The 70,695-nt window shown below is 46.2% G+C and overlaps 2 protein-coding genes across 6 annotated transcripts; both read left to right on the top strand.

Moving 5' to 3' along the window:
* The first annotated feature begins 21,529 nt into the window (after positions 1-21,529).
* ATP6V1G1 (ATPase H+ transporting V1 subunit G1) lies at positions 21,530-28,452 on the top strand. The gene is made up of 3 exons (XM_061200041.1): positions 21,530-21,704; positions 25,264-25,364; positions 28,160-28,452. Exons 1-3 carry the CDS (start codon positions 21,623-21,625, stop codon positions 28,331-28,333), a joined length of 357 nt encoding a protein of 118 aa, XP_061056024.1. The 5' UTR covers positions 21,530-21,622; the 3' UTR covers positions 28,334-28,452.
* A 7,069-nt stretch (positions 28,453-35,521) lies between these two features.
* Positions 35,522-60,999, top strand: TMEM268 (transmembrane protein 268). 5 transcript variants are annotated; one of them, XR_009702130.1, is made up of 10 exons: positions 35,522-35,633; positions 39,049-39,235; positions 44,337-44,446; positions 47,253-47,360; positions 48,417-48,566; positions 52,886-52,996; positions 53,812-53,892; positions 55,136-55,321; positions 58,088-58,645; positions 60,927-60,999. XR_009702130.1 is itself a non-coding variant. In XM_061201004.1 (10 exons), exons 2-9 carry the CDS (start codon positions 39,127-39,129, stop codon positions 58,265-58,267), a joined length of 1,035 nt encoding a protein of 344 aa, XP_061056987.1. In that variant the 5' UTR covers positions 35,522-35,633; positions 39,049-39,126; the 3' UTR covers positions 58,268-58,280; positions 58,435-60,693. The 5 variants fall into 5 exon arrangements, 4 of the variants coding, with proteins under 4 accessions (XP_061056987.1, XP_061056986.1, XP_061056989.1 ...); XM_061201004.1 differs by lacking the exon at positions 60,927-60,999 and having other exon boundaries at positions 58,088-58,280; positions 58,435-60,693; XM_061201003.1 differs by lacking the exon at positions 60,927-60,999 and having other exon boundaries at positions 58,088-60,693.
* The last annotated feature ends 9,696 nt before the right edge of the window (positions 61,000-70,695 follow it).

Raw genomic sequence — 70,695 nt, 5'->3', positions numbered from 1 at the left:
TTCTGTTGGCTTCCATTCACCAGGCTCTTTCCAAGCACCCTCTGTATACAAAGCCACAGAGAGGAATAAGTTATGGTCCCTGCATATAGCACAGGGATAAGAAAAGCACAGAGGATAAGATCAAAGTTGGCCTAAGCTCCCCACCATATAATAAAGACCACACAATTAAAGTCTAAGAATTAGGAAAAGCACCAAGGGACTTTTAGAGGCTGGCCCTAAATGGCTGGGTCACATTTCATTGTAAGAGGGATGGAAGAGAGAATCAAACATTTCAGGCAAAGGATATGACTTTTCAGCTTGAAAGAAGTATTCAGAAGTAAGCCTGGAAAAGAAAGTGGAGCCAATCTGGCAGTGGGAAGTCACCGACGATTTTGATTAAGGAGCATTAGAGAGATGGTTTAGGGGGATGACTTTGGAAGCATACATGGATAGACTGGGAACCAAGAGACTAGTTAAGAGGCCATTGCAACCTTCAGGTGGCTCTGAGGGGTGGTGGTGGGGATGGAAAGGAGGGAGAGATTGCAGGGCACTGTAGATGTTGAGGGGCCTGAGGGATTCAGGTATGGGCTATGGTGATGCTCTCTTACAGAGTCAGCTTAAGGAATTAGACAGTTGCTCCTGGAATCCAAGGTCAGCTTGTTGACTCTTCATACCACGGTGCATCTGAACTAGCAGAACCCTTAGAGGTCATTGTGATCAATTGCATATGGCTGCAAATTCTTTCACATTCCTTTTATTGAGAGGTGGGAACTCTGTGAACTCTGTGACTGCTTGACCAATCACAGCAGGTGACAGAAGCTGCACTGTGCCAGTTTCCGGACTCAGACCTTGAGACATTGACCGCTTCCACTTCTCATCTGTTGGAGTACTTACTGTTAGAACACAGCTACCGTACTGTGGGGAAGCGTAAGCAGCCCTATGCAAAAGCCCGCATGAAGAAGTACCATTTTCTTGTCTTTAAAACAAAAGTCTATATGAGATGATGGATGTTAACTAAATTTGTTGTTGCAATCATTTCACGATATCTAGAAGTCAGGCATTATGCTTTACGCCTTAAACTTATACAGGGCTGTTTGTCAATTATATTTCAATAAAACTGGGAAAAAAATGTATCAAGCCTCTGGCCGGCAGCCCCAGATGAATTCCCAGCTGACAGTCAGCACCAACTTGTCCGCCACGTGAGCGAACTGTCTTGAAAGCGGCTCCTCCAACCTCAGCTGAATTTCCCCAGCTGAAGCTGCCTGGAGCAGAGATAAGCCGTACCTGATGAGTCTCGCAAATTGCAGATTCACGGGCAAAATAACTGATTCCTGTTCTTTCAAGTTGCTATATTTCCGAGTGGCCTGTCACGTAGCAATAGTTAAAGGGAACAATCATCTACTAGAGGAGTGGTAAACTCTGGCTAGACAGCCAAATTTGGGCCATTACCTGTTTTTGTAAATAAAACGTCATTGAAACACAGCAATGTCCATTTGTTCACATATTATCTGTCTGCTTTCATGCTGCAGAGGTGGAGTTGAATGATTGTGACAGAGACCCTATGGCTCAAGAAGCCTAAAATATTTACTATCTGGCCCTCTACAGAGAAAGTTTGCCGACCCCTCATCTAGTATATTAGAAAGAGGCCCAAGGGGAAGAAGCCATATTCAAAGCTGACATACAAGTTAGGGACAGAATCAAGACAAAAACTCAGGATTTTCTAATCTGACTTCTGTGCTAGTTACATCATTCCACTCAGATTTATTAAGCACCTACTATATAGTAAGCTTCGAGCTGCCAGTGTCAAGGTGATAGGGGTCACAGCTGCTCCTCCAAAGCACATAACCAGCAGGTAAAGAAATATCCATCTAGGAAAATCGTTGGTAGAAGTGAGCACAGCATAGGCAAAGCAAGCACTTTTCATACCTGCTGTGGTGATTGGAAAGAGCTCCTGAGTGCCTTCTCAGCATCTGGCCCCCCTTCTTTCAATAGCAGCACCCTAATTTTCCCTTAAGACGCCATTGCCATCCTGTCAGTTCATGTGGTTTGAGTGGTGCTGACCTCGCCTTTTGGCTCCAGGCCTGGCCACTGTGCTTTGCTTTGCTCTGGGAATTCAGATGACACACCTGGAAATGAGATTCCACCCTCAGACTTTGGCTGGATCTTCTAGACAAAGAGGAATCCTTTCTCTGGAGTGAGTAAGCTGGTGGCCTGAAGCCATTGGGGATCATCTCTGCCACCACAATGGGAGGGCCTAGCCAACACTAAAGCTCCCACAGAGGAAAGCAGGACCAGAAGCTGGAGAAAGGTTCCTTATGACACTGAATCAGATACAGCTCAGGGCTCTTTCGTGTGTGGTCATAAATTTCCTTTTTTCTGAAACCACATAGAGCCTGTCATTGTGACGAAACAATTCCAGCCCGTATCGTTTTTTCCCTAGGCAACCACCACCCGGCACTCATCTGAACCCTTCCCTTCCCCACCCCATCTCAGCCGGCCGGCTCTCTGCATCCCCATCTTCCATCTAGGAATGCAAATTTCAGAAACCAATGGTGCCAAGGGCACGTCTGAGAGGAGTGGGGCCACATTTTATCATGAATTCCTGCATGCTGAGCCATTCCGAGGTTATTCAGAAACCCATTCAATGTTTTTCTCCAGTGATAATAAGTACACTGTTCTTGGTATTGTGTCTGTCGCCACCTCAATGATAGTGATATTTCCGCTCAGGATCTTCGTAGACTGGTGGCTCTGGAAATGATGCTTCTCGGGGGAGACTGGCAGCACAGCGCAACAGATGTGTGTGAGCAGGATGTGCTCCAAGCGGCTGGCCGCCGGAGATTCACTGCCCGTGGAGGACCCGCTGAGACGTGGACCCCGTTGTTGTCAGAGATTCTTGGATTCAGAAGGCTTTTTCTTTCCCTTTGAAGCGAAGACTGCCTTCTGGAATTGGCATCTCCCATGTGGGCAGCAGGGCAGCTGGGAAGGAGGTGGTTAGCAGCGCTATGGGTTGGCTCAGATCTTTTATCTCCAACACCTGCTGCTTCAGGATTTCCTGGAGAGCTTTCTGAAAGTCCCCGTTCCAGTCCCCATTCCCGGCAAGATTCTGAGTCAGTAGGTATGGGAGCAATCCTGATAGTTACCAAGCTCTCCGATTCTAAAGGGCAGCCATGCTGGAGAATCATAGGTATGAGATGTCCAGAGGCCAGGGTCCCTCTGTTTCCTCTTTGGGGGCCTCTTCTCTCAGCCTTTAAGACCCCTCACTGGAACCCTCCCAGAGTAACCTTTGTGCAGTCAGATGATGTAGTGCAACCCTGTAACTTCCAACCGAGAACCAGAGAGGCCAAATGAGTTTCCCAAGATCACACAGCAAGTCCAGGCATTAACCAGGGTGCATACCAGGGAGGTTGAACAGAGAAAGCTCTCCTGGGCCTGGTCTCACACTCTGAATTATGGCTGGGGTGCTATCCCCCGATTAGCATACTCAACCTCCCAAAGCAGACTCAGCAGCCTTCTCTCCATCCTGATAAGTGAGAAGAAGCTGCTCACTGAGGGAGAGGAGGAGAAGGACTTCTCTCAATTCCCCACTCCCAAGCGCAAGCTCTGGGCTCTGCAGAGGCTGCTTAGACTTTAACAGGTATCTCCCTAGCATCTATAAGTAAACTTCCCTTCCCTCTTCCAGGCTGGGGTGACTCTGTATGGTGGATACCCCCTCTACCTCCACCCCTTCGCCTTTCCTCAGCCCCTCCCCCGAAGTGTTCCCTATACCCACACAGCCACTCACTTAGAATCGGCTCTTTCCAGGCCAGTGTGTCAGCAAGAGTGAGTGATGGAGCCTGCAGACAGTTGTTCGGGGGAGGATGCTAGTGAGTCAGCGTGAGAGACGCTTTCCAGGCTGTGCTGGGAGGCAGGGTAAGGGCAGCTCTGCACTGGTTTCCTAAAAAGAGAACGGATGGAGAAGGCTGCCGTCCAGGGATAAGTCCCAGAAACTGGGTGCCCTGGCTGCTCTGATCAGTTAGGTTATAATTCACCGTAGGATGCTGGCTCCTGGTTTGCCCTCTGGTAATTGAAGAGTGTCATTTCAGGCCATTCGAGGTGGGACTTTTAGGTCTCTTGGGGGTTGCAGAAACTTTCAGGATGCGACATAAACCAAGGACACTCCATACCCAAGATTCATATACATGTTTATGCTCTCCGTACAGTTTCAGGGTTCATGGAACCCCCTGACACTCAGTCATGGGCTCCCGGCAAAGAATTCCTAATCTATGTTTTCTATTGTTCATTAAGTCTATGAAACGCATGTCTTCCAAATTCTCCCCTTTCCTGCTTCACTTCATAAAACCAAACCTTTTCTTCTTTTTTGTTGTCATTTATTCATAAAACATTTATTGAGTGCTCCCCAGCTCCTTGGGGGACTTTCAGCATTCCTGAGAGGGGGAAGAGAGGAGGCCTGCCTCCTGTGAGGTCTGCAAGAAGGGCCCGGGTATTGGAGGTGCAGATGCGCTGAGAAACTGACTGCCAAGGGAAATGGATGGTCAAGGTTGGCCGAAAAGCCCAAAAGCCCAAAAGCCATTCTCCACCCTCCCCCCCCCCCCCAGGATGCGGTAAGGGCAGAGATTCCCTCTCCCAGCCCCAGGAAGAATTACCGTTTGTCTAAGGCAGCCCTGGCAATCCCATCCCTCTTTGTGAGCGTTCCTGGCCCCAGTGCTGGCCAAAGTGACTTAAGGGGACATCTGCTTGGGGGCCTCAATATCCACAGAAAAGACAGAGCTTCAGAAGGAGAAGACATTATTGCTCATGCCTTTTCTTTCTTCTTTGGGAGGTTGGTATGAGGATTTATGCCTAATTGCTATGACCATCTTGTGACCCTGAGATGACAAGAGTGAAAATGAAAAAAACTAACAACTTAGGAAGGAGGAACCAAAATGTGAGAAGAGACTGGTTCTCTTGAAAGATCTCATTGGACCTCTGACTGGATTTCACTGGATCCTCGGACTCCTAGTCTTCTTATGAAGTGAGATAGTAAGTGTCTGCTTTATTTAAGCCACTGCTGGATGAGTTTGTTGCTTGTAGCCAAAAGCATTCGTAAGTGACGCAAGTGAGCATTCCTGGCTCTCCAGCAGGGGTATGAACCTGGTCAAACACCAGGGCTCAGAGAAGGAAGTGATCTACTCTAGTTGGAGGTGAAGGAGGGGATTAAGGAAGACTTGAAGTAAGTGGTAGCCTTGGGTGGGTCAAAAAAGATTGCTGCTTCTTTCTCTTTTATTGGATTAGATTGAAATGACCAGTGCCAGATGAAGAGGTATATAAGTGAGGTCCTGAAGTGTCCAGAGTGCAGTAGCCTCTGTCCCCATGGAGACGGGATGAGCCACCCTCTCAGCACATAGATATGTTCATCAACTGGGAAGCTCCCCAAACCCCACTGTTTAGGGTTTTAATGGAAGTTTTATTATGTAGGCTTGATTGATAAATCATTTTCCATTGGTGATTGAACTCAATTGGCAGCCCCTCTCACCTCCCCAGAGATGAAGTGAGGCTGAAAATTCTGATCCTATAATCACAGGGTTGGTTCCTCTGGGGACAAGTCTCCATTCTAAGCTATCTAAGGGCTCACCAAGGGTCACCTTATTAGCATAAACTCAGGTATGGTTGAAAGGGCTCATTACAAATAACAAAAGACACTCCTATCACTTAGAAAATTCCAAGCGTTTTAGAATCCTTGTAGAATCTAGGATCACCATGCCAGAAACCAGGGACAAAAACCAAATATGTATTTCTTATTACACCACAGGCTTTTTCACCAAATATTTATTAAGGCGTCTCAACTTTTGGAGAATAAATAGAGTGAGCAGAACCCTTCTGAGAATAAAGGGGGGACATTCACCAAGACTGTACTGGGTACATTGGGATGTGTGGTCACACTAATACAGAAATAGCTTTAATTTTCCAGCAGATGGTTCAACTGGCACATATCTTTTCTCCCTCCCCCCACCCCTCCCCTCTTTTCTATTGAGTAATGGTCCCATTATATCATTTTGGTGAGAACCTTTAATTTTACCTTCACTTTGGTCAAAGCTCTGCATGGCACCCTGGAGTCTGAAGGTGTAGGGATGTTGTATCCCTTGAGCCCTCAGAGCAGCCTGGGTGGGGCCCTGGGCAGTCAGAGCTCCTGGCCAGTTGCCTTGGGCCTTGAGTGTTCAATACACAGCATCCTTTTCTAGGAGATTTGGAAGCACTTCTTTAGGTTATTAGTAGAGTCTCATTTTGGGGTTTCAGACACAATCTTGTTCATTTAATTAACTCACTCCAATTCCAAATGCAACTAAAAACTCTTTTCCTCCTCTTTCCTGTGCAAGTTAAGAACAGGAGCTCCCTCCAAGCAGACAGAGCCAAGAGCTTGGCAAGCAGAGCAAGCTGTGGATCCAGTCCCACTCCCCACCCCCGCTGGGTACCCCTGTGCTAGACACAAACCTTCATGGCGCCATGGAGCACAGCCCTGCAGAACACACACCGCAGAGACCAGTGATCCTGCACTAGTGTGGGGACATCGTTCCAGGTACTTTCTCTCCAAAGAGGCTCCTCAGGTCCTATAGCCAGTACAGTCAGCTCTGCTATCACATGACTATGTTACGTGCTCCTGAGAAGCACTGTGCTGTGTCAAACCGTGCAATTACAAACCACAGGGCTTATGGGGAAAATGGGCTAAGGGCACAACCCTGGAAAATGTTTTCAGTGACGCATTTTAAAAAAAAAGGTAGGAACCTAATAAAAATAGTGCCGTAGTCTTACACATATTAAATGGTTAAGAAATACATAACTACCGCGATAAATATGGCACCTTTCCTTGAGAAAGAACTGAAGTTTGCTTGTGGAAGTTGGGGAGGGGTTACAGCTTGTGAGTTATGGTGAAATGGTGGGAGAAAATTATCTGAAATCTGAGAGCCAGCTGTGACACCAGATGGGGGTAGCTGTGCCTCGTAACACAGGTGGAGAAACGAGGCAGCTGTGGGTGTTTGAAGTGCCCGCGTGTGTGCATATTCCCAGTGACAATGCTGAATTTAACTGGAGTCCTGTAATCCTGGAAAACAGCGATGGCTAAAGAAACCCCCTCACATTGTTGTGTTCCAGAAACAGGCAAAAAAAAAACCCAAAAACCCCAAGGGGCTTCCCTGGTGGCGCAGTGGTTAAGAATCTGCCTGCCAATGCAGGGGACACGGGTTCGAGCCCTGGTCTGGGAAGATCCCACATGCCGCGGAGCAACTGGGCCCGTGAGCCACAGTTACTGAGCCTGTGCGTCTGGAGCCTGTGCTCCGCAACAAGAGAGGCCGCGACAGTGAGAGGCCCACGCACCGCGATGAAGAGTGGCCCCCGCTTGCCACAACTAGAGAAATCCCTCGCACAGAAGCGAAGACCCAACACAGCCATAAATAAATAAATAAATAAATAAATAAATAAATAAATAAATAAATAAATAAACCCCAAACCCAAAAAACCCACATTTCCCATGTGACTTAGATAAGACTCTGGATGACCCCCTTATTAACCTAAGACAAGGCCAGACTCACAGCTTGCAAATTCCCATTCTTCACCTTGTAAATGAGTAGCTGAATTGTTTTGTCCCACTGATCAATCAGAACAAAATTCCTGTCAGCCAAACTTTGGTTTAAGACTCTCTCCTTCCCCCAGGCCCCTGAGCTTTGGCCCACCATGAACCTGAGCCAACATCCAGCACGCCCCGCCCCCTCCTGGGGCCTCCTGAGAGTGGGCTGACATTCTCTGAGTTACTCTGTCCAATCCATCATACCAGACTCTCATCCTTCTCTCCACAGCTGGTTCTTTCTGGCTTTGATTACTTCTCTCGAGAAAAGAACCTCCTGGCCTAAACCTTGAGAGGGTGCAGATCTTATGGTGGACGTTTCTCTCCATTGCAACTGTACCTTGTCCCCTTCCCCTCCTTGCAATAAACCCTTCAAATAAAGTCTCTCCTTGCTTCGGTCCAGATTTGTTTTTTATTTGCCACTGCAAAGTTGGGTCAGAAGGGTGCTGTTTTCTTCTTTCACCTAGTGTTTCTTGTGGATGAAATTAAAATTTGCATTACACCCAAGTTATTCTCTGATGTATCAATTGCATTGGGACAAATTCACATCTACAAAACAAGCATTAAAACAGAACTGACTGTAGAGGTCTGGCCCAGACATTCTGAATCTCAGAGGTGGACACAGCTTATCCATGTGACAGGGTCCCAGTTACGTGACAGTCCTTTTAGACTCATGGAAAGAGAGATGCTGGGTTCGTATTTTGGTAACACTTTGGAGCCTTTGCAAAAATCTACGACATTTCAATCATCTCCCATCCTTATCTTTATCTCCAAGCAAAGCCTTTCTTCACAGGGCTTCCTCTTAGAATTGACCTCATGTTCTTAAAAATCATACAATTTCAACGTAAGAATGGATTTAAAAATCACTTCGTCCAATGCCTTCATTTCACAAAGGAGGAAAATGATGCTGCTGATGGTGAGCTTCTCAGGGCAGGTCTTGGGCCAAATTCTTATCTGAGACCCTCAGGCTTAGCTCAGGACCTGGTGTGATCAGGTACTCAGGAGGAATCGAAATGAATTACAAACCTGAAGGGAAGGTAGGATAAAAGTCAGGGGAGCAGGGCATCTTTCTTGGTGGTCTCTCAAATTACACCAGCTGGCTGAAGGCTGCTCTTCCTTCCAAAGCCAACCAACAATTGTTCTCAGTCTTACCCTCTAGATGTTCCCTAAGCCACCAAAAACATAGAAGCAACTTTGGGCTCAGGGAAGACTGAATTGAACCTTTTTTGATTTTTTCCTGTTTGATTATTTTTGCCCGTATCACAGTAGATGATGTGGATTGTAAATGGTCAGACCACATACTCTAAAATGACTCCTCTGGGAGTTTTTTGTTTTTTGTTTTTTTAAAATTAATTTTTATTTATTTATGGCTGTGTTGGGTCTTCGTTTCTGTGCGAGGGCTTTCTCCAGTTGTGGCAAGCGGGGGCCACTCCTCATCGCGGTGCGCGGGCCTCTCACCATCGCGGCCTCTCTTGTTGCGGAGCACAGGCTCCAGACGCGCAGGCTCAGTAGTTGCGGCTCACGGGCCCAGTTGCTCCGCGGCATGTGGGATCTTCCCAGACCAGGGCTCGAACCCGTGTCCCCTGCATTGGCAGGCAGATTCTCAACCACTGCGCCACCAGGGAAGCCCCCTCTGGGAGTTTTTAATCTATGCAAGACACAGACAAGCACAGCAGGGAAAAATGAAAATATCTCAGCTTCATTAGAGGAAATTTATGAGGTTGCCTAGGCTCGCCATGGTGGCCAAAAGACAGGAACTTTTTGTACATGCTAGTACCTGTAGATGATCTCAGGTAAGGGACCGAGCTACATTTACTGATCACAAACTATGTCCCAGGTTGTCTAGCACATATTCCTTTATTTAATCCTTACAAATTCCTATGAGATGTTTAGTCTTTTCCCGCTTAGAACTGGGGAAACTGAGGCTCAGAAGCGCTAAGCTGTATTTGCTGAAGACCACACAGAACTGATCTGAACTCGTCTGATCCTGAAGCCTCTGTGAGAGGCTTCTTCTTTAAGACTGTGCTTAGGTTGACTCAGTGGTGGAAGTTGTTAATAAAACTGCACCGAAGGAGTTCCTTGGTTGCCTTGTGGTTAGGATTTTGGGCTTTCACTGCCATGGCCCAGGTTCAATCCCTTGTCAGGGAACTGAGATCCTGCAAGCCATGCAGTGAGGCCAAAACAAAACAAAACTGCGCAGAGATATACACATGCCCGGGGAAGCACATCAATGGGGTTGCCAGAATCCAACTCATCTGTTGCTTTTTTCTTTTTCTCACCTTAGTTTCTTTCTTCTCTGCTCCCTGAGAAAAAGAATCAGGTTGCTTTGTTTAATCATAATCATGCACAGAGTGGAGCTCTGGCCCACCATGGGGGGCTGTCTTGGATTAAGGCTCAGACTTTGTCTAATCAGTTGAGCCTGGTGGTATGTGTGGCTTCTCTGGGAAACAGACCCTGAATCATGGACTTGAGCACAAGTGTTTATGTGGAAGGTGCAGGAAGTGCAGAAGTGACCCAAGAAAGGGGCAGTGCGTTATTAAGCCAGTAGAGAGTAGAGTTAATTCCCTGGGGAAAACCTAGCACAAAACATATGACTCAGAATTTTCCCACCCAAAAGTTGAGGGAACAGAGATATTTAACACCAACTCCCTAGTGTCACTGGTTGAGGACTGCTCCTTGGAGAGTGCCCCTGGTCACTTTCAGCTGGATCTGTACCTGGGAAGAACAACCTTCCTCGATTCTGGGGAGAAGAAAAAAAAGAGCCTTCAGGCTGAGAGAAGCAGATATTGGCAGCTGGCAATGTGCTGGAGCCCATTAAAAGGCCACAGGGAATTGGGTGTGGCAGTGACAGCTTCTGCTACACCAGGGTGGCAGGGGTCACAGGAGCAAAAGCAAGGTGACCTTTTTGCAAGGATCTGCCTCTGGCCACTTGGTTCATGAGTGAGCTAAGAGAGTGGCAGACACTGAGTGTGATCTAGATTCTTCTCGTAGACAATGGCCTCTCACTGCATTAAGAAGACCAAACTGTTTTTCCAACATAGTCTGTAATAATAACAGGCTAATATTTCATGCATTAACTCACTAATTCCTCTCAAATCCCTGCAGCGTAGTAGGCACTATTATTTTCATTTTACAGAAGAGAAAACTGAGGCTAAGATAACAGAGACAGTAATATCTACATGGGGAGATCTTTTTCAAAAGGTTGTTGTACGGGCTCGATGAAAGTTGTGATGATGATAATTTACCTAGAAGGTAATAGTATTTTGCTCCTGGCAGGTTTATTCATCCCACAGTCCGGTGTCTCACAAAGTGCTTTGCACATAGAAGATGCTCAATGAATGATGTGTTCAATTGGATTGAATCCATCCTGTTACATGGCACATAAGTGCCAAGATCATAGTTTCCACACCAAGGATTTCTGGCTTATGAATGTATTTGTCTGAAAGAGATTGCCAAAGACAAAACGCACAGGGGAATTAAGGGGGTGATTTTATTCAGGCTATTGCAACAGGGAGAGCCATCCAAATGTGAAGATCAAAGGGTCTTGTCAGAGTGGCTTTATCTTAGACTTTTATAGGAAGGAGTAGATAAGTTACAAGGTGGGGGGATGTAGAGTTGGAATTGTTCTGCAATCAGAAGACATCTCAATCAGCCGATTAGGAAGTGTTTATCTTTGTGTCTGGCTAGTTTCAGAGGGATAAACCATTCTAATCTTAATCACTCAGGAGACAAAGAAGGGTCATCTGTGTTTGGTCTTGCCACAGATAAACAAGGGAGTCATATGTGAATTTGTAAGAGTCGTGACAACTGGTGACAGGGAGTCTTTTCTAAATTATTTGGGGAAGAGTGGTTCTTTCAGGTAAGTTATTTCCAGAAACACAAAAGCGTGGGGGATTTTGGAAAACAAAGGTTAAGGGCGTTTGTTGCTGTTTTCCAGGAGCACAGGACTCAGAAAAAATTGAACATTGTCAACCTCACTGATGAGATAAAATTCATATTTTATGGCAAGACAAGAAAAATTTAAACATAAAATATTTCTCTGCCTGTTTGGCCGCCTCCCTCCCCTTTAGCGTATACTGTGCATGTGCATTAACCAGACCTTCTTCGAAGATACCTTCCTTCTTGATCTTATAAAGGGTCATGATGACCCACTACTCCATAACTTCTTAGGAGATAATCTTACTTCTTAATCTTGTAAAGGGTCACAATGACCCACTACTCGCTTTGTACATGCAGATGTGGATTGTGTAAACGTCATTTAATATATAACCCCTTTTCTCAAAAACGTATATAACTGTATTTTGTTTTTAATTTATTATTATTTTTTAATTTTTTGGCTGCGTCACTCGGCACGTGGGATCTTAGTTCCCTGATCAGGGATCGAACCCATGCCCCCTGCAGTGGAAGCACAGAGTCTTAACCACTGGACCACCAGGGAAGTCCTATAACTGTGCTTTGACCTCTAACTGGTGGAACAGTCCTCAGGGCTTTCTGAAAGACTGTCTCCTAGGTTATAATTCTCAGGTTGGCTTGAATAAAATTTTCAATTGCTTTCCAAGATCGGCTATTGATTATTTCTTGTCGACATCGTGAAAAAAGGCTAAAAATTAATTATATTTGATTACATATTAAGCCTCATTTAATTCAAAAATAAAAACAAAAACTACTCATATACATACATACAGACGCAGCAAGAGCAATCTTTTCAGAAGACAAATGCATCCCTGTCTCTACTCTGCTGGCATCCCATTGCTTTTAAGATAAAGGTCCAGGGCTTCCCTGGTGGCGCAGTGGGCTTCCCTGGTGGCGCAGTGGTTGAGAATCTGCCTGCCAATGCAGGTGACACGGGTTCGAGCCCTGGTCTGGGAAGATCCCACATGCCGCGGAGCAACTGGGCCCGTGAGCCACAGTTACTGAGCCTGCGCGTCTGGAGCCTGTGCTCCGCAACAAGAGAGGCCGCGACAGTGAGAGGCCCGCGCACCGCGATGAAGAGTGGCCCCCGCTTGCCGCAACTAGAAGAAAGCCCTCGCACAGAAACGAAGACCCAACACAGCCATAAATAAATAAATAAATAAAAATTAAAAAAAAAATAAAATAAAATAAAAGATAAAGGTCCAAGTCCTTAGCAAGGCCTCCAGGGCCCACCTGATCTGGCCTCGTCTCAGACCCTCTACCCCTCCCTCTGTGCACTCCAGCCTCACTGCTCTTTCTGGAATATTCCATGTTCTCTCTTGCCTCAGAGCTCTTCTTGCTCAAGTTGTGTTCTCTGCCTCAAAAGCTCTCCACGCCCCCTGCCCTCAGCCCCAAGCAGTATAAACGCCTCAAGCTTGGCTGGTTACCCGCTCCTTGACAGTCAGATCAGGTCCTTTGTTAAAAATCCCTGAAGACCACTCAACCAACAGAAGGTTAGCAACCATTCGAAACTACTTATCTTCATTTGAATGTCTTCTAGAATATGTAAAAAGTAAAAATTAACTCTATCTTCCATGCTTCCATGTACAATCAGAACAGATAGCTATGTTCTTATGAGTAGTGAATACATTCGAAACTAATTACATGTATTAACTAATTTAATCCTTATTATAACCCTATTATACTATTATTAACTTCATATGAAAACCTGAGGCTCACAGAGGTTTAAGAATTTTGCTGAAGGTCACCCAGCAAGTAAATGACAGGGCTGGGATTTGAACCTTGTTCAGTTTCCTTAGCCCAAGCAATGAGAGACCCGGCTTCCCTTAGTCATTGTCGACCTGGGGCCTGGAAAGATGGTTGATGCTCCCTCACCATGTTTCAGGCTTGTGTCTGAACAGCCCCACCTCAGAATGGGCACATTCTTTTCCTAGACTTGCTAATACATTCCCTCATCAGGGAAACAAGGCCTGGAATCAACTCTGTACCCTTCAGATGACTTTGCTAATCTTTGTTCTGACCTGTTGGCTCAAGACTTGAAGGCTTCCCTTGGAGGCAATTGCTTCACCCTCATTTCCTAGTTATTGAGGGACATCTCCCCCAGGGTACCCAAGTTCTGACAACAAACACCCACTCAGATAATCAGAAAACCCAAACCAGCCTGAATATTTCAGAGGACAGATTGTCTAGTGTTTCTCTCTTTATACAATAAACTTTTGAAATGCTGCGAGGAAAAAAATTCTGGAATTTGTAGATATTTATATGCTTCAAGGAAGCTGGCTGTTAGAGAAACCCTGATGTGAAGGCTTTTGTTAAGTGGAGAACTGGATTTGTAAATCAAACAATTACCCCTTAGCCAGCAAAAAACAACGGCTTCCATTTCCTGGCACTTACTGTGGACTAGAAACTGTGCAAATCTTCACATCCACCATCTCTCTTTTCGTTAACAGCTTTATTGCGACATAATTCACATACTGTACCATTCGCCTTTTTAAAATGTACAATTTGGTGTTTTAAGTATATTCACAAGAGTGTGCAACCATCACCCCATCTAATTCCAGAACATTTCCATCATCCCCCAAACCCCCGTACCAGTCCGCAGTCACTCTTCATTCCCTCCTCCCCCAGCCCCATTAGCAACAGTAGGGCAGCAAAACCTGCCACCCCAAAATGTCTCTTTAGCATGCAGATTATTTTGAACTGAAAATAATCAAGGCCCAAAAGACTCAGGAAAAACTTTGACCTTCCACCTAACTGCCTGAAGAATTTAGATAGAGGGCCTGCAAGCACTGTGGGCTAGGTATGGTGGGGGAAACTCTTCAGAGACCAGAGTCCACTCTGTGTCCCACTGACTCAGCGTGGTCCAGCAAACATTTATTCACCAAGCATTTGCTTTTCCATCTCCGTGTCAGTTGCCTTCCTCCCCCTTTGAAGTCCCAAACCCCTACCCCCACTATCCTCTTTTGCTTCAGCTGAAGATGGTATTTAAGGTGAAGGTTTCAGCCATTTTGGTGAGTTACTCAGTTTTCCTGGGTCTCTCCATGTATACATGTTCTTAAGTTTTGCTTGATCTTCTCCTGTTAATTTGTTTCGTGTCAATTTAATTCTTAGACGAGCCAGAAGAACCTAGAAGGGTAGAGGAAATTTCCTTCCTCCGTAACAGCTCGCGATGAGGATAGGATGTAGCTTTAGTGACTGTGTAACCGAGCAGGACCCTATGGGGCCTTCCTGGGACAGGCAGTCCCCCATGTCCTCTGCTTTAGCTCCTCTCTGAAGTACCTAGATAACAGTATTTGATGCACATTTCCTGAGTTGTTTTGCAGTGGTGAACCCCTCCCCGCCACCACCAAATGGAAGCCCCAGGCCTCCTGGAGCCTAAGGATTGACAATATTAACCCCTGTGACACCACCCTGCTGCCTCACCATCAGCCAATCAGAGAACTGTGCACAAGCTGATCACGTACCCTGTGAATCCCCCCACCCTGCCTCCTGGCCTTTAAAGATGCTTTGCTGAAACCCTTCAGGGAGCTGGAGGCTTTTCAGGGCATGAGCCACCATGTCTCCCTTCGTGGGCTTTCAATAAACCTTTCTCTGCTCCAAACTCCAACGTTTCAGTTTGTTTGGCCTCGCTGTGCATCGGGCACATGAACTTGCATTAACAACTGGACACAATTCACCCCAAAGCTGCTGCAGTTAAGAGACCCTGGGACAGCTGACAAAACCTGACGGAAGGTGAGAATCCTTTCCATGTCAGTCAGTCTCCTGGATCTCTGCCTGCAGGATTTGTTGGAAATGAGAATGGTAAGAGTTTTCCCTCTTTTCTAAAATTGGATTAGCAGGAAGAAATATTTGTAGGGCTAGCTCCTTGGACTCAGCAACTCTTGGTTTGAAATTCGATTGAGTACTCTTGGTTTGTTGATCCTTTTCTTCCCAGAGATGATCCCTGTTTCTCTTTGTTTCTGTCTTTTGTGTCCTTTGTTATAAGGAGGAAAACCATTGGTCTGATTAGGTTTTCCTTTTGTCTTGCTCTATGTCTTGAGAACTTGGCTTATAAACCCATTGGAATAGTCTCTCTGGTCTCTGCCATCCGGAAGGTGCACACACCGGTGTGCATTTGGCAGCCAGTCAAATAGACTGGGATTCCTAGCAGTCCCTTTGTCCAGCTGTGCCACCTCTCAGGGGAGTTTGTCATAAGGGGTCCCAGTCCATAAGAAGCCTTCGTCACGTCAACCTTGTTGCTTTATTATTGATGCAATAAAGTTCTTCACTTAAAAAAACATTTTTATTTATTTATTTGGTTGCACCAGGTCTTAGTTGCAGCACGCGGCCTCCTCAGTTGTGGCAGGCGAACTCTTAGTTGCAGTATGCACGTGGGATCTACTTCCCTGACCAGGGATGGAACCCGGGCCCCCTGCATTGGGAGCGTGGAGTCTTATCCACTGAGCCACCAGGGAAGTCCGCAAGGTCTTCACTTTTTAAGACTATTTTTGGACCTTTCTGGACCTTGCAAGGGCCACATCCTTTGCACTCTCTTGTGCAGACGCCTCTTGCGTCTTATTGGTTTGAGTCGCTATTAAGACCCTACTCGTCAATGGCCAGAAGATGGATCCTTTAAATTGAAAAAACTTCTAAATTGGTAAATTTTTTAGAGAGCTCTCATCATAAACAGCTGTTGTATTGGTACCTGTGAAAAGAGCAAATTAAAAGGTGGACACAATATAACAGCTAACCTTAAGCATTCTAACAACAACAACAGTTTGGGAAGCCTTATGGAGTCTGATTGGTGTCTCAGCTTCCTCTCATGAGTCTTACAGATGCTAGTAAAAACATTCGATTTATTAACAAGAGAATGAAAAGAAGCTGAGAGAAAAGTCAAGAGACTCTTGCCAATAAGCTATCTGGTCATATCTGAGTCTGTGCATGTCTCTCTCAAATATGACATTCCAGTCAAAGCCCTGGTAATATAACCAATGTTTCCAATTGTGCCCTGTTATAAGGAGAACAGATTCTTAGTGAACTTATGCAAATAATGATATTGCCTGAAAATAAGAATATTCCCTAAGAGTTTCCAGATTCTAGAGGGATTAGGTAGGGAGAAAAAGATAAATGTTTCAATTCTGCTTACAAAGGTATAATTTACCAAATTGCTGTAAGGCATAGTTGGCATAAGAGGAAAAGTTTCCTTATGTCTGGAAAAAAACCAGTAATATTTCAGACAAAAAGTCGTAAAATTATAATCATATCCATCAGTTCATGTTTAGACAATCTTCGTGCCTGTTGCTGTGTGGGCCACTCAGAAAGTTTACCTGAATACCTGATGATATCATCAGAGACATTTTAAACTGCAAAAGATGCTTAGATGCTGACATTTAGAGATCTTCTTGACTGGCAGCTCTCAGGACTTAAGACACTGGGTTTATAATTTGCTCCAATCATTAACCTTTGTTTTTCTTTTGTCTCCATAGAAATGCTTATTAAATACCCGATTGCTTACACTTTACAGACCTAACTTTGAGAGCCCACTTGTATCACTGCTTCATGAAATGAATTTAACTGGACTGACCTAGTGTCAGGACTAAAGGAACTGGTTTTATGAGATGGAACAATCTACCAACTCAGCTTCTGGACCGTGAAACTTCTTAAAAGAAGGGTCAAGAATGGGAATGTAGGAGAGCAAAATTTGCCGCCCCCAAATGGCTCTTTAGCATGCAGATTATTTTGAACTGAAAATAATCAAGGCCCAAAAAAGACTCAGGAAGAAACTTTGACCTTCCCCTTAACTGCCTAAAGAATTTAGATAGAGGACCTGTTACAGGAGTAGAGCTATCACCAGAGTTGTCTGCAAAGAATATGGGCTAAGTGTGTTGGGGGAAACTCTTAGAGACCAGAGTCCACTGTGAGTCCCATTGACCCTACATGGCCCAGCAAACATTTATTCACCAAGCATTTGCTTTTCCAGCTTACGTCAATTGCCTTCCTCCCCTTGGAAATCCCAAACCCTTACCCCAAATATCCTCTTTTGTCTTCAGCTGAAGATAGTATTTAAGGTGAAGATTTCAGCCATTTTGGTGAGTTACTGTTTTCGTGGGTCCCTCCATGCATACATGTATCAAGCTTTGTTTGACTTTCTCCTGTAAATCTGTCTCATGTCAATTTAATTCTTAGACCAGCCAGAAGAACCTAGAAGGGTCGGGGAAGTTTTCTTCCTTCCCGACACCACAACCTACTTTCTGTCTCTATAGATTTGTCTATTGTGAATATTTCACATAAATGGAACTATACAGTAAGTGGTCTTTTGTGCCTGGATTCTTTCGCATAGTGTTATCAAGGTCCAATCATCCTGCAGCATGTACCAGTACTTCATTCCTTTTTATGACCATCTAGTATTCATTGTAAAGATATGACACATTCTGTTTATCCACTCATCAGATGATACGTATATGAGTTGTTTCCACTTTGGGGTTACTATTATCTCTTATTTATTTATATTTAATTTAATTAATTTGTTTTTTGGCCCCGCTATGTGGCATGTGGGATCTTAGTTCCCCCATCAGGGATCGAACCCCTGCCCCCTGCATTGGGAGCATGGAGTCTTAACCACTAGACCACCAGGGAAGTCCCATATTTATATTTAATTTTAACTTTTTAATGGAGGTAGAGTTGATGTACAATATTATATGTTTCAGGTATACAACACAGTGAGTCACAATTTTTAAAGGTTATACTCGATTTACAGTTATTATAAAATATTAGCTATGTTCCCTATGTTGTACAATATATCTTTGTAACTTATTTTATACATAGTAGTTTGTGGCTCTTAATCCCCTACCCCTACCTTGCCCCTCCCCCCCAATGGTAACCACTAGTTTGTTCTCTATATCTGTGAGTCTGTTTCTTTTTTGTTATATTCACTAGTTCGTTCTATTTTTTAGATTCCACATATAAGTAATACCATAGAGTATCTGTCTTTTTCTGTCTGACGTATTTCATTAAGCACAGTACTCTCCAAATCCATCCATGTTGTTGCCAGTGGCAAAATTTCATTCTTTCTTATGGTTGAGTAGTATTCCATTGTATATATACCACATCTTCTTTAACCATTCATCTGTTGATGGGCATTTAGGCTACTTCCATATCTTGGCAATAGTAAATAATGTTGCTATAAACATTGGGGTGCGTTTATCTTTCTGCATTAGTGTTTTTGGGTTTTTTGGATATATACCCAGCTTTTTTTTTTAACATCTTTATTGGAGTATAATTGCTTTACAATGGTGTGTTAGTTTCTGCTGTATAACAAAGTGAATCAGCTATACATATACATATATCCCCATATCTCCTCCCTCTTGCATCTCCCTCCCACCCTCCCTATCCCACCCCTCTAGGTGGACACAAAGCACCGAGCTGATCTCCCTGTGCTATGCGGCTGCTTCCCACTAGCTATCTATTCTACATTTGGTAGTGTATATATGTCCATGCCACTCTCTCACTTCGTCCCAGCTTACCCTTCCCCCTCCCTGTGTCCTCAAGTCCATTCTCTACATGTGTCTTTATTCCTGTCCTGCCCCTAGGTTCTTCATAACCCTTTTTTTTTTTTTTTTTTTAGATTCCATATATATGCGTTAGCATACGGTAATTGTTTTTCTCTTTCTGACTTACTTCACTCTGTATGACAGACTCTAGGTCCATCCACCTCACTACAAATAACTCAGTTTCGTTTCTTTTTATGGCTGAGTAATGTTCCATTGTATATATGTGCCACATCTTCTTTATACATTCATCTGTTGATGGACACTTAGGTTGCTTCCATGTCCTGGCTATTGTAAATAGAGCTGCAGTGAACATTGTGGTACATGACTCTTTCTGAATTATGGTTTTCTCAGGGTATATGCCCAGGAGTGGGATTGCTAGGTCATATGGTAGTTCTATTTTTAGTTTTTTAAGGCACCTCCATACTGTTCTCCATAGTGGCTGTATCAATTTACATTCCCACCAACAGTGCAAGAGGGTTCCCTTTTCTCCACACCCTCTCCAGCATTTACTGTTTGTAGATTTTTTGATGGTGGCCATTCTGACTGGTGTGAGGTGATACCTCATTGTAGTTATGATTTGCATTTCTCTAATGATTAGTGATGTTGAGCATCCTTTCATATGTTTATTGGCAATCTGTATATCTTCTTTGGAGACATGTTTATTTAGGTTTTCTGCCCATTTTTGGATTGGGTTGTTTGTTTTTTTGATATTGAGCTTCATGAGCTGCTTGTATATTTTGGAGATTAATCCTTTGTCAGTTGCTTCATTTGCAAATATTTTCTCCCATTCTGAGGGTTGTCTTTTCATCTTGTTTATGTTTTCCTTTGCTGTGCAAAAGCTTTTAAGTTTCATTAGGTCCCATTTGTTTATTTTTGTTTTTATTTCCATTTCTCTAGGAGGTGATACCCAGCTCTTTTGATCCTCATCATACCCTTAGAAGTGTGTACTGTCCTCCGTTGACTGACTGAATGAATTATGTTTTCTTGAAATACCAAAAATGACAAATTTTCCCAGGAAATCATCGACTGGAATTACAAGTTCCAGAGATCAGTCAAGTAACAGTTCCTAAATCGGGAAAGGAGTTTCTGATTTTGGCATCCTTTTCAACCCCACTCCTAACCTCATCAAATGAAAATGTCCTGAGGCAGGAATCCAGCTCCTTCTGAAGTACAGAGATACTTCTATCTAAAAGTTCTGGCATCATTCTATGCTCGTCGTGCTTGGTGAATTCTAGATCACCTGGTCCTTTCCACAGCCCACAAGATTCTCAGAGAAGAGCACAATGGGTCAGATATTCCACTCTGCAGCCCTGGCTAGATTCATACACCTTATCTCACAGTTAACAAGGATTTGACTTCGGGTAGGTTACTTAACCTCTGTGAGCTGCAGTTTGGTCAGCTACAAAATGGGGTTAATAACACTAATTCTGAGTTACCATAAGGAGTTGTCAAGCGTTTAGGACACTGCTTGTCATATTGTAAACTCAACCACTGGCTTCCTACCTCCCTATTTGTGGTGGGAGACTTCTCTGTGCCATGTTGCTCCCCCCAAATCCACATATGCATGTCTTTTCCCCTAATCACACTCCACCCCCACTGTCTCCCACTATCCTTTCCTGGCTAACTTCTCATTCTTCTGATATCATTTTAAATACCACTTCTTTGGGAGAGTCTTCACAGTCACCTCCACACCCCCTCTTCCTTATTCCTTCTTAGAGCAACCTGCGTTTTTCCTTCATTACTTTACCAGTTTGTAATTTTCCCTTTAGTTTAATCTGTTTTTGCCCATAAACTGCGTGCTCCACCAGGGACCTTGTTGGTCTTGCTCTCTGCTGTATCCTCAGTACCAACAGCGGTCTAGGGTCGCAGCAGGCATTCATCAAATATTTATGGAAAACACTAATCCTTTCCTGAACTTCGGTTAAGAGAAAAACACCCTTCCTCAAATCACACAGATTAGTGGGAGACTTCACCCCAAGTCTCCCTATTCCCAATTCAGATTCCAACCCAAGAGCCTGGCAAGAATTTTAGCCTGTCCCCAAATATATTCCGAGTGCCAAAGAAAACTCCAGAAAGGGGCGGGAGTACAGCAGTGGGCAAAATAGGGGAAAGTGATTTGACTTGGCCCCTCCTCTCTGGATCTCGAAGTGAGCTTACTGTAAGGGGAGGGATTACTGCAATAACGACGTGGCAGAGCGGCCACCAAGATGGAACCAAAGAAAAGACAGACCTTAAAAGGGCCTTGAGCTGCCTGTGAAAAAAGAAGGCAGCAACAGCAGATCCTGCGCAGGCGCAGTCGAGACGCTCTGGTCTCCCGCCTCCGTCCCGCCCCGCCTCGCCCCGCCCCGCCCCGCCTCGCCCCGCCTCGCCCCGCCCCGCCCCGCCTCGCCTCGCCCCGCCCCGCCTCGCCTCGCCTCACCTCGCCTCTTCCCCTCCGAGTCACAAGACGCCAAGTGAAGTCAGCTGACGCGGCGTTGCGGAGGTCACGTGATGGTGGGCGGGGCGGCGGGCGCAGGCGCAGATCTTGGGCGGCTGGGTCAGCTGACCCGAGGGGGAGCTCGAGCCGATTTAGGCCTGTTCGTGGTGTCTCGGAGACACCGCCGCAGCCATGGCCAGTCAGTCGCAGGGCATCCAGCAGCTGCTCCAGGCCGAGAAGCGGGCCGCCGAGAAGGTGTCCGAGGCCCGCAAGCGTGAGTTTGGGGTTGGGGAAGCCAGGCGTGGCGCGAGTCCAAGAGTTGCGGGCAGGCCGTGGGAGGTGGTAGGTGGGTGAGGCCCGAAAAACTGCTGACGGGGCCGGGGGCGGGGTGGGGGGTTGGTTACAGTCGCGGAAGCTTGTGTGACTCGCAGCTCTCTGGATCCGAGGCTCTGGAAGTCTTGTAGGTCGCCTTAGAGCTGCGATGTAGGCTAGTAGATAGGGCGTGGAGACAAAGTGGACGTCCTTCTTAGGGTCTGGGGGGCGTGTAGAGTGGATTATCCAAACGGAACGCGTTGTTCTCCCCCTTCGCACTTACTGCTTTGGGGTCCTCCGTCTCAGTGTAGGGAGCCACCATCTACACTTTTGCACAGTCTGGAAACAGTCCTTTTTGTCACGTCTCAGACCCTCCCTCGTTCGCCATGTTTAGTCAGTTGCCAAGGTTTATTTGCTCACTTTTTCTCCATCCCTACAGCCAGCATCTTAGTCCAGGGCATCAAGTTCTCTGAGGCTCCCGTAGTAGCCTAATTCGTTAATTCCTTACATTTGTTTTTTCAGTGCGGTTAATACGTGCCAAACACAGTACCCGGGACATCTGTGGTCTTTATTGCGGTATTCAAAGCCCCAGTGAAGGAAGCAGATTTGGGGTAGATTAATTGCAGGTGAGAGGAGGGCTAGAGTTGAGAAATGTGAGGTTGCTCAGCAACTTAACAGGTGGATCGAATCTAGGTTGGTGAGTGGGAGGCTTCCTCCTCTCTTCCATTTGTTTCTCCTCACTGCAGTCAGTCATACCTCTCAATTGCACATATGACTTCCCCACCGCCCCTATAGTCAACAAACGTTTAGTGCTTGCAGAATAAAGCCTAAATTCCTTAAGAGGGTGTAGGAGGTGCTTTTGCATCAGGCTGTGGCTTTCTTCTCTAATCTCCCTTTTAGGTACTGGCTCCAGACATAGTGATTCCTCAAAGGCACCTTGATTGATTTCACCTGCAAGCCTTTGCACAGCTGGTTCCTGAGTGGAAGAGCCTTTTCCTAGGTTACTCTTCATCCTCGAACACTTAGGCTTCTTCAGATATCAAAATTTAGGCAGTAGTTCTTCCAGGAAGCCTTCCCTGACTTCATCTTTTCCCCTCAGACTAAGCTAGGAGTCCTCCCCAAGTACGTATTCCCGTCATCACTGTGCAGTAAATTGTTTCTTTATATGGCTCAGTCACTAGACTAAGCTCCTGGAGAATAGGGACTATGTCTAATTTAACTTTTATATCTTCAGTTTCCCATCTGGTGAGATAGATGTTTCTATTCCTATTTGACAGATGGGAAAAATGAGGCTCAGAGAAAAATGATATGACCATACCCTGGGAAACAACATAGCCGGGGTAAAACACCAAAAACTATTAATCTTAGTAATTTCTTGGTGTTTTTTCCCCCAGAATAGGATTTATACTCTTATCCCATACCCAAGTAGATTTCAAGCATGGCTCTTTTACTTTCTCAATTAGGGGTTGTGTGGTACTCTGTATTTCATTGGAAAAGCTTTCTTTGAGGGAGCTGGAGATGGGAACAAGTCTTCTATTCTTGCTCTGGTGACTGGGAAGTTCTGTGTTCCTCACGGAGTATTTCTGATCATGACCTTGATGCAGTATTTCCAGAATGACTTCTCAGAGTTTGTCCTGTGATGGCTCATCAGCAGCGGAAGTTTTATCTGTTGGGAAGCATGTGAGAATATTTGGGGGAAGTGCAAGAACAGGTACTTGGCATATGGTAAGAATGATTCTGAGTGCCTTGGAGGTTGGGGTCATATTAAACATCTTCCTTTATCCCATCAGGCCTGGTGCAGGGACTTGTATATCTCAGGTAGCTATTACATAGGGACTGAAAGAACTTGTTTTAAAGGAGTGAGTTTATGGCTAATACACATCTCAGAATTTTCCGTGGTTAGGAACAGAAGTATTGAGAAGACCTATAATTTGAAGAAGTTACTCTCTTTCTTGATGTGTAATTATGGTTGACACACCCAGTTAGGAATTGGGAAGAGGCAGTGTATGATGTGGTAAAATGGTCCAAGCCCAGTTTTTCATGAAATCATTGCTTGGACCATAAACTTTTAAAAAATTTTGTATGTGGTTTGTCATTGGAGTGAAACAAAATGCCTCCACATGTAAGGCCCATAAAAAAAAACAAGATTTAAAAGAAATGATTTTCTCCTCAGATATTTTTTGGTTTTCAGAGAAGCCAGTCAAAATTGAACTTTGAAGATGTTTGCTGACAGGCGGAGAATGGTTTACCTTAAGTCATTAATTCAGGGAGCCATAGTTGTTGGGAGTGATCAGGACAGTGGTATTGTGAAATTACGTGGAGCTGCTGCATAATGTTCAGGCTATGTTAAAATTTGTTGGTTTGGAAAAGAACCTTGGCTTTGGAATATGGCTTTGAATATATAGCAGATGAGGAGGACAGCATGTGGGGCATTGGGATAGAAGTTGGCTCCAGCAGACCCTAAATAGTAGGCACTAAATAGTACTGGAGTAAATATATACTTGGAGAAATAGTCCTTGTGGGGCTTAGGCACCTATTGATTGTTTTAGACTAGCCTCATGAAGGATTGATGTCATGGGGTCATCACCAGTTCAAAATCCTGTTGTTAATCAGGAGGTGGAAGGTTAAATTCAGTTTCATTCATCTACATGGGCTGACTGGGATTTCGGCAGTTGCTATACAATGAATTATAACAGCTTGCTTTTAGATGCAGGATGTCTTTTATTCTGAATTAAATAAATCCTCAGTTGATTGTCTAGGACCTGCCCCCCTCCACCACCATCCCATTTGGGTGTCTTAGAAGTTTGGTGAACAGGGAAACTTGTTGGTTGATCTTGTGGTCTGTTTTCATAAAGCCTCTGATAGAACCTAGAGAATTTTTCCAGCTTTATGTTAAACTATGCTCTTCTAAAAACCGGAGCCCCTGTGTCTCCTCACTTCTTAGATGCTTGTGCAGTCTTATGTCCAGTGCTTCCCATTCAGAATTCCTTCCCAGAACCACTTTTACGTATTTCCTTGTGCACAGGCATGGGTTTTAGTTTCCAGTAATACATCATCTATTTCATTAGTTACAGTTTAGGTTGATTTCCCTTGGGAGTGTATTAGCCTCCCTGCTAAGCTTCTAAGCCGAGCTCCAATTGTAGTCAGCAGCATACTTAGGTGTTTACTTCTCAGGAAGAGAAAGAATTCCACAGATGGCTAATGTCGCCCATTTTATGTTGGTTCTTAGTAGTTGAGATTGAGAGAGTATTCTGACACATTCCAAAATTTTTTGCATCATTTTTACGGTCTGTAGGTATAGAAGGCGGTCCTTTTTATCTAGTCACTTCTTAAGTACAGTCTAGTTTAAAGTACAGGAGGCAGGAGCCTGTACTGTTAGCTCTGAATTCCCTCTCTCCCTCTTCCCCATGCATGTCTCTTGAGACTGTATCTTTAAACTTTTGTCTTTGTTTATTAGAATTTACCATCTCAGTCTCTGCTTCCTCTTCTGCTTGTCTCCTAACCACTTCCTTTGAAAACAGGAAAGAACCGGAGGCTGAAGCAGGCCAAAGAAGAAGCCCAGGCTGAAATTGAACAGTACCGCCTGCAGAGGGAGAAGGAGTTCAAGGCCAAGGAAGCTGCGGTGGGCTCAGTTTATTTTCATTACTGCCTTAGTTTCCTGAGGCTTCCTTCTTCCCCTTAGGCTCTCAAAATATCCAGCATAGCTCAGCGATTCTGATTCTGGTAGAAGGTTGAAAATTTGGTTATTGGATGCTTAGGCTGAATCTCTTAAGGTGATTAATTTTTAACTAACATTTGAATCCTAGTCTTCATTTATTCAGTTAAATTATTGAATCATTAATAGATATAATTAGATATTAAATATAGATAATTTTATAGAGATGTTATTTAATATATATATCGAATATAGATATTATTAAATATTTTTTGAACAGTTAATGTGTGCCAGATGCTAGAGGATCAGCTGTGAACAGAAATAGACATGGCCCTCATGGAGTTTAGCGTACCGTCTGGTGGTCAGGGACACTTAGTAATAAAATGTCTGGGGGTCAGGGACACTTAGTAATAAAATGTAAGTCATGCAAACCGACAACTGAAGAGGGCTGTAATGGTCATAAACATAAATCACACGGAGCCCCACTTTAGTAGAGTCACTTATCAGTAGTATAGGCTAGACCACAATGTGTAAGATGCATATAATAATAGTACAAAAACAGATACAGAAAGTACAGAGAAAGTAGGGAAAATTCTGGAAAAGGGAAAGGATGGAGGAGGCTTCGTAGAGAAAAGAACCTCTATCAGGACTCTTGGATACAGGCAGCAGAAAACAGTTCAAACTGGTTTAAGCAAAATGGAATTTATTGACCTATATGATTGGAAACCCAGGTAAAGGCTAAGGTTATTGTGATCGAGGAGCTTAAATAATGCTCTCAGGACTATTTCCATCTCTCATCTCTGCCTTTGGCTTTGTGGTTTTCATTCTCTAGTTCTATTGATACATTGTGGCCTCCACTAGTTCCAGGTACACACCCTCCCAGGTCCAAGTCCAGTGATTAAAGGCTCATGCTTCCCTGTTAGCATTAAGTAGGAAAAGTTTCGTCCATCTTTGCACTGGGCAGTGACAGTACTATTCAGACTTAAAATGGGTCTCTGGGGGCTTCCCTGGTGGCGCAGTGGTTGAGAATCTGCCTGCCAATGCAGGGGACATGGGTTCGAGCCCTGGTCTGGGAGGATCCCACATGCCGCGGAGCAGCTAGGCCCGTGAGCCACAGCTACTGAGCCTGCGCATCTGGAGCCTGTGCTCCGCAACAAGAGAGGCCGCGATAGTGATAGGCCCGCGCACCGTGATGGAGAGTGGCCCCTGCTTGCCACAACTAGAGAAAGCCCTCGCACAGAAACGAAGACCCAACACTGCCAAAAATAAATAAATAAATAAATAAATAAAATAAAATAAGGTACCGCTTACTTTAAAAAAAAAAAAAAAAAGGGTCTCTGATTCGTGAGCCAGGGCAGATTGGTGCTGTAAGTTGTCCGACTGCCCACAAGACAGTGTAGAAATACTCTGGACAGGGCAGCCATCTTGTCATCTTATTTTTGTATCATGCTGCAGTTGCTTATAGAGACAGTCTCGGTGTTGCACTATGAGCATGAGCTCTGAATTTTTCTAGCAGTGTTTCATTGTAATCTCTTCACTTTTGAAACAAATTCTGGGGCTTGGGGCTTGGCATATAGTTCACATAATCATAGAATGGAGGTAGCAGCTGAGCCAACCATTATGAAATGCTCCAGGGTATTCCTGTAATATGAACAGTGATAGTATGAAGAGCCCTAGGTTTGAATCTTTGCCAGTTCACTTGGACCTCTTTGAGCCCTGGTTTCCTCAACTGTAGACAAGGGAGTGATAGCCTCCTCATAGGTTATGGAGGAATAGGTAATAGGTCACATGAGAGAATGCTCTGTAAACTGATGTGTTACACAAATGTGAAGGGATATAGTTGTAAAACTTCATAATGAGGCGACAGCAGTTTAGGTGATGAAAAGAGTCGGGCACAAAAAAGTGATGCCTTAAGAACCTGATAGGTCACATTCTAATAAAGCAGGCGTAACAGTTAACAGTGAGAAGACAGTGGACAGTAAAAGAAAATTTGTCCATCAGTGTGTGTTAAGTTGTAAACGGAAACTGAAGAGGTGAGGCAGCCATGCACTAAAAATTTCAAGCAATAAAATGGGGCAACAATGAGGGGATAGTTTCCCTCTCACCCAGACCCACAGTCCTCTTTAGAGATAACCACTGTTAACAGTGTCTTGTGTATTCTTGCAGAATATTTCTATTTGAAAGAACAGATGTCATGTATTCTTAATACTGGTGAAACCACTGTTGAACTTACGAGCTAAAACATTAACCAGTAATGGTGAAACTGTATGTTCCTCCTAAATTGTATTGCCCTTGTGTTTGTTATTTTTTAAGAGCTTTTTTTTTTTTTTTTTTTTTTAAAAACAACCCACCATGTATCTACCCCCTTTAAAACCGCACAAGGAGACATATTACTAACCACCAGGCCTCAGTTGTTAGGTCTTTAGGTTCATTCCAGTCTCTGGTTAAGGCTGCACGTTAGACTGTAGAGGGATGTGACTGTGTCATGCTCCGGGATAATTTCCTGGCAGTGGATATGCTCTGCAGTTTGTTTACCTTTTGATAGATGTTGAAAGGTCGGCCACCCAAGTGATTGTATCAACTTCTCCCAATAACCACGGGAACCCTGACTTCTCTCACGCTCTTCAGTCACGCTGCTGATTATTTATATTCATTATGAGACTGGGTTTCTTCAGAAGTCAGAAAGTTGCTTATTAAATGTTGTTCCTGCCCAGCCGGAGCATCGTCCTGACGTTCCCTCTGTCATTGCTCCCCGACTCCAGGCTCTGGGATCCCACGGCAGTTGCAGCACTGAAGTGGAGAAGGACACCCAGGAGAAGATGACCATCCTTCAGACCTACTTCCGGCAGAACAGGGATGAAGTCCTGGATAACCTCTTGGCCTTTGTCTGTGACATCCGGCCAGAAATCCATGAGAATTACCGCATAAACGGATAAGGGAAGAGCGCTGTGCCGTGGATTGGCATTTTAGATGCCTTCATAGAATATGAGGCTTTAGCAAGGCTTGGGTTATATTCTTGTGAAAAGGCATTAAATTATTTCTGTATATTATATAATAGGTCCCTTCACTTTTTGCAGAATAGCAGTCTTAGCTTCTTTGTACAAACTTATAGCCTATCCAAAGATTTTATCTTTTTACCTCATATTTCTTAGAAACTTAATGGGTATATGTTGTCTGTTTTCCTATGCCTTTTCGCTCAAGTGGCATATTATGAACACTGACTTTTTCTTTCTTAGATATAGTTTTGTTTTGTTTTTTTAAATTTTAAGTCATAGCTTTATGTTGCAACTCTACTTGTTCAAAAGTTAGATCATGAAGGTTCCTTCCTATGACCTTAGATATAGTTTAAAAAAAAACAAATTTCTTAAGAAAGAAAGGGATTAAATATTTTTTTTTCCCTAAATCTTTCTTGAAGGTCAGGGGCTTTATCTATGAAAAAGTAGTAAATAGTTACTTGTAACCTACGTGAACAGCCAGCCTTAAAATAGTCCTTTCCGGCTAAGAGTTAGAACAATGGGTACTAGTATTGGGCTGCTTTTGGTTTCTCTTATTTAAAATTACTAGATGATAGAATTCAAGAACTTGTTACATGTCACTACTTGGTGTACTGATAGTGTACTAATAATCATTTAAAAGTCAAGACTCTGTCATGCATATTTTTCCCCTCTGCTTCATCCTCTTTGATAATGCAAAATGCACTTTGACCCAGATGTTCTGCAGAATTTCACTAAGGAAATTAAATTAGCACATGTATCACACACATTAACATACATACTTAGAAAATATTCATGGTATGTATCTTAGCAGGAAGGAAATCACTTGTGATTTCACCCAACAACTGTTTGGAAAAACATCAAGGAGGGGACTTCCCTGGTGGTCCAGTGGTTGAGAATCCACCTTCCAATGCAGGGGACAAGGGTTCCATCCCTGGTCAGGGAACTAAGATCCCACATGCTGCGGAGCAACTCAGCCCTCGCTCCGCAGCTACTGAGCCTGTGCACTCTGGAGCCTGCTCGCTGCAACGAAGACTCATTGCAGACAAAAAATTTTAAAAAAAACACAAAAAAAACAGCAAGCAACTAGTAGATCTGAAGTTTGCTTTTTCTCTAGAGCACCCTGTCCTGGGGCAGTCTTGGACGGGTTATCAAGCATATTTCCTTCCTGGTGGGCTAAATGCTCAGTGCAGTACCTATAGTAACTTCACTCTAGCACTTAAGAATTAAATGCCCTCTGAGCTTCCCTGGTGGCGCAGTAGTTAAGAATCCGCTTGCCAATGCAGGGGACACGGGTTCGAGCCCTGGTCTGGGAAGATCCCATGTGCCGTGGAGCTACTGAGCCTGCGCTCTAGAGCCTGCCTGCTACAACTACTGAAGCCCACGCGCCTGGAGCCCATGCTCTGCAGCAAGCGAAGCTACCACAACGAGAAGCCCACGCACCGCAACGAAGAGTAGCCCCCGCTCGCCACAACTAGAGAAAGCCCACGCAGCAATGAGGACCCAATGCAGCCAAAAATAAATAAATTATATATTTTTTTAAAAATGCCCTCTGACCCACTAGAAGCTGAAAGTCTTCGGCTGCAAGATAATTTCTGGTACATAGGAACAATTGAAAGAACATTGTGCTGAAACTACGGGGGAATTAGATGGCCTTTTAAAAAATTGTATCTTTTATGTGACTGAGGATGGGTGGATCTCAGGCCACTTCTGTCTCTAGTTGCTGTTCCCTCTTAGAGAATTCCTCATAAGAATTTTCTATACGAGCTTTTCCATTTTTTACTGTTCAAGCACTCCAGTCAGGCTTGCCATGCCACTGAAACTGCTCGTCAGGGTCAGCAATGATGACCAAGTTGGCATCCAATCTTCTGCCTGCTTGACCTTCAGTATCATTGGACAGGATCGGCTATTCCTTCTTGAGCCACTTTCTTAGCCTCCCTTCTGCAGCCATGAGCTGCCTTGCCTCTCCAGTCTCTTGCTGGTTCCTCCCCATCTTGTGGTTTTGTTCTTGGATGTCTCTACATCCCCTTTTGAGACCATCTACATTTCATGGCTTTGATACCATCTATATTGAAGACCCAAATTTATATCTCCAACTCTCCTGAACTCTAGAATTCTCAGATTGCTTATTTGATATTTTCATTTAGTTATCTAATAAGCATCTCGATCCTAATATGTCCCAAACTATACCTGGTTTTGTTAGGACTTTACTCCTGGTATTGCTAAGTGTATCCAGACCACGGTCAGCAGTGTCCTTGATCTCTACCCACTGGATGCCAATAGTACCCCATCAGTTGTGACAACCAAAAATGTCCCCAGACGTGGTCAAATGCTCCCTGGGGACCAAAACCACCCAGTTGACAACCACTGTTAAAGCAACAACAGAATTACTGAAAGTACCACACGATCCCTGGAACATTCTAGGTACTCAAAAAATGTTTCCTAATTTTCTAAAATTTGGTTGTTTTCTCATCCTAACCATCCTTGATTATATGTCTAATAATAGCTCTTATTTGTTGGTATAGGATATACTCTGAAGTCTCAGTGGCTTAATACAACAAAGATTTCTTAACAATGTTTGATACATGTTGGGTGACCAAGGCAGCTGTTCTCCATGTGGTGATGCAGTGATTCAGATCACTTCCACTTTGTGGCTCTACCATTTTAGCACATGGTTCCCGTGATTCCAGAGGCAAGGAAAGAAAAAGTTGGCAAACGTGCACCAGCTCGTCTATGCTTACGTCCTGAAATAAATGACACTTGTTCTAAGCTCATTGACCCTCGTGCGTCACATGAGCCAACCTGACTGCAAGGGAGGCTAAGAAATAAGGCAGATCCTGTGGTTATTTGGTGAGTAAAAAATCTCTCTGCTATAATTGCCAACAGTAGCTTTCTCCATGCCAGCTAGTGACCACGTGCATTGTTCACGAGCAATAATATTTTGAAAGGCATCTTTTTTCCTTAGTGGGTCTCAACAGTGGGTTTCAAATGTTCAGTAAACCATGTTGTAAACAAATGTGCTGTCATCCAGGCTTTGTTCTATTTATAGAGCACAGGCAGAGTAGATGTAGCACAGTCCTTAAGGGCCCTAGGATTTTCAGAGTGGTCAATGAACAATTGGCTTCAACTTCAAGTCACCAGCTGCATTAGCCCCTAATAAGAGAGACTGTCCTTTGAAGCTTTGAAGCCAGGCACTGACTTCTCTCTAGCTATGAAAGTCCTAGATGGCATCTTCTTCCAACATAAGACTGTTCTTGTCTACATTGAAAACCTGTTGTTTAGTGTAGCCACCTTCATTCATTGTCTTAGCTGGATCTTCTGAGTAACTTGCTGCAGCTTCTACATCAACAATTACTGAATTATGGAGATGGCTTCCTTCCTTAAACCTCATGAACCAATCTCCACTAGCTTCAAACTTTTCTTCTGCAGCTTCCTCACCTCTCTCAGCCTTCACAGAATTGTACAGAGTTAAGGCCTTGCCCTGGATTAGGCTTTGGTTTTAGGGAATATTGTGGCTGGTTTGATCTTCTATCCAGACCACTAAAAACTTTCACCAGGGAATTCCCTGGCGGTCTAGTGGTTAGGACTCCGAGCTTCCACTGTAGGGGCCCCGGGATCGATCCCAGGTTGGGGCTCTAAGATTCCGCAAGCTGCACAGCGCGGCCAAAAATAAATAAAAATAAATTAAAAAAAACCAAAGTATTTCTTCTGGTTTTGACCCTGTTTCCTGACAAATAGCATGTGACTTGTCTAACTCCCTGCACATTTCCTGCCAAGGACTGGTGTGTCTGGGCCCCAGGTCTCACGTGCATATCTTATAGGGGAGTGCTCACTGTGTGATGTGACTCCCAGGATTTCGAATCAGTGTAATGGAGCCAGGAGCAATGGAATGTACTGTGGGACGTGCTTTTGGAAATACTTTTTAAGATGGCTCTAATTAGTGGCCAAGCCTAGATTTGAACCCAGGTCTGCCTGACTTTCCAGCCTGGGTTGCTGTATGATTTAGTTCAATTTGTTCAGGCCATGGCAATGTTTCAAGCAGTGTGTTTCTAAAAGAGAAAGTCAGTGACTCTACAACTGGCAGACGAGTTCCAAAAAACAAGATCTAATTTTTGATCTTTGCCTTTTCACTTACTCATCCCATGGTTCTGAGGCTCTCTCCTGTCCTGTCTGCTGCCACACTTGAAGATTCTTCCAGGCCAGGAAGCAGTTCTTTCCCTCTTGCTTCACCAAGGTTGCCAGCTAGTTGGCAGCTAGCCCTCAGACATGGGCCTGTAACCCTTGCAAACGACGAAGGGGCAAATGCTGAGTAAGGGTGGCTTTGGCTGGGGTTTGTGGTTATTTGGATTTATCTGTGGTTGAGGCCCTGATAATTTCATTCATAGCTATTCAGTCACTGATTCAGATGTGTGTAACAATAGCTGGGGGCCAGCTCTGAGCATGGGGAGAAACAGCCCTGTGCCCCAAAGGTTTATTCTCCTTTTGGGAAAGGGGACACTGAACAATGACCATAGCGAGGGCTAGGTGTGGCCATAGGTTAAGGAAGCGTAACTGTGAGAATGGGGGACTGGCCTGGGCTCAGGACAGGAGAGGGCTCCTAGAAGAAGGGCCCTTTCAGCTGAGACCTGAGAATGTGTCAGTTACCTGGGCAATGAGGTGAGGACGAGGTTTGAGGGTTACCTTCCAGATGGAGAAGGATGGCAACCACTGAGAACTGGAAGTGAGAGAGCACAGGTGTAGGAGGAACTGAGAGATGGTCTGTGCTCTTGGAGCTTAGGGTTTTCAGAGGTTGGGGGACAGTGGGTAAAGATGAGTACAGGGTAGGCTGGGGGGTGGGGAGGGGCTTGGGCCTACCACAGAGAGCCTTGTGAATCCATCAAGATAGTGCCACTGAAGACTGCTTTCCAGTGGACTTTACTAGGTATTACTCACCTTTTATCAGATTTCATTCATCTTTCTCCATTCTCCATGGAGCCCCCATTCCCTCACGCCATAGTGCTAGGCCTTGCCATTTGCTGTATTTTCGGAGATGCAAAAGAATTGCCCAGAAATGCAGTTCACTTTTTTCTTTTTTTAAATTTATTTATCGCTGCGTTGGGTCTTCGTTGCTGCGCAAGGGCTTTCTCTAGTTGCGGCGAGCGGGGGCTACCCTTCGCTGCAGTGCGCGGGCTTCTTGCGAGCCACAACTACTGAGCCTTTGTGCCACAACTACTGAAGCCCGTGCGCCTAGAGCCCATGCTCCTCAACAAGAGAACCCACCACAATGAGAAGCCTGCGGTTCACTTTTACTCAGCACTTTCTGCTAAGCACTTTATCATCTCATTTAATTCTTAAAATCTCTCAGTTTAGCAGATACTCTTATCCTTTTATAAATGAGGGAATTGAAGCTCAGAGAGGGGAACCGGCCTGCGCAAGTTCACATGCCAGTGAGTGGTGGAGCTTGGTCAGCCAGTTCCAAAGGTCCACGTCTTCTGTGCCTCCTTAGCAAAGGAGGCTGATGTGTCAACGTTCAAGCTAGAGCGACAGGCAGTGAGAATGCAGAGTGAAGGTAGCTCGGCAGAAAGGGCAGGAGTATGACATCTGGCTTCGTGTAGGAGGTAGGCCTTGCTGGGGAGGCAGGATTTAGATGGTGACCAGTTCACACACCTGTCCCAGCATTCCTTTCAACATCCAGTCAGCAGGTAGGAAAACTCCAACAGCCCATGAATCTTGCTCCCATGCCCCCAGATTGTGTTTTGGGAAATTAGGCAAACTAAATAGAGATCTTGTGTGTCTTGCTCAGTGGTACCCAGAACAATGCCTGGCACTCGGCAGGCACGCGGTGTCGATCTTTTGATCAATAAATGAATAAACTAATTTTTAGTAGCCTGCTTGCTGGATGCTCACTTGTCTGGTGAATGAGGATGCTGCCTGGGCAGCATCAGCTGCTTATTCCTCAATCACTGCTCTGCTCGTGTCCCCAAGCACTCCACCTCTGCCTCTGGCAGAGCATGAAGACAACTAAGTCCTGGGATCCGAGAGGCCCCCAGCAATTTGGCAATGTCTGCTGAAATTAAAATTGCACCCATATTCTGACTCGGCAAGTCCACTTGTAGATAGGCAGGCTGTGGCAGGTACCCGGCACTGTGGCTGTGACCGTCCCAGCAAGGCCTGTGAGCAAGAGTGGGAATTCCCCTTACGTGTCCACGAGCGGAGGGAGGCAAAGGAAAAAAAGAGCCTTCCTATTACAATACTTGGAGGTGTACGCACCCCTTAAAAAGAAACCAGACGGGAGTGTTCTGGCATGAGGTGAATGCCAAGGAACTTTGCTGAATGAAAAAGCAGGGTGTCCAACGGAATAGAACAGGTTCCCTTTTGTGTAAATGCACAGTGTACACATCTGTCCATACCTTTCTATGGAAACATACACAAGGTTAGTGCTTCCCTAGACCCCCCTGAAATCTCGAGTGATGGTGCTGGGGGTGGCAGCCAACGTCTAGTGAGCGGCCATCATGTGTCCGGCAGTTGTGTACACTTCACACCGATTTTCTGATTAGAGCTTTACACAATCCCATGAAACAGTATCATCTGTTTTTTTACAGAAACCTAAGGCACAGAGAGGTTAAACACCATAGCGAAGATGACCTAAAAAATCGGAGACACCTGGCTTAGAGCTCAGGGAGCCTGATCCCCAAACCGATGCTCTTAACACAGTGCACGTATCATTTTTCATTAAAAAAACAAGTCCCTCAGAAATGTCTGGTCCAAATATTTCTTCATCCACCGGGTCCCGTGACTGTCAGACATGGGCTGGACCTCAGAGGCAAGCCGCTGCTCTCACGACGGGGAGACCGAGGCTCCGAGGGGGGCGGGAACTCATTCCGGCCGGGGCGCGGCACCCCCACCCCCCACCCCGAGCCCCAGAAGCGACGCACGTGGTGGGCAAGCGCGGAGGCGCGTCCCGGGAGGGAGCCCGGCTGATGAAAGGCAGCTCCCACCTCGGCTCCGAAGCGGGCCCGGGAGCCGGCTTCCCTCTGGGCCCCGAGGCGAGCCCGGCGGGCGGCTCCTCCCGGTGGGGTGACCGCGCGGGGCCGGCCCGGCCCGGGGGCGGGACCCGGGAGGGCGGCGCACGGCGCGGGCGGCGGGCGGAGCGCGGGCAGCGGTGCCCCGAGGCTGCGGCGCTGTGGGGCGGCGGCGCCCCCCGACCTTCCGCGTCCCCGGGCTCCCCGGGCGGCGGTGAGGGCGGCGACGGCGGCGCGGACGGGTGAGTGTGCGCGGGCCCGGGGCGCGCGCCCCTGTGTTTGCTCGCGGGCCCGGGCGCGGGCGGCCGCGAGCCCCGATTTGAGCCGCGCGGGTCCCGCGCTGCCGCCTGGGCGCCGGTGTCTTGGTCTGGGGTGGGCGCCGCGGGCAGCGTCCGCGTTCTTCCTGCGCCTTTGGGCCCCATTTCCCCCTGTCGTGCGTGGGAGCAGCTCTCGGGCGGCTCCTGGGAGCCGGTGGGCTTGGGACAGTGGGAGTGATTTCGGGGTGAGGGAGGCCCAGAGGCAGCAGACCCGGGAGGAGACTTGAGGGCAGAACCTGAAGCTAGACTCAGCTGCCCAAGGCCAAGGCCAGATGCGGCGGAACATCCCTTGCCCGAATGAGCTCGGTTCCGTTGTGGCTCCATCCCCCACCTGGCTCCTTGACCTTGGATAGTTCACTTTGGTTTATGGGTTTTAATTTTCTCATGTGGAAAGTGGAGAGCTTGGAGCCATTGTCTCTCAAGGCTTTTCCACCCCAAAACTTCTGTGACAGACCCTCTGTGGTCCCTTGTTGGGACTTTCCAGTTTAACAAAACAAAACCTGACTTGTAAAAACTGTAGGAGTCCCCCTCTTCCCCAACACACACGAAGGCACACACGCACACCCCTCAGTGAGGCACAGGGCCTCCTGGGGAAGCTGGGCACTCAGTGTCTGCAGAAATGGAGACCTTTGCTCAGCGGGACTTTTAGGATATCTTCCTTTGCAGAGGCTTGCCACTCAGCTCAAAACGATGGATAACTGGAAGGTCTGGTTAAGTGGAATCAGCAGTGGGAGTTAAGGAAGCTGGGGAGTGGATGACCAGTTAGTTACAGGAACCTCAGGGCTGTGCTCGCTCCCTGGCTCTGACTCCACCCTGGTGCCTCTCCCTCCCTCCCTTGCCCCCTAGGGCTAGTGCAGGGCTGAGTGGGGTGGCAGGTCAGGACACACTGATGGGTGATGGGTCAGCACCTGCCCTTGGCCATTCTTGCCAACACCCCTCCTGCCCTCTGCAGCCTCCAGGTTGGATGAGGGGCTGCAGGGTGAGTGCAGAGGCTGGCCTGATTGGGCCCATCCTGGCCTCTGGTTTGTACCTCTCCCTACTTGGTAGCCCCTTCTCTTGCTCTACCTTTGCCAAGCCAGGAGCCTCTTTCCCTGCTCCAAGAAGCCTCCTGAAGAACTCTTCTCTCATTCCAAGGTGCTGCCTGCTCCCTCTGACTGCCTTCTTTGGTCATTGTCTGTTTGTTATTTCTCTTTCTCTGAGTTTGTCTTTCCCACCAGATGGTGGTACCCAGCAGGGAGGGCTGAACAGGGACTTAAGATTTTATTTCTGGTTTTATAGTTTAGCAAGCACAGGGCCTGGCACTAGAAGGTTCTTAGGGAGTGTCTGTGGAGTAAAAATAATGATTGCTATATTCCTTTTTGCCCCGTGCTGCTCTCGAGTGATTTAAGTATGAATTCTTTAAGCCTCACAACAGCCTCGTTACGTTATTCCCATTTACATGTGTAGAAACTGAGGCAGATACAAGTCACTTGCTCCAGGTCGTACACGTGGGAAGTGGCAGGACTGTGCAGGTTGCTTTTATCCATTACGCTAAATGGCCTTCAGGTGAATGAATTCTCCTGGTTGGGACTTTGTGGAGGCTAATTGGGCCAACTGGGGTGCTGGGATTTCTTCTTCCCAAAGACAATGTCTAGTTGTGGGATTTTGCAGCTAATGAACCTTCCATGCAGTCTGGAAGGAGGTCTGTGCAGCTCCAGCTTGTGGGTGGTCCCTCCTGCCTGGAGGAGGGAGGGTGGGCTCAAGGACCTTTCTGAGATTCCAGTACAGCTTCTCTGGGCAGGTTCCTAGCTATGATGTCCCTGGGTTCCTGGTCTGGAAAATAGATCCAAGGATTCTGTTTGTCTCCTGGGCCTAGAATATAATCAGGTGAGGCAGGAAAGGGCCTCAGTTATTGCCAAGTGCAGGGCAGACGTCCTTGGGCTGTTGTTGTTGCTTTCATGCCTCTTGGGGGTACAAGATAAGAGGGAGGAAATAAGGGATGATATGACTGACTGGTACTCAGTGATATTTGGGAGTGCCTACTGTGTGCCAGGCTTGGGCTAGGTGAGGGGAGATGGTCCCTGCCCTCCCACAGCTTGGCAGCTCAGATGCCAACTGGAGCTTGTTACTAGATCACACCTGGGAAATGCAGTCTCCCTCGACCCAGTCTTTTTTTTTTTTTTTTTAATAAATTTATTTATTTATTTATTTTTGGCTGCGTTGGGTCTTTGTTGCTGTGCGCGGGCTTTCGCTAGTTGCAGCGAGCAGGGGCTACTCCTCGTTGCGGTGCGTGGGCTTCTCATTGCCGTGGCTTCTCTTGTTGTAGAGCATGGGCTCTAGGCACGCGGACTTCAGTAGTTGTGGCACAAGGGCTCAGTAGTTGTGGGTCACAGGCTGTAGATCGCAGGCTCAGTAGTTGTGGTGCACAGGCTTAGTTGCTCCACGGCATGTGGGATCTTCCTGGACCAGGACTCGAACCCATGTCCCTTGCATTGGCAGGCGGATTCTTAACCACTGCGCCACCAGGGAAGTCCAACCCAGTCTTTTTTAAGGCAGTTTAAGGAAGAGGCTCAGCGATAGCCAGACCTGGGTGCTGAGGTTCAGGGTCATGGGAATGATGGGCTTGGATTCTGGAGCTGGATGGCCTGGTCCATCTCCTGTCTCCACAGCTCCCAGCCATCCCACCTTGGGCAGGTCATGTCACATCTTTGACCCTCCGTTTTCTCTCCTGTGAAATGGGAAAAACCTGTGAGGAAATGGGCCTTATGATGAGCAGGGTACTGGATGCCATACTTATGTTTCCTTGTGTTATCCCCACAGCAGCTATGCCAGATAGGCCTCCCTGAACCCATTTTACAGGTGAGGTCAGAAAGGCTCAGGGAGTTAAGTACCTTGACAGTGAATGCCCCAGAGCATGTGAGGGCTGAGTGAAGGTTCAAATCTAGGTCTTTTGGTGCTAAAGTCCTTGCTCTTTTCTTTTCATAACATTTTGCTGCTTTGTATAAACAAGGCTCCCCATGATGAATATACCTATCCTGTACTCAGTCAGGAAGGGAAATCCCAGATGCCTGGGAGTGGGGCCTGGTCAGCTCGTGAGTTCTCTGTGGGTCCCTCGATGTGTCTGAGCTGGAGAAGATCCAAGACCAGAGGGAAGTCTCAGCCAAGGCCTTGGAGGGTTTTAGCTCTTCCCCCTCACTCCCTCTGAGAACGTTCCTCAGCGTGATCAGCAAGACCACAGTCCAAGGAAAGTCTCTGGGTGGCTCTCACTGGTCTGGTGATGGCTTTGGCCTTGAGAGCCTGAGGAGCCTGGCCTGCCCAGGACCAGGCCTGAAGTTCTTTCTTGTGATGTTGTTTTCTGAAGGCAGGCGAAGCTGAGCTGGCTGCTCCAGGATGCACCACAGCTCTGAGAAGGGGAAGTAGAAGTCCTACTGGCTCTGCTATGGCGTGTGAACCGCAGATGGACCCGGGCGGGGCGGCCGGCCCCTTACCCACCTCCTCCCCTGGGTGGAGCGCCCTGCCTGGCGGGAGCCCTCCTGGCTGGGGGCAAGGTAGGATCATGACCCTCAATTACTTCCTCCCCTATCCACCCAGGATGCTGAACTGGACTCACATAGTATGATTGAGGGGAGGGGAGTGGAGGGGCATCCTTAGATGAGGGTGGGCATTTGGGGATGTGTTTCCAGGCCAGTTTCTGTCATTTCTACCTATTCTCTCTGTCACCAACTCCTTAGATTGCCCTCTGCCAGGATCCCTGCTGTAGCTTCCTAGCACCTCTCCTCCTTGCCTCTTCTGTTCTCTGCATGGTGTCTCAGAGAGATTTTTTAAAATGCACAGCCAACCAAATCACTTTCTGTTTCAGTGTTTCCCATTAGGCTTAGCATGAAGATCTATCATTCACCAGCTTGCAAGGCCTGCCTAAATGGCTCTTGCTGACCCTGTTCTCTGTTCCTGCCATGCTGCCCTGCCCCAGGACCTTTGCACCTGCTGTCCCTTCTGTGTGTTATACCCTTTCCCTGCCTCCTTTTCCCTGCTTAATTTCCATCCATCCTTCAGAGCTAAGTTCAGATATCCCTTCCATGGGGAATCCTCTCCTGATGGCCCAGCCTAAGCCGGGACCCTCTGATATATTCCTGTTTCTCCCTATAGCAATTACCAGTCTATAATTAAATAATTACCTGTGTAATAAAGTGTTGAATGTCCAGTTTCCTCACTAGAATGTAAGCTCCATGAGTGCAGGGGCCCTGTTTTGCTTTGTTCATCACTGTGTCTATAGTACTTAGCACACGGCTTGGCCCATAGTATTATTATTATTTTTAAAATTTTATTATTATTTATTTTATTTATTTATTTTTGGCTGCATTGGGTCTTTGTTGCTGTGCGCGGGCTTTCTCTAGTTGTGGTGAGCGGGGGCTACTCTTCGTTGCGGTGCACGGGCTTCTCATTGCAGTGGCTTCTCTTGTTGCAGAGCATGGGCTCTAGGCACCCGGGCTTCAGGAGTTGTGGCTCACGGGCTCTGGAGCGCCGGCTCAGTAGTTGTGGCACACGGGCTTAGTTGCTCCGCGGCATGTGGGATCTTCCCGGACCAGGGCTCGAACCCATGTCCCCTGCATTGGCAGGCGGATTCTTAACCACTGCACCACCAGGGAAGCCCTTGGCCCATAGTAGATGCTCAATAAGTATTTTGTTGAATGAATGAATGAATGAATGAGTGGCTGGGCATAGGCAAGGGGAGATGGCATTTTGCATTGTGGGTTGTTTCTTAGATGATTTAAAACTTTAAAACAAGGGTTCCTTTTATGACTACTGTTATTAGGAAAGCAGTTCACATACACACACACACACCAGTAGAATGAAATGGAATGGAATAATTTGCCTTCAGCTCTTTGAAGATATTGCTCTACTGGTTTTTGGCAAGCCAGTTCTTGCCCCTTCATAGGAAATAGCTCCCTGTACACTCACACACACTCACACACACACACACACACACACGCGCTTCTTTGGTAGCTTTTCAGATCCTTTTTCTTAGCCTAGGTGTAAAAACAAGTATTTCTAAGTGGAGGACTTGCAGTTCTCCCTTTGAGGAACAGATGAGTGAGATTATTGCCAAGAATCCAGGAACTCATGGTTTGAAAGGGAAACAGCAACACTATGAAAAGTCCTCGCATTGCTCAGGCAAACACAGTCCTCAAGGTGCAAAGAGCCAGGCTAGGGGAGCGGTTCACAAGCTCCACACCTGGGGTCCGGCTCAGCGTGGGTTTTCTGCTCTGTGCTGTGCAGTGGAGGGCTAGCCTGAGGCTCCGCACAGCACGACTGCCTGCAGTTTGTATGCTACCCTTTCTCTTCACTGCTTCTCTTCTTACTTTCATTTCCCCTGGTACCACCAGGCAAGCTGGTTCTCCTTTCAGAGGTTCAGTTTCCTTTTCCATTGTAATGGTTTTCCACCTTCTAGGAGTCTTGGAGGATTAAATGGAATCACGACTGTGAGCCTAAGCCCGTGCCTGGTGCCTAGGATGGGCTCAGTCCCTGGAAGCTATTCTTATCATATTTTATTGCTCTGTTTTATTTTGGTCTTGATCTTCTTTTTGTCTGTTTTCCCTCATTTGCTTATTTTTAAATCTAATTTTATAATTTTATCTTTTCATATTTTATTTTATGAAGCCACCTTAAATCCTTTCTGGAACAAGGTGTGGGAAGGTAAAAACCAACAACAGCTAAACTGGTGTGCCTTTATGGTAACTTAGGAGCTTTGACAAGCTGGCTTTTAAATTATGACATCAGTAGCAGCCAGTCATTCAGTACCCATTTTGCACCAAGCGCTTCATTTTCATCATCTTAATTATTTGCAAAATCCTCTGCGGTGGATATAATCATCCTCTAAGGGGTTGGCCAGGGATTAAATTGTTTCTTCAAGGTGCTCTGTTAGTGAGAGGCTGAGTTACCATTTGAACCCCAAACCATCTGGCTTGTGCTTTCCCCACCTCATTTATACATGAAGCATTTATTTAGTGCCTACTGTACACCTGGCACTGAACCCAGCTCAGGGGATTCAGTGATGTGCAAAACCAATGTGGGAGTATAGAGTCTGATGGAGACAGTGGACTTTAATCAAGTAATTGCATACACATGTGCTCATCTTTGATAAGCATAAAGGAAAAGAGCATGTAGTTATGGGCAGGTTTATCAGGCAGATTTGATCTGCTACAAGTTTAGAATGTCAGGGAAGACTCCCTGGGCAAGGGATTAATGAGCTGGAACACAAATGATGACTTGGATATAACGGAGTGAGGCTAGGTAGATGTGTTCTAGGGAGAGAGCCAGAAGAGCATGCGCAAAGGCCCTGGGGTGGGAGAGAACACTACATGTCCACGGAGCAAAGGAGGCTGGGGTGGCAAGACACAGAATGAGGCTGAGCCTTCAAGTTGAGTTTGGCAGGAGGCTAGTTCTTCGAAGGGCCGGGGGAGCTTGGTAAGGATGTTGGTTTTTGCCAGAGGACTGGGAAGCTATTGAAAGTTTTACTCAGAGAATTTGTATTATCTGATTTGTGCTCTGGCTGCTGTGTGAATGCGTTGTAAGAGGAAAAGCAGGTTGGAGAATCCAGTTAGGAGACTACGGCAGGTACAGGGAGAGGTGAAGGGAGCCTGGCCTAGGGTTGTGGTGAAGATACCAAGGGGTGCACGGAGCTGGGAGAGGTTTTGTTGGCCCAGGTGGCAGGGCCCAGGGATGGACAGGGTGAGGGGTTAGAGGAGCGTTTGGGTGGGCCAGGGATTCCCAGGAAGGCAGAGCTAGTCATTTTGCTATAAGACTCAGGGATTGCCCCGAGCTGGGCCCTGAGCCAGCAGGTAACATGTTCATGGTTTAATCCCTTCAGTCCTGCCTCCTCTTCTGAGCAACAGCTACAGAAAATGTGCTGAAATATTCAGCTCCCAGCCCTGCGTGGCTGAACGCTGGGATCCTAGAATCTCAGGGCTGGACTGCCCCGCAGCAGCTGCCCTGGCTGCGCACTGGTGGCTCCCTGGGCCTCGTACGTGACGGAAGGAGATCTTGGTCCTTTTGTTCAGTTTCTCTACTCAGAAAGGAAGTCGGTTTGGCTTCTTTCTGCTGCCCTTCCTCCCTGGTCCTGAGGGGATTTCACTGTAGCTGGCCTCCCCCGGGTCTCCTGGTCTGGCTTCATTGCAGCCCTGCAGGGCAAGAGTTTTGATAGCCGTTGTGACAAGCCTGAGATTATGTGTGTTTTTGAGGTATGACTTCACTCAGTATATGCTTTCAAAATGTCGAGCGAGTGCAGAGACACTGGGGAGGGCTTGCGCGCAAGTCAGCGGATTAGTTTTCTGTGACTGTTGTAACAGGTGCCACTAACAGTGGCTTAGCAAATGCAGTTATTCTCTTACAGTTCTGTAGGTTAGAAGTCTGACACTGGCCAGATTGTCGGCTCACAGTCTGACAGCCCTGGTCAGCAGGGCTGCATTCCTTTAGGAAGCTCCAGCGGAGAATCTGTTTCCTTTTCTTTTCCAGCATCTAAAGGCCACCCACAGTCCTTGGCTTCTGAAGGCTTCCGCCATTTTTTTTTTTTTTAATTTTATATTTATTTATTTGCTTGGCTGCGTCGGGTTTTAGTTGCGGCGAGCGGGCGGCACACGGGCTTCTCTCTAGTTGTGGCGCGTGGGCTGTAGAGCACGCGGGCTTAGTTGCCCCGTGTCATGTGGCATCTTAGTTCCCCGACCAGGGATCGAACCCGCGTCCCCTGCATTGGAAGGCGGATTCTTAACTATTGGACCACCAGGGAAGTCCCCTTCCACCATTTTAAAGCCAGTAATGTTCTATCTCTCTGTACCTTTCTTCCGTAGTCACATCCCTCCCGGCTCTTCTGCTGCCTCCCTCTTCCACTTCTTTTTTTTTTTTTTTTTTTTTTTTGCTGCGCTGCGTGGCATGCGGGATCTTAGTTCCCTAACCAGGGATCGAACCTGTGCCCTCAGCAGTGAAAGCATGGAGTCCTAACCACTGGACCGCCAGGGAATTCCCTCTCTTCCACTTTTGAGGATCCTTGTGATTACAGTGGGCCCACCCAGATAATCTAGGATAATCTCCCTATTTCAGGCCAGCTGATTAATACCATTAAGTTCACCTGCAACCCCCATTCTCCTTTGCCATGTAAGATAACGTATTCATAGGTTCTGGGGGTTAGGGCGGGGACATCCTTGGGGGTTCACTGTTGTGCCTACCACATTGTTACCTCTTACTTAGACTCCGAGCCCACTAGGGATGTAAGTTGTTTGGTTGCGCTTCCTTTGCCATCCTCGAATAAATGTCTGCTGGATCATCTCCTCAGTGCAATTAGTTGTTCAATCTCTGTTTAAATATCCCTTGTGAGGGGGAGCCCACTACCTCCCAGACTGTGTGTGGACAGCTCACATTCTTGGGAAGTTCTTCCTTTTATGGTCTCAAATAATGTCCTAATAGCCTCCGGCCTCAGTTCTGTCTCCTGGGAGCTTTCTAGTCAAGTCCAGTCCTTCTCCCGTAGGGGTTTGAGGATGGCAAGTCCTTCCTCGCCATGAGAATGTTCTCAAGGCCAGAAGAGGTGATGCCATCAAGGTCTGGGCTCACCCAGAGTCCTTATCGCTCAGCCAGATGAAGCTTCTGGTCTGCTTTCAGAGCTCCACAATGGCCAGGTTCTCACAGTTCTCCGGATTGACAATACCTGTGCACCCATCTCCTTCGATCTGGGAGCCGCCGAAGAACAACTGCAGACCTGGGGCATTCAGGTGAGTGCTGACTTTATTGAGTCCTTAGTACTTTTTCTTCCGTCCATCCATCCATCCACCTGTCTGTCCGTCTATCTATTCTATCATCCAATTATTCACAACATTTTTATTAAACACCTACCCTGTGCTCAACATGGTAGGGGATATAAGGAAAATGTCCTCTCCTTCCAATTAATTCACTTAACAGATGTGTGTTTTGGGGTGTCCACCCTGTGCTGGCCACTTAGGCGGTCACTGAGTACTACAGAGGTGACTAGGTCCCCGTGCCTGGCGTCACACTGCTCACAGAGCCCAGTGGGTGAGATAGACACGCGTCAGGTAAAGCAGAACAGAATGCTATAACTGCTGCAGTAGAGGGATGCACAAGGCATTGAAGACATTCACAGGAGAAAATGATAAACTCAGCTCGGGGAGCAGTGGTTATGAAAGTGTCCGCCTTAAAACTAAAGCAGCCAGTTATTATACTGGCAAAATGGGTTTATTCGGTAATAGCAGAAAGTTGCAATTCGGGACAAGCATGCTATAGTAAAAACTGGGCACATCTGGAGAAACAAAGGAAAGGACCATTCTTTTATAGAGGTAAAAGAGAAGTTGGGAGGGGCTCTTATAAACAAGGAGGCCAGTGGGGGAAACTGGGGGTTCGAAGTGTAGTGGCTTTTCATTGGCTGAGTTGTGACAGCCTGTCATTGGCTGGGCTATTGCCAGGGGAGGAGAAAATCTTCCTTCCTCCTGCTGAGGTAGTAAAAGGCAGAAACCGACCTTCTTCCTGTTGGAGATGCAAGGTGATTGATTCTCTTCCTGTTTGGAGTCTGCAGATGACAATGAGTGGTAGGGCATGAGAGCACCTCCTTCTGGCCTTCCCAACTCCAGTATAAATGAGGTTTCCTTTATTCATTCTCACAAAAGCTTTGCAGAGGAGCAGATCCTTGATCTGGGCTCTTGAAGGAAAAAAAAGAGTTTGCTGGGTGGACAGGAGGAAGGGCATTTTAGGAGAAGGAACTGCTTCTGCAAAGGGAAGGGTGCATGAATTCATTAGATAATAATGCAGTACCTTCAAGCATAGTGATTCGAGGCATAGGCTTCACGGGGGTTCCTAGATCTGGATGCAGATCCAGCTCAGCTGCTTACTGCCTGGGTGACTTTAGGCAGGTGACTTAACCTCTCTGAGCCATAGTCTCATCTGTAAAACGAGGGCAATATTAATACCTATTACACAGGGTTTTTGTGTGGATTAGGAGAAGTAGTGCTCGAGGAACACTTGCACTGGCCCTGGCACATAGTAAATGTTCAGTAAATTGTGGTATTGCTATTAAGTTCCCACAGGTGTGGTTCTTGCTCTTCTCATATCCTCCAGCATGATTAGGACTTCATCTTCGCTGCCCAGGGAGGATTATTTATGGATGAGGAAGCTACATGGCTAAGTTTACCCTGAAGACTTGAGGGTTTATTCCTTTAAAACAGAATTGCATTATGGTTTAAAATAACATTTTATCACCATTAAAGGGAAACTTTCCAAGTTGACAGTACTAGCCCCACATCAGCACATGAGCTGGTTTTACTTCCCACGCTTCCTTTCAGCCTTTGTACAAAAGAACATTTTTCTTAAACAGTTGTCTTCAGATTGGGTTTTCTTAACTGATGAACAGTTTACATGTTGTTCTACCATGTTCCTAAATATCATCTCTAATGATTAAATTCTGTGTTCTTAAGCAATCCATTCTCACAGGACCTTTGCTCTATGACATTTTTTGTTTGGGCAGGAAGATGTGAATTTTCAGTGTCTTGGACTGTATTCATAGTTATTGATGGTACAGTTTGAGAATAACACTTGTGTATCAAGTGTTCACTATGGAACCAGCACCGGGCTTGTGTACACATACACTTAGACACACGTATCTATCTAAATAAGAGAACAGCGGCCCCCAAAGATGTCCAGATAATATGTATATACATACTATACGTATATTTATTGTAAATATTGTATATGTATTATCTTATTTAATATGCCTATCACCTCTACAAGGTGTACTTTGATTATCGTCATTTTATTTTATTTATTTATTTAAAAAAATTTATTTATTTATTTATTTATTTATGGCTGCATTGGGTTTTCGTTGCTGTGCCCGGGCTTTCTCTAGTTGCGGCGAGCGGGGACTCTTCTTCGTTGTGGTGCGGGAGCTTCTCATTGTGGTGGCTTCTTTTTGTTGCGGAGCACGGGGTCTAGAGCGCAGGCTCAGTAGTTGTGGCGCACGGGCTTAGCTGCTCCGCGGGCATGTGGGATCCTCCCGGACCAGGGCGCGAACACGTGTCCGCAGCATTGGCAGGTGGACTCCCAACCACTGCGCCACCAGGGGAGTCCCTATCCTCATTTTAAAGAGGAGGAAACTGAGGAGAAGTGGGGTTACTTGCTCCAGGTCACACAGCACATGAGGGGCAGGGCCAAGGTTTGGAGACCCAGGGCTGGCTGACTCCACGGCCTGCACCTTAACCATTAGGCTATCCTGGGTCTGCTGTGAGGTGCTGAGCCTTGGGCGACAGGGATCCCTCTCCTGGATGTCCTCCTGCATCTCGAGCTGTCCCACCTCCCCAGTGGCGCCTGTCCTCCTCTGAGCCGGAAGCTGCACCCTGTGACTGCCACGCAGTGCTCCATGCTCCTCACTCTGCCTTTGCGGGCAGCCAGGAATGCACCTCATCCCCCTTCCACAGGATAGCCACGTGAACTGGCCACAACACGCTTGCTGGTGGCAAGGAGGGGGGCGTGGTTCTCCGTGGCTGACGGGTCTCTTTCCCTTGGGTGGCCAAGCAGGTCCCGGCTGAGCAGTACAGGAGCCTGGCTGAGAGTGCCCTCTTGGAGCCCCAAGTGAGAAGATACATCATCTACAACTCGAGGCCTATGCGGCTGGCCTTCGCTGTGGTAAGAGCGAGGGAGGCCTCTGAGGCACTGCTGAATTCGCCATAGTGCCCCGGAGCCTGTTGGTGTGGGTAACGGGTTTGGGGGCTGGTGGCTGGGCTGCCTGGGAGAGAGCAGTACACCTGGACCTGGGTTTGGTATAAGAGGAGATTCATGGGGGAGAGTTGTAACCAGCTCCCCATGTAGAGGATGGGAGGCAGGGTTTATTAAGGGCAGAGCTGGGGGATTGGGAATCTGCAGACCCACCACTGAGGCTCTGGACTCAGTGTCTGGCTTTGTCAAGACTTTCCTCCTCTCTGGAACTTGGTTTCCCCATCTGTTCAACAGATTGGTCTATTTCAGCTCTAATCATATATGTGTGTGTGTATACATATAAACATATGTATACACCTATATATATACATAAACACACACAGGCATACAGAATATGGCACAGCCAGTGTTGGAACCCAGGCACTCTGGTTTCCGCATCTGTGCTCTTAACCACTGTGACCTGCCACTCCTCTGTATGTATAAATGGTCAAATAGCACTCTTGACTCCCATGTCCTGCTTCTAGGAGGGGAAGGGATGGCAACTGGCAGTTACTGATTTCCTAAGAAGTGCTAGGTTGTTACATAGGTTCTCTTATTAACCCTTATAACAACACTGTGAAGTAGGTATTATTATCCCCATTTTACGGATGAGGAAACTGAGGCCCAGAGAGTTGTTGCAACTTGTCCAAGGCCACCTAGCTGTTGAAGGATCAACGTGGGCTTCTGATTCAAATTTATCTCACTCCCAAGCCCCCTGCCCTTTTCTGTTTTATTTGAATTAAGAGTAAGCAAGGATTTGGAGTAGCTATTCTAACTCCTTGCCTCTCCCTTTGCTTTTGAACAAGGAACAAGGGCCCATTCTCACAGACCACCCCAATCTCCCGCCCACATCAGTCTCTGACTGACCCTGTGAGCTCTCGCATCCATGGAGTGTGTCAGAAGTGGCCAGAGGGTGTCCCTTGGAATGGAGCTGCTTCGTTTGGGGACTGGTGTTCCTGACCGTGCCCTTTCTCTGGCTTCTCGCAGGTGTTCTATGTGGTGGTGTGGGCCAACATCTACTCCACCAGCCAGATGTTCGCCCTGGGGAACCACTGGGTGGGTGTGCTGCTCGTGACCCTGGCTGCCATGAGCCTGACCCTGACTCTTGTGCTCATTTTCGAGAGACACCAGAGGAAGGTAAGACATCTGGGGACTCCAGCCACGCTCCCTCCAGAAAGGCTGTGTGGACAGGAGAATCCCAAGTCAGATTTTTCTTTTAGCTGCTTCAAAGAATTTCCCCAGCCATGAAAATTCACCCTGGCCCATGTGCCCAGTGACTAAAAGAAATCAAATCACACGTGTGATTAAATCCTTTCTGTTTTTCACTCTAATCCCTGTGGGTTGTTTTTCTGGAAGCAGGCTGTGTTTTGAGAGAGCCTGGGAGCGGGGAGGACGGCACTTTGAGGCGACTGAGCCCTTCCGTGCACCTCCTCTGCCTGGGTTCTCGCCACAGCCCTCTGAGCGAGGGTGTTTCCTGGACCCACCTCGCAGCACAAGGTACCTGGGGAAAGGTGGATGGACTCTACCTGGTGCGTGGTTGACAGTTGTGTCTCATTTAACCCCAGTAACGAGCTCTGAGGCAGAGAGTGGGTGGGTGATCAGGGAGTTTAGGTAACTTGTCCCAATCCCACTCTGAGTGGCAGAGTGGAGGTTCAAAGCCTGAACCCTCTGATTCGTGATCTCATTCACAAAGGAGATCGATACCTCCTGGCTTAATGTATAGTTTGCTAATTGTCTTCTGCTTCTTCAATATCTGTCTTTTGTTACTGTTGAGCACTTCATATGTGGTAGGTCATCTACTAAATGCTTTACATGCATTAACTCATTAAACCCCCCAGTAAATCTCTGGGTAGAGGCTTTTATGTTCATTTTGCAGGTGAGGAACCCGAGGCTCCGAAAGGCCCAAGAAGTAGTCCAAGGTCATGCTGCTAATCAATGGCAGAGCTGGAATTCAAGGCCAGGACGCTCAGATTCCAAACCATATTCTCAGTCAATACCCAACTGTATTGGTGTTCTGTGGCTGTAACAGATAACCATAAATGTAGTGGCTTAAAACAACAGAAATGTATTGTGTTACAGTTCTGTAGTTTAAAAGTTTGACAGGGCTGGGCTGCCTCCTTTCTGGAGCCTCTAGGGGGGGAATCTGTTTCCTTGTCTTTTCTAGCTCCTGGAGGCCACCTGCGTTCCTTGGCTCATGGCCCCTTCCTCCATCTTCAAAGCCAGCAGTGGTGGGTTGAGTCCTTCTCGCATTCTTGACTCTGAGTCTTCTGTCTCCTTCTTCTACTTTCAAGGCCCCCTGTGATTACATTGGGCTGTCTAGATAATCTGGGACAATCTTCCTATTTTAAGGCTAACTAATTAGCAACATTAATTCCATCTACACCCTTAATTTTTCAGAGCCAAGTAACATAAATTCACAGGTTCTGGGAAGTAGGATTTACACATCCCTGCGGGACCCTTATTCTGGCAACCACCCCTCCACTGTCTTTCCAGCTGCCTCAGAAGCTCCCCCACCACCTGGCACAGAGCTGGACTTTGAGATCTTTAGGAAACACTCCACTCTTGCGTCACTCAGGAGGAGAGGGCGGGATGTTGGGAAATGTGGTCAGGGTTTGGGGGTATGAATTCCATTTAGTGCCTGTGCTCACAGGGACAAATAGGAACTTCATGGCTTAATCATTCTGAAAGGATCTTTGTCGGGCTTTGCGATGAGGCTGACAGAAAAATGCTGCCCTTGGGCTCTGCTGAAGCTCTCATGGCCCCTGTGTTTGGCCTATAAAAAAAATCAATGGAGCTGGCTGCTTCTGCAGCAAGAACCTTCTCTTGGGGAGGGGGAAGAAGCAAAGTGCCCTACTTTATCAGGAGCAAGCAAAATATCTGGCACCTGGCAGGTGCTTCAGGGAGGCAGTTCAGGGAATGCCTGCTGTGGCTCTCTGCCTCCTTCCTCCCTTTCTTCCTTATTCAGCTGACATTTATGAAGCCTCCGCAAGTGCCAGGGGATGTGCTAGGCACAGGGCACAGAGACAAACAAGACCCTGGATCTCTACGCGTAGGTGCAGCGTGGAGGCCCCAGGTACATAATAGCCCTTCTGTCATCACTGTTTGTTGATCCCCTCCAGGATCCTTTACTTTCTCATATGACCGTTGTTTAATGAGCACTTATTATGTGTTCTGTGTCCATGCCCAACAACAACCTCACAAGGAGGCAGGGTACCTCTGCCATTTGCTAGCCCTGCAACCTGGGGTGATTTATTATTTAACCTCTCAGGGCCTTAGTTTTCTCATCTGTACAATGGGATAATAATTTTAGCTCCCTCATAGGATTGTTGGGAGAACTAAATGACTTAATACACACAACGTGCTTATAATCTTACTTGGTGTTACATAAATGCTCACTATGTATCAACTGTTATGTATCAAAGCTCAGAGAGGTTAAGTAACTAGTTTGTGGTCACACAGCCTCGCTCGGGTCTTCCTTTGAGCTCAGCTCAAGGACTTCTTTATCCTCGGATCCGTCATCTCTCAGGACCTTGCAGATCCCCCTTCCTGACCATTGTCACTCTTACTGTTTGTGTCCTACCCGTATCACATAGCATCCTTGAGAGCCTCAGCATTTGTACACACTGCCTTGTTTTCCCCTTGTTTGGGTCATTATTAGCCTTTTTCAAGATCAGAAGGCTTATGAAGGCAGGCAAGACTCTGTCTTTTATCCCCTATGGAGTAAAACACATCACTAGGGTATGTTGAAAATTCCTAAAAATATTCGTTTGTGGCCAACATGGTACAGTGGAAAACATGGTGTCTTCCGTTCAGTATCATCATCATAAAGATATTACTAGGTGACATATATCGAGTGTTCATTCTTCCAGGTGTCCTATGTGAATTAACTCATTTCATCCTTATTCTAACCCTTATTATTAGGGGGTGTTATCTCCAATTTGGACGTGAGGATGTGGAGGCAGAGAGATGGTGACTAATTTGCCCAGGGTTATATAGGTAGTTAAGAGATGGAATCAGGACCTGAAATCTTGGTGATAGGGGTTTCTGAAAGGGTGAACACCCTTGCTAAAGTTCTAGGCAAAACAAAATATAATCATCCCTTGATTTTCATAATACAGGCAGACCTTGGAGATACTGTGGGTTTGGTTCCAGACCACCGCTATAAAGCGGATATCACAATAAAGCAAGTCACACGAATTTTTTGGCTTTCCAGTGCATATAAAAGTTATGTTTACACTATACTGTAGTCTATTAAGTGTGTAAAAGCACTATGTCTGAAAAAAGCAATGCAGATACCTTAGTTAAAAAATAACGCTGGTGGAAAAATGGCGTCGATAGACTTGCTCGACTCAGGATTGTCACAAACATTTAGTTTGTAAAAAAAAAAAAAAAATGCAGTGTCTGTAAAGCGCAATAAAGTGAAACGCAGTAAATGAGGTATGCCTTTAGTGGCATTCCTGGAAAATTCAATGTATTTTAAAACCTATTCACAAAACACTTTAGGTTTATATGTAAAATGGAATTAGGTTGGCCAGAGAATTATGAATAGATTTTTTCACATGTGCTCATGCCCAGTGGGACATTTGGGGTTCAGGTAGGCTGGGGGACAGTTCTTCCATGTGCAAGATTCTCTGTCATGGGACGTGGCCTACAGTGGAAGGCATGTGTTTAGCATCCCTGGTCCTCGTCCCTAAATGCCAGCATTGCCTGGCCCGTGCTTGTGACAACCCGTAAGGGCCTTCTCACACATTCAAAAGCTCCCTACGGGGTCCTTCCTGTTTTGGGGACCATTGTCCTCGATTGGGTTGCCTTCTAATTGCATCTGAAAGTCCTTATAGGGTCTTTTAGAGCTTTGGGTCCTGTCACCCTTCCTGTCCTCTCCTCCCCGGTCTGCTTAGCACCTACTTTGTCATCCATGGCGTCAGTTGGTTCTGGTGGGAAAAGAAGGAGATGGATTCCCAGAGCCCCCCTCGGAGGGCCAGTCACTGGGTTAGGTAGTATGGAAAGTAGGTGCTTTATTTCCGCAATAGATGCTCAAAGCTCTCCAGCCCCCTCCTCCCGCAGATATGTGTGGCCCCCGACTGTGTCCCAGGCACCGGGTTAAGTGTGTCACACACACAATCTCAGTTCAGTCTCACCATGTTCCTAAGGGCCGGAGACGCTTTTTATCCTTCTTCAACAACTGAAGAAAGCAAGACTCAGAAGGGACACATTTGTCCAGGGCCACACCGCCGGGAAGTAGCAGAGCTGGGCTTCACCCAAGGCTCTCTGACACTGTTGAATTTATTGTCCCAACAATGCCACAGTCTGTTTTATAGGGGAGACAATGGATGTGTCTTGGAGACCAGGATTGTCCCGTGGTGTCTCAGGGAGGGACAGTGTGTGGTTATTGCCCAGGCCCAAGAGCTCCCCGGCGGCATGGAGGTAGGGCCATGGGGCTGGCGTTTGTCTTACAGGCCAACGCCAACACGGACCTAAGGCTGGCGGCTGCCAACGGAGCCCTCCTGAGACACCGGGTGCTGTTGGGGGTGACAGACACGGTGGAAGGCTGCCAGAGTGTGATTCAGGTACTGTGTCTCGGAGTGACCTCTCCAGTGGACCCGCTTTGGGGCTGGGCTCTCCCAGTCTGCACAGTGGCCCCCGGAGTCTGCTAACGGAGATGGCGTTGGCAGCCCTTCCTTCCTCTCTGCTCCAGTGTTTCTTTCTGGAGACTCCTCTCTGGGTGGTAACCAGCAGCCTAGAACCTCCACGAGGCAGGGCTGGAAGGGAAGCTCGGAGACCATCCAAGCCACATTCCTCATTCAACATTTATTCAGCAAAGAGATGGGGCCTCCTCTATTTCGAGCCCTCAGTACCCAGACGAGGTCCCTGGGGAGGCAGGTCAGACCCTGAGGGCCTTGTCCTCCTGGCGTAGCTGTTTTCTTGGCCCCAAGGCGATGGGGTGATCTGACGTGACTAGAAGGAGGTCACACAGTGGGTCTGGGACACAGCTGGGCTGGTTGAGGCCCAGGGCGCCTGATCCTGGCCGGGCTCTGCCTGGGAGGATTGATAAATCTCCTCAGCACCACGTTCGCATTCTTAGCTGGTGAGGAGCCTGGAGTGTGGGTACAGGTGGGCCCCCAATGGGCACAGGGTTTGACATTTTCCAAATCTGCACACGAAGCCACTTGTCTACCAGCTATCCAAAGGAGACCCCGTCGTGCGGGGGGACTCTGGGAGAGAGCAGAATGGCATGCTCACGCCGGAGACCAGGATGAATCTGGTCATCCCCAGAAGGGCAAGCCTCCAGCGAGGAGGCAGGAGGTGAGGCCGGTCTCAGAGATGGAGAGTTCAAGGTCTGATGGGCTTTGGCCTCAGCGGTCATGGCTGCTTCTCTCCCCAGCTCTGGTTTGTCTACTTCGACCTGGAGACCTGTGTGCAGTTTTTGTCCGACCATGTTCGAGAAATGAAGACGAGCCAAGAGGTGAGATACCCTAAGTGAAAAACAAATCAAAAAAATAAACCAGGAGGCTAAATTATGTATAGATTGCATTACCTCAGTGTTGGAACAAGTGTCTAAGGAAAAGTTACTTGGAAGGAAGAATACCTCTGTGGAATCATGGTTGTTTTTGCCTAGGGAATTATGGCTGTTCTTCTCTTCCTTTTTAAAGAATTTTTTTTTTTAAATAGAATTATTTATTTATTTATATTTAATTTTTGGCTGCGTTGGGTCTTTGTTGCGGCGAGCGGGGGCTACTCTTCGTTACGGTGTGCGGGCTTCTCATTTCAGTGGCTTCTCTTATTGTGGAGCACGGGCTCTAGGCACGTGGACTTCAGTAGTTGTGGCACGTGGGCTCAGTAGTTGTGGCTTGCGGGCTCTAGCGCGCAGGCTCAGTAGCTGTGGGGCACGGGCTTAGTTGCTCTGCGGCATGTGGGATCTTCCTGGCCCAGGGCTCGAACCCGTGTCCCCTGCATTGGCAGGCGGATTCTTAACCACTGCGCCACCAGGGAAGTCCTCTTTTCCTTTTTAACTAGTCGCATTTTCCACATTTTCTACAGTGAATATAAATTTTATCTATAATAATAATAATAAATAACAGAATATATTTCATTTATAACAACAACAATAATAAAGATTCTGGCAGAGGAAAATACCGTATATTTAGATGACTTTCACTTGTTTGAAATCCTGAATGTTTTGAGAAAGAACGGGGAGAGTTTGCTCCACTTCCACAAAGGAGGAAACTGAGGCTCTGAGAAGCCGCATAGCTGGTTGGTGATGCCAGGTTTGGAGCCCAGCTCGCCTGTCCTTGAGCCCTGTGCTTCTTCCCTGGGATCCATTTTCGGGGCCCCGCAAGTGCTGTAGTTGGCTTTGAAGTCAGGATTGTGGCTTAGCCCTGATCCGGACCCGTTGGTTCCTGTGTGGCTTTGGGCAATTCCTTTGAGCTCCAGTTTGTTCATCTGCAACATATGGGTAAAGATTCCCACGTCCCAGGCTGCTTTGAGGAGCAGATGAGAGCATGGAAGGAAAAGTGCTTCTGACCATACTTTTGCAGGAATTATCTGATCTGTCCAGTGTGGCTCAGCTCCAGAGTCTCCTGAGGTCAGCATCTGAGTCTGTAGACGATCTATCCATCCTCTGTGGGTCTGCGGCTCAGGGAACCACCTGGCGTCCTACATCCACCTAACTTAGGACACCGCCGAGCCCCTCTCTGTTTCCTTTGCAGTCCTTGCTGAGAAGCAGATTGAGCCAGCTGTGTGTTGTCATGGAGACTGGGGTGAGCCCCACGGTGGCCGAGGGGCCGGAGAACCTGCTGGAGGAAGCTCCTCTCCTGCCCAGCAGTCCTCGTCCCACGGAGAGGCCACTCATGCAGACCGAGCTTCGCCAGCTTATTCCTGAGGCTGAGCCAGAGGTAACAGGCACCTGGGCCAGTCAGGCCCCCTCCTCCCCCACCAGGTGTTTGCATAGAGTCCGTGTGGGGCCCTCAAGCTCTAGATTCCTGGGGACATGCCTTTACTGGGTTGGTAGGGACCATACACCTCTTCTAGCCTACTAGTTTTCAATATTCTTTTCCTCACCCCAGCACTTTAAAAGGTAGCTTAGAGGAATCATTTTATACTTATTGGGTGCCCCCGCACCCCATTTAAAAAATATCTTGGTATTCTTTTGTGTAGTTGTATTGGATGTGTAGTTGCATACTGATGGATCATAGCCTACCTAACCGTGAACATGTTGATGAATATTTGGGTCATTTTTAAATCTATCAATCAATCTATCATCTCTCCATCCATCTCCTTAAATGGCAGTTGGATATTTAAATCTTGTATGCATCTCTGTTGAATTCCATTTCCTCCTGCTCCAGAGTTCTGTTGGGTCCTGCCACCCAAGCTGTCTGTTGGGTATGGTCAAGAGCTGGTAGACCAGAAGTCTGGTAATGTGGTTTGCGGCTTGTGCAACCCTCTTCTCACCATGAGGACAGACCCACTGTCTGGGAGACATGCAGCGAGGGGCGACCTCCGGCAGGGTGTGATACAGGAGAGCACTTGCATTTTCTTTTTAGCCAGTAGATTTGGGGATTAAAGGTCCAAACCAGCTCAGACTTTCCCTTTTGCATGGATGGGGAGTGGGGGGGGGACCTGCAAATAGGACCATTATGAGAGAAAATGATAAATATATTAATCTCTTCAAAGAGCTGAAAAGATTGATAAGATCATGTTCTTTCTTGTGCATGCATGTCTGGGTTTATGTGAAATAGCTTATTAACTATGATGGGTCTTTTACATTATTTTTTCACATTCATTCAAACCAATAGTAATACAATTTCCTGTCATGAATATCAAGTCTCAGTGTGTGTGCACATGTTTTTAAAGTAGCTGCCCTTATAAAATAACAAAGGAAAATACAAGCAATGCCCAAGTCTCAACCTGGGCCAGACTGTCATATTTCAGGAGGAACCCAGTGTATGCGAAAGGTGGAGAAATAGTTATAATGACCTCTTACATTTTTACAGGTTTTTATCATGCATAAAATTCTTTAGCATATCCTCTGAAGTATAGATTATTTTCCCTTCTTCCTTGATGGGTGAAATAAGCTTCCAAGAGGTCAGCTGACTCACCCAAGGTTGCAGAACAAGGGAGAATGTGGCAAAGTCCAAGGCAGAAACCAGTCCTATGATTCTCAGGAGGCCAATTTTCTTGTCACAGTTCTTTGCTTCTTATGTTATCAATTTTAGAATAAATGGGCGGGAAGACCAATCTGAGTTAGTAAGTGGTAGGCTGTTTGAACTTTTCAACATTTTTCTAGCACAAAGGATAACTCCAAGGAAACACGGATCCTACAGAGCTAGGTGGAGTTTCTGCTTTTTGAATAATGATAATGGTAGTGATATTGATGGCATTTATTGCACATTAGGTATTGGGCTTTCTGTCCATTAGTGCCTTTAGTCGTCACTCCAGCTCAACCAGAAAGGTGCTGTGATTTTCTGTCTTTTACTGATGAGGAAGTGGGCTAAGCAAGGTGAAGTGACTTTGCTCAGGGTCCATCCCAGGGTGACTGAGCTGACATTCCCATTTGGCCCTTTTGATTTGAAAGCCTATTCTTGATCCCTAACTGTACTGACATAAACAAGCTGGGTGTAACCCACACTTTACTTCATTACATTCAGACTGGACACAAGTACTGTGAAAGACTTCCATGCCCCACAAAAGAAACTGGAGCATCTTTGCTGGAATCCCAACTGCCAGACAGGTGGATGGAACTTTCGAGACCAGATGTGTTAAGAGCATGCATTAAATACAATTAAAAAAATTTTTTTTCCTCTTTTTCACTTTTTAAGTTTTTTCACTGCAGTAAAATATACATAGTATAAAATTCACCACCTTAACTATTTTTAAGTGTACGATGCCGTGGCAGTTAACGCATTCACATTGTGGTGCAACCATCACTGCATCCTCCTCCAGAACTTTTTCATCTTCCCAAATTGAAACAACAAACCCATTAAATACAAATTCTTTTACCTTACCCAACCCCTGAAAACCACCATTCTACTTTCTGTCTCTATGAATTTATTGCTCTCGGTGCCTCATATAAGTGGAATCATACCGTATTTGTCTTTTTGTGATAAATCCAGTTTTGATAAGCACTTTTAATATAGGAGTACTGTCTGAAGCAATTCAGCAGGTACTACTGTGTATGACTTGAAGAATCCTGCCGTCAGAGGGGTATTCCCCCAACCCTGCCTCCATTTACTGGTGATTTTCTTCAAGTGCATTACCTTGACCTCATGTACTTTACAAAATCACAGACACTTGAAACTGGAAAAATGTGTGTGTGTGTGCGTGTGTGTGTGTGTGTGTGCACAATTGGCTGGTATAAACCAATGGTAATTTCTCTAGTGCTTTGAGGCTCCCTAGCTTTTTTGTGCATATTATTATCACCTATTAGCAGTTAGGTTACCACCTCAGAGATGAGGAAACTGAGGCTGCAGGAGCCCCACAGAGCTTGAGAGCTGGAGTTCCAGACCAGTTCAGGCATCTTGCAGTTGTCCCGGGTGAGGGCCTTGCCGGGTTCTTCCTAGTGAGCCTTACTGCTGGTCCAGCGGTGTAAGGACCACTTGGCGTACCCCTCGTGCTTCAGACAGTTTTCTGTGGCCCTCACTCTGCTTCCCTACCTCTTCCAGGAAATGGCCCAGCAGCTGCTGGCAGTGTTTGGTGGCTACTACATCCGGCTCCTGGTGACCTCTCAGCTCCCCCAGGCATTGGGCACACGACACACAGACTCTCCAAGGATTCCATGCCCCTGCCAGCTCATAGAAGCCCACATCCTGGGCACAGGGTGCTGCCCATTCCTGGCCAGGTGACCTAGGGACGAAGGTACTCATCTTCTTCCAAGGCTGAAAGTGAGAAGTCAGGGAGGCCTCAGGAGCCCATGGTAGCCGACAGTGAGCCCTAGGTGAGGGGAGCAGCATCTGGGGGCACTCTGAGGCTGTCCGTCATGTCAGCACTGGGAATACTGTTCTCACTCCAGGACCCTGCGCAAGAATGGCTTGTCGACATCCCACACTGACCCCTGGCCTTTGCAGAAGCCGATGGTCCCACTCTGAGGTACTTTCTGTGCTGCTGAGAACTGTGGGCGTGGATGAAAGGGCCACCCGCACATCCCTTTCATTGTCTGGAGAGCCCAGGAAATGTGAAGATGACCAGACCGGGCTGAACGTGTGGCCAAAGCTGGGTCTCAGGTGATGCTCCTGTCCCCACCCCCTTCTTGTCAGATGGAGACTCAGGACACTGCTCTTCGTGGCATTGCCTTGGGCCCCTTAGATGATAAGAAGCCTCTTCCCAATCTGAAGTGAAGAAGTAAATTCTCAGAATGTTCTCCATTTTTAAGTTGTTTTTTCCCTACATTTTCTGAAAAACGATGGCACTTGGGCTTGTATGCTAGCACACAGGCCTTCAGGAGTAGGAAACAAACAGCCTGTAACTGCTAATGGGAATATTTGGAAGAGACTGATCCTGTCTGATTGGAGGGCATATTTTGTTCAAAGGCATGCTTGCTCGTGGGTATGGTTTCCTGCTGCAGACGGAGAATGGCAGTTTGTTCCTTAACACTAACACTCCTGGAGTGAAGCGTAATCTGTCACTTGTGGAATTCCATGAAGAGCTCAGAGGCTGCCAGGTGCTCTGCTTCTGAACAAGTCTGAAGACCCGTTGTTCCTTAGGCCCAAATCCAAAAGCCCTAGCCTGGCATTTAAAGGCTCCCCAGCACCTAAGACCTGGCCTTCATCTGCAATTTTGGCTTCATCGCCCATAAAAATCCTTCATAGGTTGAAACTCTTTTCCTGGACTGACATAGCTGTTCCTTTGTATCTGCTGGACTCCTATGCATGCTTTTGTAAAAAAAAAATTTTTTTAATTGAGGTATATACAAGGTTCAGGTGTACAACATAGTGATTCACCATTTTTAAATGTTATATTCCACTTATAGTTATTATAAAATATTGACTGTATTCCCTGTGTTGTACAATACATCTTTGTAGCTTATTTATTTTATACATGGTAGTTTGTACCTCTTATCCCCTCCCCCTATCTTGCCCCTCCCCCTCCTATGCATGCTTTAAAGCTCAGCTTTCCTTACCCCTCCTTCAGGAAGCCTTTCAACATAGCCAGACCTGCCACTCTCTGCCTCCTTTATTTTTTTATTTTTATTTAAAAAAAATTACCTCTTAATCCATTAATCCAAATCATCTCACTTTTTTTTTTTTTTCCACGCCACGTGGCTTGCGGGATCATAGTTCCCCGATCTTGGATTGAACCCAGGCCACCACAGTGAAAACACCGGGTCCTAACCGCTGGACCGCCAGGGAATTCCTGACTCTGCGGCCTTTAAATTCTTGATGTAGTTGCTGCCTTTACTGGTGTTTTATGTTATTGATTCTGTTTTCCTGTGCATATACCTATTCTTCTAGCTAGACTATAAGCTCCTCAAGGACGAAGACTGCACCTTGTACTTTTTGTGTGTGACCTGGACTTGCTAAGGAAAAAAATCCTGTGGACTGAGTGCTTTGTCATCTCTATAGTAGCTTTTGCAAATTGCTGTCTGTACTCAGTTGAATGATGAAGTTGTCACAGGCTGGGGTTCTGGTCCTCAACTGCCACTTTCAGTTATGTAACTTTAGGCTGGTCCTCAGTTTACACATCTGTATAATGGGTAGATTGGATGATTCTTAATGGCCCTTTCAAAGCCAAAGATCTGGGAATTTCCATCTTTTTCTGTTCCATTTTAACCCTTGGCCTTTCTCTCTGTTATGCCTTTATCTACATGCAGAAAGGTTCTATAGACCCACACAGGTGAGGTGTCCCAGAACTGATACCCCTTTGGATGGAACACTGCCTAGCCAGCAGGAGAGCTGTATTCTCATTTCAGATCTGCTACTTCTTAGCAGTATGACCTTGGTTAGGTTAACCTCTCTGAATGTCAGTTCACTCTGTAAATGAATCTGCTGAACATGAAATGTAATTATGTGGGTGACTTACCATGTAAGAGATGAATCTGACTGTTCACTTTCTCTGGGCCAGAGAAGAGAAAGCATGTACATAGACCAGCCCTTGGAAATGGCTCTTTTAGGCATTTCTCTTCAGCCAACAAATGCTGCGGCCCGCTTTGCTCAATGAGAATTATTCATGAAGGCGATCATTGTCTTTCTCACCTGCCACAGCGGAAGTGTGGGCTGTGAATGTGATCAATAGAAGCCCATATTTATCATCCAACCATAAAGCCCTGGTAAATAACAGAGAATAAAAATGTGTGTGTGTTGACAAAACAGCAGTTTTTCCATTTTATGGCTTCCTTAAAGGACCCTTGATGTGTTGTTTCCTGCCTTTTCCTCTCTTTAGAGTTTCCAGTGGTCTCACCCAGTGGGTGGGGCATTCAGGTGTGCCCATGAGGTACATTTCTTCACATTTGAGCCTCAGTTTCCTCTTTTAGAAAATTCTGTGATCTCTGTCTTGCCTACTTCACAGGGTTGCTGTGAAGATGAGATTCCACAAAGGAACGTGTGCGCCGTTTCAAGGCTCTGCGTTGATGACAGGCATGGAGCTGGTGAAGATGGTGCCATGTCGTGAAGTGGGAGCGGAGGGCTTGGATTCTAGAGTCACATGTATTCAAATCCAAGGTCTGCCACCTAGGAGCCGCGTCCTTCCCATCCTTGGGTCTCAGTCCTCAAGTGTGGAATGGGGATAAGTGTGCCTACCTGGCAGGTGATTGTGAAGATTAAATGATATAAAAAATGTAAAGTGCTTACAACTGTGAGTTGCAAACTTGAGTAAGCGCTCAAGAAATTGTTGCTATTATTATTATTTTTTATCTCTCACTATGTCTTAAATGCTGTAGGTGCCCGACTTACGCTTTTGTGGATGATGTAGTTCATTAACAGTTCATGTTTATTTATTCTGCATCAGACCTCAGTTACTCCAGCACCATGGGGTATATTTATGTGAATAAAGATTCTAGTCTGATCTCTCTGAACTTCAGTACCGGAAGATAGCCTAGCAGGGAAGTTAAGCACAAGTTGGTTGGTGACTTTGGGCCAGATGCTCACCCTCTCTGTTCCTCCTCATCTATTAAGGGGGCGTGTGATAATAGGGAGATGAATTGAGGTGATGCATGCAAAGCACAAGGCCTGGTTCATAGTGTGGTCCATAGTAAGGGCTCCATCATCTGTTGATGGCTTTTCTTCAGCTGCTGCATACTGTTTTCTACCTGTGTCTATTTGTGTGAGTTTTTACTTACCTTATTCAAATCTATATCCTTACTGATTTTGGTTGGTTGGTTCTATCAGCGACCAAGGGAGGAAACTCTCCAGCTAGGATTGTAGATTTTCTGTTTCTCCTTTTACTTATGACAAAGTTTTTTTTTGTTTTTAATTACATAGTTAAAAAAACTGAGATGTAATTAACATACCATAAAATTCACCATTTTAAAGTATAAAATTCAGTGGTTTTTAGTATATTCACAAGATTGCACAAACATCACCACTGTTTAATTTTAACATTTTCATCACCTCTTCCCCCCACAAAATCCCCCTACCCATTTATAGTCACCCCGTTACTCCCTCTCCCCAGCCCCTGACAATCACTGGTCTACTTTATCTCTCTGGATTTTCCCATTCTGGACATTTCATAAATGGAATCATGCAGTTTGTGGCCTTTTATGTCTGGCTTTTTCACATAACATAATGTTTTCAAGATTCATCCATATTGTAGCATGTATCAATACTTTATCCCTTTTTAATGGTTGGATAATATTCCATTGCACGGATAGAGCAGATTTCGTCTATCCATTCATCCAGCTGGGTTATTCATCAAATCTACTTTTTGGCTATTATGAATAATGCTGCTATGAACAACTGTATACAAGTTTTTGTGTGAACGTATATTTTAATTCACTTCTGACAAGTTTTGCTCTGTTATTCCATGCATACAAATTTAGAATTATTAGAACTGCCTGATGGTTTGACTCTTTTATCTTTATGAAATATCCCTCTTTAGTAGATTTTTGCCTTAAAATCTACTTTGATACATTAGCTCTCTTTTGATTGGTGGTTACATAGTATATCTGTTCATCCTTTTACCTTCAACTTATCTGCATCCTTATATTTGGGGTGCTCTTCTTGTGAACGTATGGGATTAAAACAATTCAGTCTGTTTTTTAACTGGGGTATTTACTATGCTATGTCTAGTGTGTTTCCTGATATATTAGATAGTTTTGGGCTTAAATGTTCCATCTTGCTGTTTACTTTCTATTGGTCCTCCCCTTCTGTGTTCTTTTTTCTGTACTATTTTTGCCTTCTTTTGCATTAAGTTTTTGTGATTTGTATAATTTCTCTTCTAGTAGCTTGTGAGGTATGTATTCTTTTCTCTTAGTGGTTACCCTAGATTACAACATGCATCCTGCACTTATTCAATTCTTTTATAAGAAGATCCTTCTCTCGCTTTCTGGACAATCCAAAGACCTTAGAACTCTTTCACGTTTCTGTCTGTGGTGGTCTCGTTATCATGGATTTCAATTCTTGCTATATTTTAAACCACAACAGACAGTATTATTAATGCTTTGTATAGTCAGTGTTCATTTAGGTTTATCCACATGTTTACTTTTTATTATTCTTCGTTTATTTGTTATTACTCTTTATCCCTTCTTGCATTTCCACACATTTGTCTAGAATCATTCACCTACTCCTGAAACTACCTTTGGAATTTTTCTTTAGAATAGTATTATTTATATTTAGAAGTACCTTTAGTATCTTCCTTCCAGTACAGATCTTCTGGTGACAGATTGAGTTTTTGTTTGCTGAGAGGTCTCTATTGTGTTTTTATTTTTGAAAGAAGTTTTTGGTAAGTCAAGAATTCTAGAGTACTACAGGTTTTTTGGGTTCTTTTCAACCTTTGGAAGATGTCATTGGCTTTCATTAGTTGTGAAGTCAATTATCAGTCTTGTTGCTGTTCTTAAAATTTTCTCTTTGCTTTGGGTTTCAGTAATTGTATTTTGATGTGCCTAGGTATAACTTTCTTTATATTTATCCTGTTTGGGATTCGTAGCACATCTTGAATCTGTGATACAGTATTTTTCATGATTCAGTCTGAATATTTTTTACTGACTTATCTTCCACTTCATTACTCTTGCCCTCAGTTATGTTTACTCAGTTGTTAATCCTTTGAATTGAGTTCTTAATTTCAGCTATTGTAATATTGTCCTATAATTTTTAATTGATTTTTTTAAAATAGTGTACAGTTCTCAGATGAAATTATCCATCTTGTCATCTGTTTTCTTCAATATTTTAAAGTGCACATCTGCTGACTCCAATATCTGGCTCTTCTGTAAGTATGTTCCTTTTGCTTTTTTGGTCAGTTGGTCCTATCTTCTGGTATTCCTGGTAATTTTTTATTGAATGCTAGACACTTTTAAAAAATGAAACATTGAAGAGATGTACAAGACTCTGGATATTCCTTCAGAAAGGATTTACTTTTGCTTCTGAGAAAAGTAAAGTTGGGATAGTTTGACTCTGGGTTTTAGTCCTAGTAAGACTTAGTATATTTCTGGTTAGCACTGATTTGCAGGTTCTAGCTCTTCAGAGATTTTAACTGGAAACGTATTTTTAAAAACTTTTAACAGCCAATCCTCTTCCTCCAGGGTGAGCCCTCAGCCTCTAAGCTGTGAGTCTACTGAAAGCTCTGCCCAGTTTTTCAGCCTTTTAGACTCTTTTTAGGAGTTGGCAAGTGCGTTGAGGAGGTCAGAAGACCTTGATGTCCATTTTGTCTCTCTGCACTTTCTTTCTCTTGAGGATCTTGGCCCCTCAGGTCCTCACTGCATTGGTAGCTCTTTGACATATTCGGACAGATTTAAGAAAAAGAAACTACAGCCTTTTAAACTGCTCTCGGTTGGAGGATTGGTCTGATACCAATCTGATATGGCTGGTTTGCCATAGTCAGAGGTAAGGTCCAGCTGTGGCTTCCATTACTATTTTTATTGTTATTATTTGAAAATCCTCTAAAGAAAGATATCACCCTGAGGCCAAGAGCCCTTTGACAAGTTCATAGGATGTGAGCCTCCCCCCATCTTTCTGTGAAGCGGCTTCTAAATGCAGGAGGTGACATTTAAGGAGCATCTTTTATGTGCAAAGCACCTGCTGTATCTGTTGCAGGAAACAGTTCCAAGACATAAGGAACATAGGGCTTTCTGGAGGTTCCCTTGTTTCCTTTCAGCCATTGTTCTTTTAACTTTACCTGCTACATATTTCTAACCTCCTTCTGGATGTGGCCACCTAGATGTCCCATAGACTCCTTTAGCTTGACATAGCCCAAGATGAAATGATCTCCTGTGTGTGGTGAACTTGGCCTCACCACCACCCCCTTCTCAGTTCTCTGCATTGCAAAAGAAGTCAAGAACTTCATTTTGCAGAATCTTCTTCCCTGTATGGTTCTGAGTTCGAATTGGCCAGCTTTACCTGAGATATATTTTGTAACTTGGGGCTCTCATCTCCATCTTAGGGATGCTGACCTAGTTCATACCTATATCACTCTGTCCTGATTGCCTAGGCAGCCTCTTTTTGGATGTCTGTATCAGTTAGGGGCCAATCAGAAGACAGAAAGCACACAGTAATTTGAATATAAGAAGTTTAATATAAAGAATTATTAACTTTAACAGGGGGTTGAAATAATGGATTGGTGAATAAGAAGTAAGATCCTGTAAAGAATATAGAAATAACAGGTCTAAGGCATAGCCACCACCACAGGGCTGAGATAGAGCCCCGAAGGAAGAGCCCCCCACCCCCCCATCTCCAGCTGAGATATGGACCTTGGGAAGGACATGGCTGTGGCCCATTGGATGAAGAGAAGTCTCTGAGTTGCCATGTTGACAGAATGTTCTAGAAATCTGCCCTCTAAGGTGCTAGGGAAAGCTATCACAGAGAGGTGGAGGCACTACCCCATTTGTTGGGGGGGAAGTCACTGGGAGAAGCTGCTGGCTGCTAAGTGCTGCTGACCACCATATACAGCAGGATCTGGGTGCTGGAGAAGCTATGTGAACTGCCAGAGCCAGATACCCAAGGAGCTACATGTGCTGCTCCCTGCCAAGTGAGCTCCCCAGAACAGAAGGAAAGCCCTTCCTCTTCCAGTATCTCCAGCACCCCCTACTGACGAAGCCTAACATTGCACTAGCTGCCAAGGGAAAAAGATTTAAAGGGCCCAACTCCAGTTTTGAAGAACAGGCAATGAACTGTCAATTTGGAGCCAAAATCAATCACTGAATGTCATTCTACCATCATTGTGAAGGGCAGCATAACTGGTTGGTTAAGAATATCAATTCTGGAATCAGGTGTCCTGGGTTCAAGTCTCAGCTCTGCCATTTACTATTAGTGTAATCTTCAGAGACTTATTTAAGTTCTCTGTGTCTCAGTTTTCTAATTTGTAAAACCAGAGTAGTAACAGTACTATCCTTGTTGGGTTATTATGCTAAGTGAGTTGATATTTATAAAGCATTTAGAAGAGTAATATACCATATTTATACACTGCTGTTACCCTTATTGCTCACACTTCTTCAAATTGCAGCCAGGATGGGCTTTCCATTGTAGGTATGAATCTTAATCTATAATATTGTGGTATAAGACATCATCTTCCTTTATTCTCCTCTTCAGTGCTGGGGGCAGACACAGGGAGTGCTAATGTGTTGTCTTAACTCACCATGTTCATATTGCAAAAACCAGAAATATGGCTATGTCACTTTGTTGCCTAAACATTACCTTCCCTGGCTCCCCATTACCTTCTGGATAGAGTCCAACTTTCTTTTTCTGGATACGAGGCTCTTAAAGCTCTGTCCCCCTCACCTCTCCCAACACCCTGGCTCAGGTTTTCACTTTCGTCTTTCCAAGCATCGAAGTTCACTACTTTATACTCCTACCAGCTTGTGTTGCTGTTTTCCAAATTTGCTTATTCTGTTCCCTCCTTCTGGAATACCATTCCCCTCTCCTCTTTGCTTGCCTCATTCCCTTTCAACTTTCAAAAAACTCAAGGACCATCTCTTCCAGGAAGCCTTCCGCAAATCCCCAAGTTGGTTGCAAAATTCCCCATTGTTATTGTTTCCCAATTGTTGTCTATAAGGTTAAGTGATATGCTTCTGTGCCTGGCTCCCTGGCTAAAGTTGAAGCCACTTGGGGTGTCCTGCATGTTACGTTTGCATGCTGAATTAAAGTCTTTGGTGACGTCACAGGACTGTGTCCCTCCTCTTTTCCCCTCCCTCTTACCGGTACATTCAGTTTATAGAGGAATTCATCCATGTTTCTTACATGCTTGTATGGCTTTATTTTTTACATCTAGATCCCTGCTCCATTTGGCATTTATTATTATATATATATTAGGTATGGAGGGGAAAAAGAGGAGGGACACAGGCCTAAGATGCAACTAAGGACTTTAATTGGAGGCAGCTCCTCCGCAGTGGCTTCTCCGGGAGCCAAAGTGACTCTTGCTGGCGGCACAGGGATGGCTGAGACGTCTTCTCCTCTGGGGAGTTTCCGCATCAGTCTTCATGGCCCCTGTTCACTGCCCCCTTCCTGCTGGAGACCCTCCAGCAGCCGTGCAGCCTCGGAGACCTGCGAGGGGGCTGCCGTCTAGAGGGCTCGGGGTCTCCCAAGAGTACATGCCTTCAACGCCAAAATGTCGGGGCGATGGTGTGGGTGCCTCTTTTGCATACTATTTCTGTGAGGATCTGCATTCAGATCTGAAAGAGTGAAGGAAAATATTTACCCTGGGTAAAGGCTTTGAATTATACGTGAATAAATGGTCTTGGTCATATTCCACTCGGGGATGGCTCATATTATTAGTGACTTTAAAAAAATACTCTACAAATAACCCCAAAGTGGGTTAAGGAATTGAGATCTTAGAGTTTACTTGTTACCTCAGCATAGCCTAGCTGGTCCTGACTACTGACACATACACAGTTACCATCTGTTGAGTGCCTGGGTGGGACCAGAGTCTAGGCACTTATATACGCTGCCTCATTTCATCCTCCCAACAACCTGAAAAGTAAGTAGTGTATTGTCATGATCGCCATTTTGCAGAGAAGATGCTAAAGCTCAGAGAGAGGTTCAGGGACATGCACAGTAAGTGGCTGAGGCTGAACGCAAACTGCTATGTAGGACTAAGCCAGTCATCTTTAATATCTAATAACTAATATCGTTTTTAGGCTGTGCTGTTACAGGTTTGGGTAAAAACTCCCTTTCCACACCCCAAAAGGCTTGAAAGAAATGTGAGGTGTCCCAGAGCAGAAGGTGGCTGGGGAGTCAGAGGTCCAGAGAAATAACTCGGGTGTTTTTGCCAAACCACCACACACCCACATGTGGAACATACTGGATGATGCTGTTGTCAGGTACTTGGATTGTAGGAGCCAACGGTGGCAGAAGCCCCCTCGCCGGTGTAGCAGCGACAGAAGATCTTTGACGCCATGTTCTGGTGGGCTGTGGGAAGAGGAAAGGGCACTGGGGTGTCTGTAGCCCCCATCCCAGAGGCCCATTGTTATTTAACCAGTGGGTCCTACTGGGCCAGCCTCTCCCAAGGTATCACACCCCTCCTCTCTCCCAAACCTTCTGTAGCTCCGGCAGGTCCAGGTCCTCTTTTGTCCAAAGTTCTCTTAACCATGGAAAGGACTGGAACCTCTACTCTGCCAGTCTTTACCGCAGGGCCACCTTGTTGAATCAGCAGATCTTGGGGTCTGATACAGTTCTCTGGACGGGGCTGTTTCCGAAATGAGCGTGATACTGTGACCAGAAAAAGCCAGTCCCTTTTCTTCCAGGTGCTGTGGCAGTGGAAGCCCAGCTCACACGGCAGTGCCCACAGACAAGCCCGTGCTTAGGAGTCAGATCTGCCTTCTGCTTTCTAGGTGTGTGCTCTTGGGCTGATTCTGTAATGTCTTTGAGCCTCACTTTCCTACCTGCAAAATGGGAACAGTAGCGCCCACCTTAGAAGAATAAGTGATTAACTATGCACAGTGACCCCTGGGATGGCAGGTGCACACAAGTGCTGCCTCAGTGCTCATTCTCTTTCCGTTCCCTCCTTTTTATGTAGCTCATTAGCTTTAATCTATTCCCACCGGGTCCTGGTTCCATGGCAGCATAGTAATGCAGCTCAGCCTTGCTGGTTCAACTCCTGCTTCTGCCACTAACTTGCTTTGTAGCTCTGGGCCTAAGATCTCATCTGTAACAGGAGGCAGTTGGGCTGCACGATCTCTCCAAGGATCCTTTCAGCTCTGATGACACAGGTTGTAAGTCCTTGTCTTAGAGTCTTTTCTCTCTTCCAGGTCCCTGACCATCTCCTCTCACTCCCCCTTCCCTGTGGCCAAAGCCCCACCCTGGCAATTTCCATCATGGTGGCTGTATTCACTAACGTCACACTGGCTTCACTCCATGGCCTCACCAGTGGGCACTGGCTTCCCACCCCTCCCAGCCACCACCATCTCTCACCTGGATTATTGCAATGGCCTCCCTGCTTCTTCCAGCCTGGTCTCCATTAGTGTCAACACAGCAGAATCCTTTTACAGGATCATGTCACACCTCTGCTCTGAGTCTCCCAGTGGCTTCCCATATTAGGCAGAGTAAAAGCTGAAGTCCTTCTCTGGGACTTCCCTGAAAAATTCGCAATCTCACCGCTACCTTCGCCCCCTCTTCCCCTGGGCTCTCCTCCAGCCCTCCCTTCACTCCATTCTAGCTGCACCCAGTATTCCAACACGACTGCCTTTGCACGAGCTCCACCTTTGGCATGAAATGCTCTTCCCTAGAGATCCACAAGACTCATTCCCTCCCTCCTTCAAGCCTTTGCTTAAAGGTCGCCTTTCTAGTGAGGTCTTCTGGCCTATTCACCCTAATTATTCACGTTATTTAAATGCCCCTCCCTGTTCCCCTGCCCCACTTCATTCTTCTTCATAGCCCTTGGCACGTTCTAACACATCCTAGAATTTATCTGCATGGCGCTGTCTTCCCAAGAGTCAACCACAGGAAGGCAGGGGGGCGTTCTCCTTCGTTCACTGCTGGATCCCCCGTCAGGGGTGTAGAGCAGACAGTTAGTAAACATTTGTGGAATGGTTGAATGAACCTTTGGTTAAACTTTGGTCCTGGGTGCAAGCAGGTGCTGTCACCAGGGAGCAGCAGGGGGTGAGGTGAGTCATTTTTGCTCCAGGAACCTCACAACTGGTAGGACACTGCTTGTCTCATCCACGTGCCAAGCTGCCTGATGGCTTTAATAGGTTTGCTTCTGGCTGCCTGCCTTCCTCACCCTCTTCAGTGCGAACCTATTTTTTCTCCTCTCATGTTTCCTATTTTGGGGTTAGGTCCTACTATTCACTTCGTGTCAGAGGCTGGAAATGGGGAACCCCCTTTGCTTCCTGCCGCCCCACTTCCCTTCTTTCCATATTCAACTATTCATCAAGGCATTTTGATTCTTGAATCAAATATCCCCCTGATTCTTGATTCAAATATCATGAGTAACTCCTCCACCGCCTGCCCCTTGCATCCCACTGCCCTCACCACACCCCTCTGTCCTGGACCACCACAACCACAGCTTCCCCACTGACCTTCCTGGTTCACCTGCAACCAGAAGATCTGCTTCCAGTGCAAACCGCATCAAGTCACTCCTCTGCCTCCAACCCTCAGCAGCTCCCGTTTTGCTGCTCAAAACCTGCCTTGTGATCCGGCCCCACCAACTTTGCCAGCCTCATTTGCTCCCGGCTTCACTCGCTACTCTGGCCATAGGAACTGCTGGCGGCGCCCCAAACGTGCTCTCATTGTGCTACCACTGTGCCTTTGCACAAGCTGTTCTTTCCACCTCCATGTTCTCTCCTCATTCCCTTCACCCATCAGCTTTGAAGACTCAGCTCAGGCGTCACTTCCTCCGGGAAGCCATCTCTTATGCATTTTTTACTTAGATGGACTCGGGATTGAATTCTTGCTGCACCTTGCTGTGTAGTTTAGAGCAATTTAACCTCCTTGAACTTCAGTTTTCCTATCTGTAAGATGGGGATTGTAAATCCCATTTTGGTAAAATCTACCCGAGAATGTTATTGTGAGGACTTGGGTGACATGAAGATGTGAAGCGCTTAGCACAATGTCGGGCGCACAGTAAGTGCTTAACAACGTGAATGACGGTATTGTAGGAGAGATGCTGGCTGGGGCAGGGTGGGTGTGGTGTTTCTTGCACTACCAGCGCCCTCCTCTAGGTGGAAGCAGGAGCCAAAGAAAAGGGCCCTTGGGTT

The sequence above is a fragment of the Eubalaena glacialis genome, chromosome 9, assembly GCF_028564815.1.
Source record: "Eubalaena glacialis isolate mEubGla1 chromosome 9, mEubGla1.1.hap2.+ XY, whole genome shotgun sequence".
NCBI lineage: Eukaryota > Metazoa > Chordata > Mammalia > Artiodactyla > Balaenidae > Eubalaena > Eubalaena glacialis.
This window is presented reverse-complemented; position numbering and strand designations above follow the sequence as displayed.

Excerpts from the sequence above, each read along its gene's own strand:
- ATP6V1G1 (XM_061200041.1), top strand. The coding sequence starts at position 21,623 with ATGGCCAGTCAGTCGCAGGGCATCCAGCAGCTGCTCCAGGCCGAGAAG. Across the intron at positions 21,705-25,263 it reads GGTGTCCGAGGCCCGCAAGC|GAAAGAACCGGAGGCTGAAG; the intron begins GTGAGTTTGGGG and ends CTTTGAAAACAG. Across the intron at positions 25,365-28,159 it reads TCAAGGCCAAGGAAGCTGCG|GCTCTGGGATCCCACGGCAG; the intron begins GTGGGCTCAGTT and ends CCCCGACTCCAG.
- TMEM268 (XM_061201004.1), top strand. The coding sequence starts at position 39,127 with ATGGCGTGTGAACCGCAGATGGACCCGGGCGGGGCGGCCGGCCCCTTA. Across the intron at positions 52,997-53,811 it reads GCTGCCAGAGTGTGATTCAG|CTCTGGTTTGTCTACTTCGA; the intron begins GTACTGTGTCTC and ends TTCTCTCCCCAG. Across the intron at positions 55,322-58,087 it reads TTCCTGAGGCTGAGCCAGAG|GAAATGGCCCAGCAGCTGCT; the intron begins GTAACAGGCACC and ends TACCTCTTCCAG.